Here is a 72,089-nt window from a genome sequence, read left to right as displayed (position 1 = left end):
AAAAAGGCAGTTGATGTAAAAGAGTTCAAGCATTGGATATAAAGCTTGGGGTTCCTCTTCCCCTCTGTCCAAAAATAAAATAGCCACAAGAAGTTAAAGGAATCTCTGTATCCCCACACTTAAATATATTATAAGGATTAAAATGCCAGTGATTTACAGATGAGCAAATAGAAATTTAGAGAGGGTATGAAGCTTGACCAGGGTCAAAGAGTTATGACCATGGAGTCACAGGCATTGATGCAAACCCCTTATCCAAAGTTGATGAGCATCTCAGTAACTGGATGACAGAGAGATTGGAGCACTGAGGGAATTGTTCCTTGGGGCAGGCAGAGAAAAGACTCTGATAGAGATGAATTTAGCCTCATAGTCTCACCCTCTGTGGAGGTTGTTTAATCAAAAGTCTAAGTTATATCAGGCTCACAAGAAATCCATTCAAGTCCCTGAAGTTAAATTTCACTTATAAATCAGCTTATGGCTCACACCATATTTGCTGAACCCCTTTGGATTGTCGGGGGTGAAACCTGAAACTTGATTTTTGGGGTGACCTCTGAAACTCTCCTCTGACAGAGACCTATCCTTCAGGACCTTTAAGTGGTTTCATTAAGATTAGCCCAGAACAACTCCCTACTTAACTCCAACTTAAGTGGTCTCATTCAACTGGAAATCTAGGCCTGGGGGTAGTGACAACATTGAAGGAATCTCATTCAATAGAAGCCCCAGTCTCAGATTTCTTATAAAAAGACAATTTTAAACTCCAAATCTTTGCAGAAGTCTGAAGTAGGAATTATGCTTTGTCAAGGGACCTTACCTCTTGGCACAGCTGCCTACCAGGACTTTTGCCTGCTGTGAAGATATTCTCTTCTCAGTGATAACCTGTTGTTATTCCTCTGCCAGGACCTCTTGCTACTCAGAAGTCTATCTTCCTCACAAAACTAGATTCTCAGCCAGCAGCAAACTTCCCTTTTGCCAGTCAGACTTTTCAGGTTCATAAATTCTTTCAAGTTGGACCTGTGTCTCTGAACAAAGAGGAGATTCCCACAACTCTGCTTTGCCACTAACTACATCATGATCAGTCCACCATGGCACTCTGCCTCTGGCTGTCTTTGCCCTCTCTCTCCCCCATGCCCATGGTGCTCTCCCAACCCCTACCATGCCTTTCAAACTCCACTATGCCTTCTGGTGTCTTTCTCCTTTTTTATAGACTCACTAATTCTTTTAGGATGCTAAATGCCTACCAGTTAAGGGCATGCCCCAACCTCATGGGGTATTTCCTTTCTCCTGGCTACTTGTGAGTTCCACTAGGTTTCCATCATTCATTATTAAAACCTTTTCCTTGTTTTTTTTTGCTCTCTCAACTCTATTACATATTAACAATACTGGTATTTATGGGATCTTCATTTTGTGTGTAACTTCTTTGCCTAAATAAACCTACTTTTTGCCAAAGAGAATGTCTACTTCTTCAAATAACCTAACTCCAATATTTGGTGCTTTCTAAAATCACATCATCTGGTTCCTACAACCACATCATTTAGCTATATCAACCACATCAAAGTGACTCCAAGTCCCCTCAACAAGTCAACTCTCAATTTTTGCAGATCTGCAAGAAAAGGAATATTTCCCCAAATCAAACTTACCTTTTATATCTTGGTGGATTTCTCTGTAAGGAATATGGCTCCAGATGAACTCCAGCTTCTGAGCAGAGCTTTCTCAAACTGAGCTAGTACTTGCCTTTTATATTCCTTTTCTTTCCAAGATTCTTCACTTAAGAGGGAGTGAATTCATAAGGAGGTGTGAATTCCAAGTAAAATCCTTTTATTTCTCCTAACCAATCCCTACTCTTCAGTACTTAGTCCCTCATTTAATTAAATCAAATTAAGTCCTGCTTTTAAAGTGCTGATACAGTGGTTAACACCTAGTAGATGATAAATAAATGTTTACTCCCTCCCCTTTCTTACCTTTCTCCCACAAAAGGTAGCTGTCTTTTCCACACTGTAGGGGAAGATTTAATTTTAATGATGTAAACTGAAACCAGCTTATTCTCAGGAATTGCTCAAATGAGCTCATCCTGTTCTTATTGATTTGTCATTAAGTCAGTTTCCCAAACTGTCTTGTTAAATATAGAATGATGTGCAGCTAGAGATCATCTGGCTTTCTGTTAGAAATTTGAATTCATTCATCCCACCTAAAGCATCTGAGACTATCTTGATTAGCATCTTTTTAGAAAACCAAACTCCTTCCTGGTGTCTCCCTAAATCCTGCTTCATCCTCATTCCTCCACACCCTGAGACTTTCAAAATTCAATCTCCCCAATAGAGAGTTGTTTAGTAAGGCAAGACTTTGCCTTACTTAAATCATGGTTAATTAGGTCCATAATCTATTTCATTTAATCAATGACAAACCTTTTAAACCTATGATGCATGTCCATATCATGGTTGTTTCACGTTGGGAATTAAACCATTACACTATTTTATGATGTTCTTTCATGATTATGCTCTCCCAAATCTACCTCATATTTCTGCCCATATATCACTTCATCCCACCTATTGACTGAGTCCCACCTATTGACAGTGACTCATGAAGTAAAAGAAGTACTGACAACCTTGCCTAGCCTGGACTATTACCTATTCCCCCTCAGTTGGGTCAGACACTGCAGCAGGAATGGAAAAGGTCATCCTTAATGAGCTTAGAATAGAGGAGACAGGTCAGGACAGTTGGGAGCTTTAAGCTTAAATGCAGCACTTGCAGATGGCCAAGTGGCCTTCAGGTGTGTCTGATCAGAGTTTATTGTAACACCCAAGGCAAACGCAATTTGAATGCAGTCATATCATCACTCAAAATGTTTGTTGCTTTTATAGACAATTGTTCATCAGAAGAGCAAGTCAATCCTGATAGGTGTACATTTCCAAAAGGAGATTGCCTAGTGTTGTTGGGGATCCAGGCTTATGATGTGTGAGAATAGGTCCAAGTTTAATAAAAAAGAATTTACTCAATTCTCCAAAAAAAAAAAAAAGATAAAAGTTTATTTTGAATCGCTGAGAAAACTTTGTCTCTAAGTGGACAAAAGCTCTTAAAAAATGAAATTTAGAGTTCTTCTAGTAGTTTAAGCCAAAGTACATAGTTTTATGATCAGAGTTTAGGTCTTGGGGACATTTGAAACAATAGAGAAGTTTTGGGCTTGAATAGGCTTCAGTAAGGTTATAGAAAGTTTGATTGGTGGTAGTTCAAATCTATAGCATGCTTAAGTGGGGGTACTTAACATGAATTCAATTCTTTTGAAAGTTAAATAGTAGTACTTAGCTTTAGTTCAGCTCAATAGAAAATTTGGTTAGTGTCAGCTGAACTCTATGGAAAGATTAATTAGTGGTACTTAACAGAGGGGGGGTGGGGTTGGTTTCTAGGCCTGGATAGGATTAAGGAATCTAGTTTCAAGGATTTCTTCTAGAGGAGATTTCTAGGATTTCAAGGATCTCTTCTAGAGGAGAGATTTCCCTTATCAGGGTCACCTCAGAGATGAATTTATAATGATATTTTTAAAGGGATCAAAGCACATGCTGCTTCCCTTTCCTAGACTCTATTTGCCATGTACAAGGACTATCCTATGTTTTGATTTGTAATTGGATTTGCAAGCATTTTGGCCACCCCTTATTAAAGATGTCACATACAACTAGAAAAAGGGCAGGGGAAATAATGGGTTTAATTATTGAGTTAAATCCAATTTATTTGCTCACTTTCTTGATGTCACTGGTTCTCTTCAAAAAGGAAGGACAAACAACCTCTAAGAGCTGTAATTGACCTACTGAGAATTAAGCAACAGAACTAGCTGTGTTTAAGTATAATTTTCTTTCTAAAAATAAAATTTTAACATTAACCCATGGACTACTGCATGTGTTGAGGTACAATCCAAGGCTGGAGATGATGAGAGTTGAGTAAAGGGTACCTAGATGAAATTAGGGATAATTGAGGTCTAGTGGCAGGCACTGGATACAAGGAGTCAAATAGAGCTCTCCTGCAACCTTTTTGGGTTCAGCTCAAGGATACAGAGTTAAAGTGTGTGAGAGTCCCCTGTAAAGGGTGTAAAAAATTTACACACCCAAAAACCTAGATTAATAAAAGAAGTTTATTTTGGGGTTTGGAAGTAAGGTTAAAGGTAGAAAGATGCCAGGGCTAGGGCTGGGGCCAGGCAGACAGGAACCCTTGGCATAGCCGGCTCCTGCAAAGCGTGGGCTCCAGTTTCCCTCTTTTTATAATGGGGGACTTTTGGTAATCTTGAAAGGGGCCCATGGGTGAAGTCCCATATTGGCTTCTGGCTAATTTTGGCCAGACTTAGAATTTAAATAGAATTCAATGGGTTTTTAGATAAGGAGGAAGCTGTTTGTGGGGGTTGGGGAAACTTCAGTAGATTGGGGCTGGGACAGCCCAAGTTAGCTCAGATCCCATGGGGGCTGGGAATTAGAAAGGAATCTTAACCCACATCAGAGATAGATTAGTATTTGGACTTTCAGATTATGCTCCTGTGATTGTACATACTATGATATTAAAACATATGGTACCATTTATCTTGGTTGCCAATCTTCACCCATATCCTGTGAACTTAAAGGGAGATCATGCAATTGCTAAAGCACTCCCATTACATTCTTTTGGCGAGGTGAATTTTACTCAAATGATTGGTCAAGAAAACCCCATGTGTACTATTTATATAGAAAACAGGTCATTCTTAGGAATGATTGATACAGGGCCTGATATATCTGTTATAACAAAAATTGATTGGCCTCCTGAGTAGCTGCTTCAAATTCAAATAGTAGCAGGTAATGGAGTAGGCTTTATGGAAAGAGGCAAAAAAGACTCTTGGTGTCCTGAGAACAGTAATTGCAATAGTATTCAGAAAGTCTTTAAAAAACACAGCTCAGTTTCTAAGCTGACAATGCAATTAGAGAGAGTGGAGTTTTATACCTATCGAACTATAAAGATAGGCTCTGGAAAGTCCTGACCTCGTGGATTTTTCACTTCCACAGGTTGGCTTGATTGCCCACCCCCCTACTAGTATTTATAAAACAATGTTTCTTTATAGAATAATTGGGGAAACTGCTATCTCAATCACTAGTAGAGATAGACAGTGTACAATCTGTGACCCAGGAGGAGAAGTAACATCAGATTTCTTGATTCACACTCCTGAAACACAATTTAGTGTTAGTAATTCAAACTTTGATTTTAGGCAAAATAATTTAAGGATATTATGGTCCAAAGCTTTCATGGCTGAGTGTCCTTTGATCATAATCTGTATGAATGGCAGACCATTGAAAAGGTTGATAGGCACAGATGTAGATAGTACAGCTATTAGATGTGCCAACAGGTATAGTAGTAAAAGTCCAGAGCAAATACCTATGTGTCTGGCATAAAAGGATCTATACTAGTTAAAATTAGTGCTACCTCTTGGAAATGGAAATTTAAATATAAGACAGAAATTTTTATTTATTTTACAATTGAAACATCCTCCATTGATCAGTAGGGAAGAGACTTCTTAAAAAATGATAAAATTCAGATTCCATTAGACATAGGACAGAAAAGACTTAACCAAGGACAGTTACAAGCTTCTCTAGGTCCTTGGAATTCCCCTAAATTTGTTATAAAAAGGAAATTTGGAGAATGGGGAATGTTTATTGATTCGGGAAAAGTCAATGGACACATGGAGACAATGGAAGCTCTTTAGCTTGGGCTTCCATCTCCTCAATTGCTTGAGGAATGGTCTTTTAGGATTAAGAATTCTATCCCTCTAGGTAAGGAGGATATGAAGGAATTTATCTTTTGAATGCCCAGCATTAATTCAGCTGATCTTTATAAAGGATTTGAATGGACAGCCTTGCTACATGGCATAAAGAACTGTTCTACTTTGAGTGAAAGGCTTGTGGCTGCTGACCTTGCTCCTGTGAGAAAAGTATCTCCAAGAGTTAAAGGGGTACTACCTTTAAGAGGAAACACTGCTTTGACTCACAATACCACCTTAAAAAAGAAGCTCTAGAGGCTCTAAGAGAGATTGAATTGGCTTTATCTAATATGGCTGAAAAAAATAACTAAAAAAAGTATTGGAAATATCAAATTGTGTTAAAAAAAAAAAGGCACCCATAGCACTCCTTCATCATCAAGGAGACAGTGTGAAGTGGGTGAATCTCCCAGCACAATCAGATAAAAAATTTAAATTTTACCCAGTGCTTGTGGTTAGAATTTCAATAAAAGTCCTTGAGAATTAGTACAATTATCTGGGACAAGACCTGGTAAAATATATCTCTCTGATATCAATGCACAAATTCATGTGTGTTGTGAAACCATCCCAGAGTGGAAAAATTTATTGGCTACAGCACCGAGCCTTGCACGTGGGTATGTAAAAATAACATTTGACTCGGCTAATTCAGTAGATGTGGTACAAAGAATTGACACAGCTCAAACTTTTTTTGTTGTTGTTTTTAATACATATTATCGGCTCTTTAAAGAACTTCAAGAGCAAGTGACAGAACACTCAGGTAAATATTATATTTTACATGTCCATTTTCATAATGGACTTTCAGATCATATTTTTTATCATCAGGCTGACAGAGCATTATATGTGCAAATTGTGATAACTAAAGAGGAGTCTAGGAGCATAGCAAAAGGCTGTACAGCTTGCCTTTCAATCTCCTATGCTCCCTACAGGACAAAACCCTTATGATTTGAAATTTAATGTTTTAAGACCAATGGACATGACTCATTTTAAGAGGCAGAGCATCCATATGACTGTGGATATACATTCTCAATTCTTTATGGCTTCACTCCAATCTGGAGAAGCTATTAGGCATGTGATCAAACATTTTTCCATTGTAGGAATCTCACATGCATTTAAGACAGGTTATGGATTGGCTTATACATCTTCTGTCTGTGGGTCTTTTTGCATTGAATTTGACTTTGTCCATTCTATTGGCATTTCTTATAATCTTACTGGCCAAGTCATTCCTGGACAGTCTATTTAGATCACCAAGATGTTCCCGTTCAAACAAGAGAAGGGAATTTGGGGATATGCACAAGATGTGGCAATATATACATGTGATTGCTTGCAATTTTAAAATTATTTTGATTTTACATTTTAAAATTATTTTAGGTTTGCTTCTTTTAATTATTTTGGTTTTACATTTTAAAATTATTTTGCTTTTACATTTTAAAATTCTTTGGTTTTTACCTTAGCAATGCACTTCTGTCACACACAAAAAGTGCAGCTAACTGACAGACTGACTGACAAAAACAAGAACTTTCTTTCCACACTGATGCGGAAAGGCCTAGATAACACCTGGAAAGGCCAAGTTGGGTCAGGGTTTGGGGCCCTTGGTACATTCTTTTCATTCTAGATGCAGATCCAACAACAGAGGAGTGGATCCCCACCAGAGACATTTATGACCTGGGGATCCAAGTGAAAGACCAGACAACAGCCCAGAGAGAGCAGCCAGGTGTCAGCAACCCTTCAGATGCTGCTGGCAGCAATGTCCCCGTGATTCCAGAGACAGCAGGCACAGCTTCAATGTAGCAGCTGAAATAGACTGGCTTGGTTGCTGTGCAATATAAACAGACTGTTAAATGGACAATGGGCTTGTGTGCTTCTCCCATGGCTACTCACCATATGGTGTCCTGGGGAGAGGTTTTGCCCTATGTTTTCTATTTAAGGACTATGCCTCTAAATTAGTGGGTGAAAAACCAACATTCCCAACTGCCAATGTTACTGAGGCAATGTTACAGAACATGACTTCCTTTTTGTGTACCCTTATCTGTGTTTTGCACCTTTATCTGTGATTTCTTTCCAAAGATGTATTTAAGTGCAATAGAATTGTGACAAGTATCATGTATACAAGTGTTCTAGAATATGTGACAAGCTAGAATTGTGACAAGCTAGAACTGTGAACTAGAATTGTGACAATTGTACTAGAATTATGAGAATTGTGCAGAATTGTGACATTCTACCATGGAGACATCCTATCTCACTGACATCCTGCCTCTTTGGTATCTTATCTCATTGGGTATGATGCTATTGAGTGGGTTAAACATTGTGTTACCCATGTTTGGTTATGACAACAGTTGAGCCTAGTTCTCACTGTCATACCTTTGTTTATTGTTCTGTTGCATCCCACCTCCTTGAGCATGATACTTGGTGATCTCATTAATCAAGGGAACTATAGTTGATGCTAAGTAGCATGACTAGATAAGTGGTACCTGCTTTGAAAGAGAGGGGAATTATAAGGGTCTATTAGAGAGACTAGACTAGGGCAGTTAGGATATAACATAGGTCTATGGCCTAGAGGTCCCTGGATGTGATGAGTTATGAGTACATAGGGACTTTCTTTGCGGTTGGGACCCGGAGCTCGGCCATGGGGAGAGAGAGACTAAGAGAGTACAGGAGGTTATAGAGTGAGGTGTAAACAATGTGAATAAATTCTAAGTTTGGCTGCTAAAACTCTTGGGTGCTCTGTTGTGCTTAAACTATGTCCATATGAGATAGCAGGCAGAGGAGTTCTGAAGGCCTCAGGAAGAGGTAAGATTGATATTAATGTTTACCAGAGATTTCTCTGATGCCCTGGGAATTAGGAGAGACTGGCAATAGCTAATGAAATGATAGCATGTTGCACTTGTTCAAGCTGAATACCATCTGCTACTTGATTCAGAGATTCAGCACACTCTGGATGCTGTTGCCACCATCTTCAACTCTGGATATCACTAGGCAGGGCCAGCTCTATCTAAGCCTTTTACCAGCTTGAAGCAGCAGCAGGAGATGAGACTTTTGTGCTTTTGTCCCAAATAAATTTGAGTCCCAACTGCTACAGAGGGGATTGATGGGATGCAACATTTAGGGGACATGTAGCAATAACCCTAAGGCCACCTGACCCTGGGAATAATGCAGTTAAAAATGATATGTGTCTTCCCCTAACTTTTAGGGAGGATGAGGTGATAACCTTGATGTCCCCTGGCCTTGAGAATGCTGTGGTTCCACAAATATTGATAGCTGTTAGATAATAACCTGTTGGTCAGTGATAGCAAAGTTTCTAAGACAATAAACAGGTGTATGTTGCACCAGTCCTCAAATATACCAGTAAACCGTGAAATCAGCATATCAGCAGCATAAAGCACCTGGTGTCTCTAACCTCTTTCTGTAAATATATCGTCCTCTAGGTTCTTTGCTAAATTATTTTGGAATTTAGCAAATTGTAATTGGAGCTACAAGTATAAAAATCTTTCCCCTTGATTTGGAGATGGATCCAAACCTGTAATTTCTTTTGAGACACCTCATGACACTAGTCAGTAGCTTAATTTTTTGGCGTCCCCTTTAAACCTCAATAGTGTCTATATCATTCATTTCACTGTTATTCCCCTTTTCTAGTGTTATCTACATTTCTGAAAGGTACAGGGATTACATGTTTTGTGTTTGTAATTCAAGACAATATTTTAAGGCCTAATTGTGGATAGAAAGTCTATCTATATATATAAAGAGTAATTTACTGGCAAGTGTTGGAGGGAATTTTATGTGGAAGATTGAGCCATGATCTTCTTATTACAGTAGCATGCTGGTTATTAAAGAGCATCAGGTTGGGGTGGGGATGCAGCTGCAGGGCCATCATTAGGCCTTCATACCTCTGAGCTTCTAGCTCTCTTACTTCTTAATCTGTAGAACACTGGGGGGTGTTATACAGGATATGTGTGCACCAGGTAAGGATTGTGTTAGAGTGTACAGTCCCCCAAAGTTGGAGAAGAAAACAGTCTGTACCCAGTTTCAGCCACAATCTGCTCAATAGCAGCTGCTTAGGGTTTTCTGTTGGACCTATACTCCCCCTTGCTGGTGGTATGTACAGAAATCAATAGTCCTTCCTCACAGTTATGACTTGTCAAAGTTAATATGGAAATGAAGTATGGCATTTATAACATAAGGAGAGTATAGAGATATCTGAAGTGAAAGGCCAGCATAAATTCTACCAACCTCTAAGGACTTTTGGACAACTTTTCCACATTCCAATATATCACCCTTTGACTAGATCCAGTTTTGTAGGTGAGGAAAATTGTGGCTTAGAAAGTAAGTTATGTGAAGCAATTATAAAGGAAACATAGTATCTGAAAGTATGTTAGGCACTAGAGACCAACAGCAAAATAGAATCAATCTTTGTCCTTCAGAGGTTCACATTGTGTCAGGGGAAATGACACTAGTATCCAGAAATGTAATCTTCTGCCTAATCTCCTATACATTTGGGTAAATTATGACCCCAGAGGACAGTTGACTCTGTCTCCTTTTCAGGTCTGAGAGTTAACCCTAAGGAACCATGGCTTCACTACTACTAACATTCATGGGCTTAGATCATAGGGGTTATTCACTGATTATCAATTAGCCAGTGATACTTATCTTTGCCAAAGCTATACTTCATGAAGTAGTCTTTTAAGAAGGGGTTATATAAAACTTTTTTCCTAATGAAGAGTACTGTGAATTCACTGGGGCCCCTGGGCATAATAGGTTGAAACTCTTAGAAACCAGAGGATAATTCATGGTTTTATGGGCCCTTTCTCCCTCTGTGTACTGCTCATGAATTTCCTCTTGGATAGGCCTCTCTGCTGGGCTTAGTGATCTGCTTTTTTGTCTTATCCTCAGCTGCCATTTTGAGTAAGAATCATTTCTTATCTTGGCTTTCAGCTTCTAGTATAGGCAATGCCAAGAGCTTCTGGTGCTCTAGAGACCAGCTACTAATGGGGAATGGAAGCCAAGGCACATTCTAATCAAGGTAGAATAGGGGTAGTGTAAAGGAGGAAGGAAGAAGGCTATTTCTTTGACCTTCACTAAATTGACCAGAAGCTCCTATATACAGTCATAATATAGATAGATACAGAAAATAGACTTAAATTACAAGTTGGATGGAGGGGTAGATGAAAAAGGAGGAAGGTATAAAGAGGAATATATGCCATATCAGGGTGAGGTCAAAGGTTAGTAATCAGGGAAAGGTGACTCTGGTTTGTGAAAGGGAAGAATGGGAGAAGGGAGTAAGTGAATCAGAGGAAAAGAAAGGAGGCCTGGTTTCAGGGGTGGGAGAGTATTCCACTGCTGTTTGCTATAAAGGATTAGAGAGGTGGTCTGAAAGATGAGGGCTTTTTTGCAGTTAAATCACTTTTCATTCACCTACTTACCTTCTTTCCACCTCAACCAAAAATGAAATGATCAGGAAGAATTTAATGTCCTCAGTCCTCTTCTCATTTATTGTCAGATTATCCACCAATCAGGGTTGCTTTTCTCTCCTAAGGAGTTTTTCTTGGTAGAACTTTTTTTTCCTCACTCCAACTCTTCATCATCCCATTTGGGCTTTTAATGGCAAAGATACTGTAGTGGTTTGCCATTTCCTTTCCAGTTCATTTTATAAGTGAAAAACTGAGGCAAAAAAGGTGAAGGACTTGCTTGAGTTCTAATTCTGCTTCAGATATTTATTCCCTCTTCTGTTCATCACTCTAGAAGTTGTGCTTGATGTGATGGTTAATCTATAAAACTTTGAAACTTTCCTGTCTCAGGGGCTGGTGCTGATCAGGACACTTTGACTCCTTCTCAGTAAATGTTAGTTTAGCAGTCCAGAAATCATAAAAAGCAAACTGTGGGTTTGGATTAGCTTTCTCATATATTACAATAATTAAAATGTGTCTGATTGGGGAATCATTAGGTCAAAATCTTCCTTTGCTTTGCCTAAGTACTTTTATTGTGGATGTTTAATAATTTTTCAGTCATGGCCAAGTTTCCCTCACCCAATGTGGGGTTTTCTTGGTAGCAATACTGGAGTGGCTTGCAATTTACATCTCCAGTTAATTTTTGATATGAGAAAACATGAGTCAAATAGGGTTAAATGACTTACTTAAGGTCAACAGCTTGTAAGTGTCTGGGACCAGATTTGAATTTAGGAAGACTGGCTAGATATTCTATCCACTCTGCCAATTTGTTGTTCAGTACTTTCCACTTAGTAAAATACTGATACTTACTAAGCACTTTGCATTCAGTAAATAATTAGAAGACTGCTATGATCAACTGATAGAGGGAGCAACCTGCCAACTCACTGTTTCTTGGGGGGTGAACACTGATTCACTCTGAAATAGTTGAGGTAAATGTAAGTAAGTGAGAAGCTGGGCTAGATACTTAACTAACCCCTGAAGTGTGGTTCTGAGTGATTCACACCTTCTTCAGTGAATGCAAAATGGGTGGAGATGTCTTGGAAAGAATTATAAAAGCCCAGTGGTGGCTCAGGTTGAAACATTCCTGCTCAGGGACAAGAGCATAGCTGGGACTGTGGTGCTAGCTGCAACACCTTGTTGGATATCAAAGGTAGGTTTCCTCTTGGGGAAATATCTCCTTTTCTTGCAGATCCGGGAAAGAGCTGGTCTATTGAGAGGACTTAGAATCACTAGAGGTATGGGGTTTGCACCAGAGCCTCTGACCTGGTCATAACTCATGAACCTGGTCAACTTTCTTGCTCTGCCTAAATTTCAATATTTTCTTTTATAAAATATAGGTTTTTGAAGATTTTAGATAACTTAATTCCGGTAGAATGTCTGGATCAAATGGCATAGTACTTGAAGGTTTCCAATAGTTCTTGAGGTTGGCCTGATGTTCAAGTTAGATCAAAATAACTCAGAAGAGTAGGAATGTCTTGATTCTCATTCAGTGATATATTGTTGTGAACTGTCTTGGCTTGAATTGAGTGTAGTTGAATTCTGTTTTTTTTTTTTTTTTCCTGAGCCAGTTTGTAAAAGCAGTGGAATGATGAAGCACCAATGAGCTTTCCTTTTCAGGATTTACCTATAGATTCTGTAGGCAATTACTTAGTAATAAACAGTTCTTAAGCATTTACTGTATACTAGACGGTGAATAAAGTGCTAGGCATATAAAGTTTCCAAGTAACTTCAGATGCTGTGTCATTATTAGAGAGAGGGAAAGAAGGAGCCTAGGTTTTGTAGCAAGATTTGAGTTCTTTGCCAATCACAATCCTAAAGACTGACAGAACAACACTTAAGAAAGAAAAGCCATTTATCCAGAATACTACTGAAATAGAAATCACAGAAAGAAGACTTAGGAGGACACAGACACTAGCTAATACAGAGTAGAGCATCTCTTCCCATTGGGAGTGACATAACATACATCAATGAGAGAGAGAGAGAAGCTTAGATATCTTTGAAGAGGTAATTCCCCAAATTCTGTGGTACAAGCTGTCTGGGAATGATAGTTATTCCCAACTATTCTGTGACCCCATTTGTCATTTTCACAAGAAAGATACTGGAGAATTTTTTTTTCATTTCCTTCTCCAGATCATTTTACAAATGAGAAAACTGAGGTAAAAAAATATTTTAAATGAATTTCCCAGGGTCCCACAGAAACTAAATATCAGAAGCTGGATTTGCACTTGGGTCTCTCAGACTCTAGGTGTCCTCTCTATCCACTGAGCCACCTGGATATCCAATCTGTTCTTCTCCTTATCTTCCTAGAATCTTTTCCTTTTCCTTTGTCACTTGAGTATCATTGGCCTAATCCATCTTTTATATTGAAGATGGAAGTCAGAAGTTCCTGAAAGTTCTGAAAGCTTCAGAAAGGACTCTTAAGAAACTCTAAATCTATCTTCTTGTAAATCTCAATCAACCTCCTCACACAGGGAAGCTCCTTAATCTTCATCAATAAAGAAAGTTGTTCCAAGATCAAAACACAAGGAAAAGGTTATGAAACTCTATCTTAATGCTTTAAAAATTAATATTCTTTTCTTTCATTTTCTTTTACAAAGGTATTTTCCTTCTAATTTCCTTTTAATTTTGACACTACTTCACTGTACCCTGTCCTCAGATGACTCATCCATGATTTCTTATGATTCATGGTCCAGCCCTTTACAAAAAAAATATGTACTGCTTGCCTTTTCTTTGTTACCTGTAAAGTATGTTTGAACTAATCCACAAAACAAACCAGATGAAAAAAAGTGATCTCCCTCTCAGTAACTGATCATCAAAGAATTCAGATAGGGTAAAGAGTCAGACTTCCTGATGAAGGGGAAGTAATGCTAGATACTTCATAAGATAGGAAAATTAAGTTCAATAGCCAAAAACAGCTGTGGAGTGAGCAGGAGATTGCCTGAGCCCATACTGCTTTTGTAGCCAATCAAAATGACTTTGATATGAATCCTTCTTTCTGCAGGTGCAAGTAGTGACACAGAAATCACTTCCCCAGGACCAGCCTCGTACAAGAAAAGTCCAACCTAGCTCATTTCAATGGATACTCTTCAGTCACAAACAGAAAACTCAATGGAGCTGATACTGATATATGAAGAAAATGAAATAGTGAAACCTTCTGTGATAGTGAATGTACCCCCATCACTCCCAAAATCCCAGTGCAAGTATCCCTACTGCACACTTGTCATTGAAATTATCTTGTTTCTATTGTTGTCAATCATTATCATTGTGCTATGGCAATGTGTCCTGGTACCTTCCAGAAGGTCAACACCAAAACCTTGAAATCATGCATGTATGGCCAGACTTTGTATAAATTAGTTACTGATGGGGATTGGTTTCTGCATGCTGCTCCTGCTCTTAATCACTAATGGCAACAACACTTGGAGCAACTCTAATCACTCAATATACTGCCATGTTTCCTGACTGCTGCAAAATACATGAAATTCCATCTTTCAGTACCAATCCTTCTCCATGACCAACTCACATTTGAGCCAAGGTCCTGAAAAGCTTTGCCAGCAACTTGTAAAGTATTCCTGATTCTATATCTGACTTCCTACAAAATCAGGAGAAATCTGAAAGAGCTTCTCTTGTCTGCTGCTATCATCACTTTGTCCTCTTTCTAGAACAGCAAATTTTCAAGACACACTGTTGACTTCACAAGAACATACTTGGACTCAATGAAAAGATATGAGAAGCTATCCCCCTACCTCCTCCTTGACAGAGGTCGAATGGCAATTGATGAGTATAGTGAATATCTGTAGTAATGTGAATAGTACGTTGACTATTTCTACAGAGTTTTTCAATGTGTTAATCAGTTTGGCTTATTTTGTTCCCTTCCCATATTTTCCCAGGAATGAATATTATTTATTATATGGATTGGCTCTCTTGTAGATGATGGGGAGGTATACTGGAAGTAATTTCATCATGGGAAAAATAAAAGACATCTATAAAAAATTGCTTTAATTATTTTCTTTTAAAATCTTATTTTTAAAATATATGCTTAGAAAATTTCAACATTCATCCTTGCCAAAACTTGCATTCCACTTTTTTCCTTTTATTTTCCCCCATTATCTTCCCTTAGACAGCAAGTAATCCAATATGTTAAATATGTGCATTTCTTCTGTACATCTAAAATTATTGTGCTACACACGAGAAACTCAGATTATGAAAGAAAAAAATGAGAAAGAAAACAAAGCAGCAACAAAAATGAAAAAATGAATAGACTATGTTATGATCTACACTTAGTCCCCATAGTCCTCTCTCTGGATAGAGATGTCTCTCTCCATCACAAGACCAGTGGAAGTGGCCTGAATCATCTTGCTGCTGAAAAGAACTAGATCTATCAGAATTGTTCATCGCATAATTCTCTTGTTGATGTGTCTAATGCTCTCTTGCTTCTACTCACTTTACTTAACATTAGTTCATCTAAGTCTCTCTAGGCCTTTCTGATATCTCTACTTGATTGTTTCTTACAAACAATGATAGTCCATAACATTCATGTATTATAACTTATTCAACCTTTCTCCAATTGATGGTCATCCACTCAGTTTCCAGTTCCTTGCTATTAAAAAAAAATGGCTGCTATAAATATTTTTGCACATATGGGTCTTTTCCTTTTTTTTTTTTAATGATGTCTTTGGGATACAGATCCAACAGAAATACTATTGGATTAAAGGGTATGCACATTTTGGTACTCTGTTGGACATAGTTCCAAACCGCTCTCCAGAATGGTTGGATCAGTTCCCAACAATACTAACAATATGTTCGATCCCACTTTTTTCTCTTGTCCCCTGCAACTTTCATCATTATCTTTTCCTTTCATATCAGCCAATCTGAAAGGTGTAGTAGTAGGTTAGAAGTGTCTTAATTTGTTTTTATCTGATTAATAGTTATTTAGAACATTTTTATATGACTAGAAATGGTTTTAATTTTTTCATTTGAAAATTGTCTGTTCATATCCTTTGACCATTTATCAATTGGAGAATGGCTCTAATTCTTATAAATTTGAGTCAATTCTCTACTTGTTTTAGAAATGAGGCCTTCATCAGAACAAATTCTGGGACCACTTAGGTTGAGAAGCAGCCTCAGATTTACAAAGTTTCATCTTACAGCCAGTGTGGAAGTATGATGGCTCAATGGATGATATGACAGAGAAGATTGAAAAACCTTCCACTCTTGTGAAATATCAAGCATAGCTTGTTGAGCTTGTGGCTGCTGGGAGAAGGGTCTTGCCCACACCTGGTGAGTGAAGTGATAATGGGGCAATTCCTGTTGGCAGGAGGCACTTGTAGAATAGCACAGTCCCTGGTTTCAGTTCTAGGGCAGAGAGGACAGCTCCCATTAGAGGCATTACAGGGTACAAAATCATGGGCAGTATAATGTGTCTGGAGGCCTATTTAAAGTTCAGAAGTAGTGAAGAGGTCCTAAGGTAAGGTCCTAGGATAGACCTCAGAAGATAATGACAGTAAAAAGGACTTGAGGGTTTGGGGCATCCTTCTCCATATCTTGGGACTGGAGCTTGATTATACCAACTAAAATCAAAATAAAACAAAAAACAAATAAACACAAATGCATAAACAAAGGAGAAAGGACCCAATCTTGTGACTTGGCTTTTCTATCTTAAATAAGGATATCTTGTAGAACTATGAGAAAAATGATTCTGAAGATTGAGACTTCAATAAATTCAGAAAGCTCAAATTATTCTTCTGGCTTTGGGGTCTTGAGGTCTTTCAGTCTTTGTAAACGTGCCTTCTGGGAAATTCAAATCTTGCTTCTATTAGATATTACTTTTTACCCCCACCCCAAATCATCCTCCCTAACACTATGTTAGTACCCACTCATGGAACATTACTCTCAGGGCAGGCCAGGCACTCTGGCCTCTTAGAGTTCCTCATTTGTGTATTTGTACAAATTGACTGAAGTACCTTTAGATGCAACTTTTGTGTCTCTTCAGAATACTTCCAGCTTTCTTGCCCCCAGCTCTTCAACACAAGGTTGAAATGCACCTAGACCAGCATAAGATGTGAATTCAATTCCTTATTAGATTCTCCAGGACAGTCTTTCTGTCAAAAGTTTTGTTCTGATACTTGCTGAAATTTACACTTTTGTGATTGCATTAGCAGTGAGTAACATGGAGTTTACATCTCTGGAAAAATATCCCCGACATCCCTTGTTTTTCTTTTGGACTTTTCAGCAAATTAAAAACATAAAATGGCAGGGTTGGAAGGTCTTCCCTGTGCATATCAACTAGTCCAACCTATACCTAAATGTGAATTACCTCTATTACAGACTCAATGAGTTTTGATCATTTTATTGTTCTTTGTTTTTTGAGAGAATTATTGGAATTGAAAGAGCCACCATAAGTTTCTACTGTGATTCAGATATGGCTCAGTTCCCTTTCTAGGTAATTAAGGATCTAGTTGAATTTCTGTCTTCTTGGGACACTTTGTTCAATTTTGCAAATTGTGAGATAACTTCATTGCATGCATTGTATGAACCTAGTCTCCTGTGGTTAGGAATTTGGAGCACCAAATCAAGGAATAATCTCTTTGCCCTTTCCAATCCCAACTTAGAAAGCCCCCACCTCAATATCCTTGTATATATTCTGCTAATTGTTTTCTTATAATTCAGAAAACAATGTCTCCCCTAGTGTGGAAACAAGTGCAAAGCTGAGCAGCCCTGGTCCTGATTTGCTGTGTAATAGTCTGTATTACATAATAAATCTATACACTCAAAAGTGCCACTTTGTGTCCTGGGTTATTTCAGATTTCACTCATCACATTCTTTTAAAAGAATCATCAAAAGAATATAACTTAGGAAAGTATGCAGAATAAGTCTGCTTCTGATTGGTGTTATTTAATTTCAATTGTGTCCTCAACTAGGGATGGTAATAATTATGCCATTCCCAGGCGATTCTCTATCACTCAGAGCAGCAATTTCAAATTGATCTTCCCTCTCTTCCTACCTCTATTGGCTAAGAACAAAATCCAGAGCTAAAATAACTTGGAAAGTTTATTAAGTCAGCTACCTGAAGAGAGAGTCAAAAAGTTGGTGGTCCATTCCCACTATTTTCAGTAAATTATATATAATACAGGATTCAAACAAAGGAAGAAGAAAGCAGGAGTTGATTGGCCAGGTAGGAGACATTTCCAGAGAAGACACAGATTTTTTGACTCCTAATATTTCTTGCAGTAGTCTTCACATCTGCATGGGCATTTAGTTCCACACCATCTGGGTCCTTATTTTAACAATACATAAATCTGGTCTCTAACAATAGATATGTTTTCTAGGCTTCATAAGGGTAACTTCAATGCTCTTACAAAGTATTCTCACACTTTGCACAGAATCCATTACTCAATTTACTCACAAAGAACTTCATCTGAACTTTCTTCAAAAGTTTTAGATCATTTGCTCAGAGGTGATGTTTCTCTCCTTTTCCTCATTCTCACATCCTCTGAAATTCCCTTCCCCTTCCCCAATACACATGCCATTCTCTATAAATACCTCTATAAAATACCTATACTTAATAAGCACTTTGCACTCAGTAAATAATTAGAAGACTGCTATGATCAACTGATAGAGGGAGCAACCTGCCAACTCACTGTTTCTTGAGGAGTGAACACTGATTCTCTCTGAGATAGTTAAGAGGTAAATGTAAATAAGTGAGAAGCTGGGCTAGATACTTAACTAACCCCTGAAGTGTGGTCCTGAGTGGTTCACACCTTCTTCAGTGAATGCAAAATGGATGGAGATGTCTTGGAAGAAATTATAAAAGCCCAGTGATGGCTCAGGTTGAAACATTCCTGCTCAGGGACAAGAGCATAGCTGGGACTGTGGTGCTGGCTGCAACACTTGCTGGATATCAAAGGTAGGTTTCCTCTTGGGGAAATATCTCCTTTTCTTGCACATCTGGGAAAGAGCTGGTCTATTGAGAGGACTTAGAATCACTAGAGGTATGAGGTTTGCACCAGAGCCTCTGACCTGGTCATAACTCATGAACGTGGTCAACTTATTTGCTCTGCCTAAATTTTAATATTTTCTTTTATAAAATATAAGTTTTTGAAGATTTTAGATAACTAAATTATTTTTAAGTTAAGATCTTTAAGAGGTCTCAATTTGCCCCAGGCAGTGCCCTATTGCTTCTTTTACAGGTTTAAAGTAAAATGAAATAAAAATCAGTTTGAGAGGGAAAAGAGTGAGAGAGAGACATAAAGAGAGAAAAAGGAGAGTGGAAAGAGGGAGAGAATTTAAGCACGAAAAATTATGAGTTAAAAGTTTCTTGGGGGCAGAGACAACATCATAGAGAATACACAAGTCTTTGTATAAGCCCTTCCTGGCACCCTCAGATCACCATTAGATAAAGCCCCTGAATGGATTTTCAGAGTGACAAATCCGAAAAATATTTGGAGACAAATTTCCAGTAGAAAATATTTGGAACACCTTCAGAAAAGGTCTGTTTCAACTGGGCAGGGAAGGCACTGTTAGGCAACCATTCCAGTTATAAAGCAGGGACATAATGTATGGTGTTGATACACAGGGGAAATCTACTGGGAATCTCTGAGCTGAAACACAGCAACATTGGTTTCATCTCACAAGAAGTTCTTGAAAGAATTCAAAAAAGACCTTAAATAAAAATTAGAAAGAAAATGTGAAAATAAAATGACAACTTGTGCAGGAGAGTTTGGAAAAGGAAACAAAAGTTATCTGAAAAAAAAAAAACTTCTTTAAAAATAGATTTAGAGGAAGGTAAAAAAAAATATAACTCATTATAAAATACATTTAACAAAGTGGAAAAAGCATATAACCCCTCATAAAATGGATTTGATGAAATGGAAAAAGAAAAGAACTCGAAAAACAGAATTTGTGAAATTAAAAAAAAAATCCAATAAACAAAACAACTCATTAAAATTTCAATTGGCCAAATGCAAAAGGAGATAAAAAGCCAACTGAAGAAAATAATGCACTCAAAATTAGAATTGAGCAAATAGAAGAAAATGACTCAATGAGATGGTTAGAATCACTCAAACAAAATCATAAAAATGAAAAAATAGAAGAAAATGTAAAATATCTCATTAAAACAATTAACATGGAAAATAGTTCAGGAGAGACAATATAAGAATTATTGGACTACCTGAAAACCATGATGAAAAAGTGAAATGGACAACATTTTTCAAGAAATCATCAAGCTGCCCTGATGTCTTCTTTTCATCCTTCCTTAGCCCTCTTGCCTAATCCTCTCTGTATCCTAATTGCCCTCCTATGAACATCCTTCAGTTCTCAATGCATTTTCTAAAATGATCCTCTTCTCTTTCTACTGGGAATATACATTGATCAGCCCTGCCTTGACCTGGCTAGAGAGTAAACGGACTAACCGATCCCTCCTTTTGTACCTGTGTTTCCTTCAAAAACCCTAAAATTCATTTTGGTCTTTTTTTGTCTGATTTGTCACATTATTGACATTATTGACAGTTCTCTAGAGAAATAGTGGATTATTTTGTTGATCAGAATCCGTAAATTTTCTGGAGTTGTTTGAGAATCCACTGACTTTATTGAAGCTCAACAGAACCTCCTGTAGAAGCCATTTCTATTCATACAAGATCCATTGTGCTCTAGACAGCAGCATATTTTAGGGTTAACAAAGATGGAAGCAAAGAAGAACAATTGATAATGTGTAGACAGACCTAGACAAGAGCTAGATGGGGTTGGGAGTAGGAGGAATGGTAAATCCATAAGTTCATAATAAATAGACTTAGGAGCAAGACCAAGTGAAGAGGGTAAACAAAGTTCATAATCTTGACTCAGACACTTAATACTGCCTAGTTGTGTGATCCTGGGCAAGTCACTTAACCCCAATTGCCTCAGCAAAACAAACAAAAAAAAAAACCAAGATGCTAATGTCCTCCTCTGTATAGTATCTTATATATAATCTTCATGTGGTTTTATGAACCTATGTATATACATATTATGTACTGCATAAAAATTTAAACCCCAAGAGCATGAGGATTTGTTTTTTCCTATTCTTTGGAACTCTGAAATTTAGCATGGCATCTGACATATAGTAAGCACTTAATAAATATTAATTGATGGGAATGATTGAGACCATTTTCTAGAAGAATTTTAGAATGGCTTCTTTGAATCAAAAGGAGGAATTTTGAGAATTTAAAGAGAAAAATGGAGGGCACCAAGAATTGCAATGGCTTTATTAAAAATAAATAATGTCAAACTAATCTCATTTCCTGTTTTGTTGAGGTTACCAAATATAGATGTGTGTGTGTATACATACATATGTATACACACATATATGTATACACACATATATGTACACACACACACACATATATTAGGAGATCCCTATAGTATAGCTAAGTTTAAGCAAAGCATTTGACAACAGTTTCTCTTATCAGTCTTGTGGATACAATGGAGAAATAAGAGTCTGGGACAATAGTTTCAAGAATGTGAGCCACAGATCCCAATGAAGTTTTGTTTTTCTTTTTTTTTCATGAATTCTGTTAATCCATAAACTATATTATTGAAATGAGGATTTACATTATCATAGATTTTCCCTATGAAAACAAATTAATACTACAGTGCTCTAAAGTCCCAGATTCTAAATGCAAAAAATAATACTAATAAAAATGCTACAAATAGTCTGTTGAAATATATACACAAAGAACTACTATTATCAAGATTTGTACTAGGTTTTAGAAAAGCACTGATATAGCAGAAATCATTTGGTTTTAGAGTTTGAATTTGAACCCAAGCTTTTGCAATGCTACCACTTACTGTGTGAACATGAGCAACTCAATTTCAAAACTGAACTTCAATGTCACTTGAAATTGTACAGGGAGAGAATAAATGGAAAGATAAAATGGACAGAATAATACTTAAATTCCCTGACTCTCAGGAGAACTGTAAGAAACATGCCTATTAAAAAAAACCTTTGAACTAAAGAAAAGTAAGTTGTCTATAGCAAACTATTAATAATTCAATATTTACTAAGATCTCATTGTATGGTGACCATAGTAATAACCTGGGTGGATCAATTGGATTACACAATATTTCCCAAGTTCTGTTCCTAAGGGATTTGTTCAAGCCTGCTCAGGAAGTCAGGAACAGGAGTTGGACTAGAAAATAGATTCTCGAATTCCCATCTTTTTTTACATTCAGTTGTGTATATGTTACAAGGTGAAAAGATCTTCTGATCTTGAACTGGAAAGGAGTGGAGGGAATAAAAAGATCACTTGGAATTATTTTAAGAGGTTCCTAGAGTCATCAGATAGTCCAATAACTTACCCAGCAGAGGTACATTGGTAATCAAGGCAGAAACTGATGCAAATGTTGTGAACATAAATTATGGGCTACCCTGAATCATGTCATCAAAGCTAATCTAAGAGGAAAAGACAAAGATTTCCCCCTTTTCCTTTCTTGCTCTCTGGGGAGAATCTAAACAGTTATGTGTACTATTCATGCTCTCTTATTATGCACTTCTATTTTACTCTTTTAGATTCGTACAGAAGCTTTTTTCTTTTCCCAAATGTTGACTTTCTCTTTTGATTGTTAAGCTAGGATAAAGTTGTTGGCCATAAAATAACTCAGGCAGTTTAACATGTTATTCATAGATAGTAATAAAGGGAATAGGAGGAATTTCTTCTTTTAGAGACAAATGACATGGTAGTTCAGGAAGATAGAGCTAGGGATTAGAATCCTAAAAGGAAAGTGAAGGAAAGAATATTGATTACAAGCATCAAAAAAGTACAAGTATATATGCTTATTTTTATTTTTATTTCCATTTGTAAAATAGAGAGAGGATGAGAAAAAAATTAGCAAAAGCAATATACCCAGAGAGAAAAAGACAAAGACAAGGGGGAGATAGAGAGAGATAAAGTCAGATACAGAGACAAACAGAAACAGGTTGAGAGGCACACACAAAGGGAAACAGAGAGACACAGAGAAACAGAAAAAGAGAACAGGAAAAAAAAGAAAATTGTACCTAAAACTCTGACTCCATTGCATATACCTTGCTTTTATTTTAAAGTATGTGAGATTAAATATACTTTAAAAACTCTCTTGTTTGTGTTTTTTACTGAATTTCAATCTCTTCTCTTCTATATAATTGTAAATACTACAGTTATTCTTATATTGTTCTTTGTCTTTTTAAAAATTTTATTAGCATCATGTTCACTACCTTCTTTATATCTCTCCTCCCTTAAATATCAAAAGAAAGAAAAATAAAATACTTATATGAGGTAATATATTCCAAAAACCAAAACCCACATTTTGATCCTTTTCCAAAAATGTATGTTTTATTCTACAGCTTGAGCTCAACATTTCTCTGCCTGCTTGGAGTTTCAAAAAAGGAAAGATAGAGTGGAAATAAGATGAAACACAGGAGCCTAGTTGGAAGGTATCAATTGCACATGGTACCATAATAGTACTATCATAGCAGACCAGTAATCCTTCTCATTCTTATTTTCCCCCTAATACATAGAGTATTATCTCAAAATATGAAGTACAAACAAAACAGAATAGAATGGGTAGCTCTTAGGTTGATGGCTAATGAGAATGGGGCACAATGAATCATTGACAGTGACACAAGTAAGACTAAGTTAAAAAAATAAAACAAAAAAACTCATAACTTTAGACAGGTGACTATTGAATCTAATAACCTCAGCTTCATTAGGTATAGTAAATACTGATTTTTTTTAACCTAAAGTTCAAATTATTTTTATTTATATTATTTCTATAGTACTTCCAGTAGTGATAATGCCTATCGATAGAAAACTTCAAATACAGGATAACTTATGCCTTGTCAGGACTGTGGTAGAAGGAACTCTTTTTGTAGTTACAATTTGGACTGCATGGGCACTGAGGTTTATTTCAACTCTTGTAATCAAAAATCCAGTTGCAATTCGATGATATTGGAGGTGATCCTACTCATTCTTTTATCCACAGTAGGAAATTACTACACAATGTCCATGATAAATAGAAATACAGCCTCTAATCACCTCCAGTGAGAGGGTTCAAATGCAGGCAGCATAGTTCTCCCCTACACAGTCCAATTCTGTAAAATTAGTCGTATTGGTCAGTGTACAAATGGGTATTTTCCAAGAAGACTGATAACTCTAGAAAATGAAGTTTTATAATTTGGTCTAAGTCTAGGGGGCTATTCCCTTCATTTTGTCACAACCGTAATATAAAGAAGCAATATTGTATAATGGATATGGAACTGGTCTTGAAGCTAGGCAGAGGTGAGTTTAAAGTCTTCTCTGATTTATACCAGCTGTGTAATCCTGGGACCTGTTACCTATGCTCTCAACACTTTGGAAAATGCTCTAAAGCTGTAAGTTTTAGAGATGACATCAACATGTATTAGTAAATGGAAGTTTCTAATTCTCATTTTTTAATATAAACAAAACAAGAGCCTCATCCTCATCCCCACCCTGGTTTTATACTATTAAACCCTCATTCAGGGTTTCTCCAGTTTGAGCCTTGGCACTATACACCAACAGTTCCCTATTATATCTAATACTCGATTTAAGATTTGCTTGGTCCTCAGGCCATAGATGATAGGGTTCAAAGTGGGGGGAATGACCAAATAAAAATCAGCAAGTAGCACCTGAGTGTACAAAGGCACTACATCTTGTCCAAACCATTCCACATAATGGGATATCATTCCAGGGAGATAGTAGAGCACCATGACCCCTACATGGGAGCCACATGTGCTGAGAGCCTTGAATTGGGCATCCCTGGAAGAAAGTCTAAATACTGCTTGCAAAATCAGGGAATAGGAGGCAGCAATAAAGGATACATCAGAACCTACAATGATCGAAGAACCAATGAGACTATAAAGGCTGCTGGGCATATAATCAGCACACGCCAACTTGGCCACAGCCATGTGCTCACAGTACGAATGGGGGACCATGTGGAAGGCACAGAATGGCAGTTGGATCACCATCCAGCTCAGTGGAGTCATGATCACAATAGCTCTCACCATGATAGCCAGACTAATCCCCAACATCATATTGGGTGTGAGAATGGTTTGGTAGTGCAGGGGTTTGCAGATGGCCACATAGCGATCAAAAGCCATGGCTAGCAACAACCTTGTCTCAGCAGCAGTGGCTGCATGGACCACATACATCTGAGCAAAGCACGCAGTGAATGCGATGATACCATCACCTGACCAGAAGATGCTCAACATCTTGGGGACCACAGAGGTTGCCATGAGGATGTCGACAACTGCCAGAATGCACAGGAAGTAGAACATGGGCTGGTGCAGAGTACGTTCGACCCAGATCACAGTCAGAATCAGAGTGTTGCCTACAAGAGCCACAGCATACATCAGGCTCAATGGAGCTGCCAGCCAGAGGTGTGCCCTCTCCAGTCCTGGGATGCCCATAAGGGTGAAAGAACTATCCGATATCTGGTTGCAAGGTGATTCCAGCATGACAAGAGAGGCTTCTTTACTGTGGATATAATCACAAAGTTTAAGGAAACAGGAGCCCAGCTTAGACTCTTATGTCAGATCTTCTGTCAGAGGGTACATAGCCACTTTCAAACATGCTGTAAAGGTGACTACTAAATGGGGCAGCATGCTGCATTAGAATGATCTCATAGGTCCCTTTTAGCTCTGAGATTCTTTCCTACAAAAAATATCAGAAACTCAGAGGACTGGATGATCTATTGACATCATGGTAGTAGAGAGAGCCTTGAAGACAAGATTAGGGGAAAGAAGGCATGATCCTTCATCCAAATCCTCTTTCTTTTTAAACCTCAGAAGATGGATGAAAAAAGGAAATGTGTAAGAGAGCAATCTCAGTTGAAGTTGTGCCTGAGAGGGCCACTGATGGGCCTGTCTGGGTATCAGAGACCTTGAGTGAGCAAGGAGCAACCCTCCACTCAGTCAAGGACAGTCTGGCTCTGGGAGCAGAAAAAAAAATCTCTAAATCAATGTGCTGAGGAGTAAAAACTAGGCCAGTGAGGGGTAGAATAAGCAATCCTTCTGTCTGCTCCTGGGAAGGGTGACAATGGTTGGTGATAGGATGAGGGAGGGGTATCCTTGAGCCTTATGTCTGAGAGCCAGGGCTCTAGGCTAGAAGAGGGGAGATGATCATGATTAGACATTGAAACCTTGAGACTCTAGTTCAGGTTCTGAGTCATCCTGCCTGAGAACCTGAGCTTCTGAACTCTAGAGCAGAGAATACCCATACTTTCTTTTTTTTTCCCCTTAGTTTCTTTTTTTTAATTTTTTAAATTACTTTTATAATTATAACATTTTTTTGACAGTATATATGCATAGGTAATTTTTTTAAAATAACATTAACCCTTGTACTCTCTTCTGTTCTGAATTTTTCCCCTCCTTCCCTCCATCCTTTCCCCTAGATGGCAGGCATTCCCATACATATTAAATATGTTATAGTATATCCTAGGTACAATATATATGTGCAGAATTGAATTTTGTTGTTGTTGTTGTTGCAAAGGAAGAATTGGATTCAGAAGGTAATAATAATCTGGGGAGAAAAACAAAAAATGTTAACAATTTACACTCATTTTCCAGCATTCCTTTTCTGAGTGTAGCTGATGCTGTCCATCATTAATCAATTGGAATTTGATTAGCTCTTCTCTATGTTGAAGATACTTCCATTAGAATACAAGCTCATACAGTATCATTGTTGAAGTGTATAATGATCTCCTAGTTCTGCTCATTTCACTTAGCATCAGTTGATGGAAGTCTCTCCAGGCCTCTCTGTATTCATCCTGTTGGTCATTTCTTACAGAACAATAATATTCCATAACATTCATATAAAATAATTTATCCAACCATTCTCCAATTGATGGGCATCCATTCATTTTCCAGTTTCTAGCCACTACAAAAAGGGCTGCCACAAGCATTTTGGCATATACAGATCCCTTTCCCTTCTTTAGTATTTCCTTGGGATATAAGCCCAATAGTAGCACTGCTGGATCAAAGGGTATGCAGATTTTGATAACTTTTTGGGCATAATTCCAGATTGCTCTCCAGAATGGTTGGATTCTTTTACAGCTCCACCAACAATGTATTAGTGTCCCGGTTTTTCCACATCCCCTCCAACATTAATCATTATTTGGTTTTGTCATCTTAGCCAATCTCACAGGTGTGTAGTGGTATCTCAGAGTTGTCTTAATTTGCATTTCTCTGATCAGTAGTGATTTGGAACACTCTTTCATATGAGTGGAAATAGTTTCAATTTCATCATCTGAAAATTGTCTGTTCATATCCTTTGACCATTAATCAATTGGAGAATGGCTTGATTTCTTATAAATTAAAGTCAATTCTCTGTATATTTTGGAGATGAGGCCTTTATCAGAACCGTTAACTGTAAAAATGTTTTCCCAATTTGTTACTTCCCTTCTAATCTTGTTTGCATTAGTTTTCTTTGTGCAAAAACTTTTTAAATTTGATGTAATCAAAATTTTCTATTTTGTGATCAATAATGATCTCTAGTTCTCCTTTGGACACAAATTTCTTCCTCCTCCACAAGTCTGAGAGGTAAACTATCCTATGTTCCTGTAATTTATTTATGATCTCGATCTTTATGCCTAAATCTTGGACCCATTTTGATCTTGTCTTAGTATGTGGTGTTAAATGTGGGTCCATGCCTAGTTTCTGCCATATTAATTTCCAGTTTTCCCAGCAGTTTTTGTCAAATAATGAAGTCTTATCCCCAAAGTTGGGATCTTTGGGTTTGTCAAATGCTAGATTGCTATTTTTATTCACTATCATGCCCTGTGACCCTGACCTATTCCACTGATCAACTAGTCTATTTCTTAGCCAATACCAAATGGTTTTGGTGGCTGCTGCTTTATAATACAGTTCTAGATCAGGTACAGCTAGACCACCTTCATTTAATTTTTTTTTTTTTTCATTATTTCCCTTGAAATTCTCGACCTTTTGTTCTTCCATATGAATTCTGTTGTTATTTTTTCTAGGTCATTAAAATAGTTTCTTGGGAGTCTCATTGGTATAGCACTAAATAAATAGATTAGTTTAGGGAGTGTTGTCATCTTAATTATATTCCCTCGGCCTATCCAAGAGCACTTAATGTCTTTCCAATTATTTAACTCTGACTTTATTTTTGTGGCAAGTGTTTTGTAATTCTGCTCATATACTTCCTGACTTTCCTTTGCATATTCATTATTTTAAGTTTAGCCCCTACATTCAAAGTGCAGGTAACCTATGGGCATCAACTCTGGCACTGACATGAATCACGCTCCTCCCCTCCCATATGATGGGTATACTTTGGTATTTTGACTATAGATGAAACCTATGATAAAATCATATTCAGGTAAAAGCAATGTTGAAGTCTTATTTCCATAATTCCAAATGAAGAAATAGGAATCATTGAATTCTCTAATAAATGTTTGAGATGAAGGGGGAAAAGGATCAAGTTGAGAAAGAGAAATGATAGACTAGACGAATGACATGGAAACTCATGATCCAGAATAGAGTCCTTTTGTTTATGCCCAGGACTTAGCACAATTCTTGGCATATATTAAGTACTTAAATGTTTATGCTCATCTGTTACATCAGCAAGCAATTTTTGTCAACTTGATGTGATTCTAGAGCTCTTAATAAACACTACAAAGGAAGTAGTATTGTGTGATGGATTAAGCACTAAGCTTGGGATGAGAATAACTGTTAATGAAAGAGAGTCACCATTATTGGAGGGTTTCAAGTGATAGGGAAATGATCACTTGACAAATATAATGTAGAGAGATTTCCAATTCAGGTACCTAGATCATAGGTATCAAATACACATGGCCATTATTAAACCCAGTCAATGATGAATCAGATCAAAATGAAATTGGAATTTCTTATAGAGTCTCCATATCTCCATAGGGATATTTACAAGTTATTGCTTAAATTTTTTTCAGGTGTCTGTTCAGGCTCTCTGCTGACCATGTAATAATTGGTAATTGAATCTACCATGAAGCAGGCACCCTTGGAGATGCTCTGATTACTGGTGTTAAGGGTAGTAAGAATAGGTTCAGGGACAAGAGATCAGTCTTTATTAATCCACAGTTTAGACAGGTTCCAGGAATATATCTGCATGAGGAAGTCAAAGTATAACAAAATCCAGATGATAAGTAGCAATAAAAGAGACAGGAGAAGTTGGCAGAGGAAACTCCAATGCCTAGGAAAGGGTTTTGAAAGTTTTAGGGGTAGCTTGATGAACCTCAGGGTAGTACAGTGCTTGGTCAATGCCATAGCCCAAAGTTTGTGCTTGTGAATGATGTATTTCAGGCCTTGAGGGCATCTACTGAGACAAGTTCAGTATGGATAGTTCTTGAATCAGTCCCCAAGGTGATTTACCTAGTCCTAGCCCAATGATTTCTATTTTATGAATGTACCTTGAGAAGGAAAAATTAGTGTCAGTCACTTTGAGTGGCTGAAATAGCAACATGAGCATGGGCAATGGCTTTTGACCTTTCTTTGCCTGAAATATAAGAGAGTCCCATCTAATGACTTCTCTATTAACTAGTAGCCAAACTATTCCCCCTTCCTTGCTGTTCCTTATATAGTTCTTCTGCAGAGTAGCTTAAACCTAGTTTCTAGGTTAAGAAAGTGAAGGCAACCACTGTACAATTCTTTTTCTAGGATTTGGACTATGGAAGGGAAGAAATTGATGATGGATCATTTGAGAATAGCCTTTTTTGAAACTATTTGACTCTAGCCTTGAGTCAAATAGTTTCAAAATTTGAACAAAATATGGTGAAAAAGAAAACCATAATTATTATTGCATTGCTATGATTTTAAAGTTCAAGTACTAAGAAAACATATCCCATTGCTCTATGGGAATGCTTGCCTACTTGTCAATTCACTTAGGCCAAAAATGGAAGCAGTGTACCATGGTGGAAAAAATCTTGGATCCAGTTCAAAAACAGAAAGACTGGGTTTGAATATAACTGCCATTTTTTACCTGTGATTTTCAACACATAATCCAAATGTTCTGACTTTTAGTATCCTCATCAGTAAAATGAAGTGTTTGGACTGGAGTGACCTATAATTTTTCTTTTTTTTGGGTACTCTATAACTCCAAGTCTTCTTAATTGCATTCACCTCAGATATCCAGATTATTACCAAGTCTTGTTACTTCTATCTTCAAAACACCTGTTTCTCATGCATGCTCCCTTCTTAGCACAAATACAATTACTACACTGTTGTAAGCATTTACTACTTCACATTCAGACAATTGCAGTAATATTCTGTTTTGTCTCCCTGCCTTCAGACTTTTTTGTTGTCATTCATTTGTCAAATCCATCTTCTTAATGTACTTCGACTTCCCCAATCAAAAAAACTATAAGAGTTCCTTAATGCTTCTAAGATTAAATATCATATCTCTTCATCCTTCACCTTCTTCCCTCTGAGATTCCCTGTCATTCATGCTCTCTATATAAACATGGCTTGTTTGTGTAGTCCATAATTAATTGTATTAATTAATTGTATCCATTAGAATGTGAGCTTTTTGATGATCTTTTTTTGTTTTTATATCCCCAGCACTTAGATGTCTACCTGGTATATACTAAGTGATTAATAAATGCTTATTTACTGACTGCATTGAGTACTCTTGATAGATCTTGTCAAGAAAAACAATTGATGCTGAATTATTCCAAGAGCTTTTGGATGCTACCACTTTATTGATATATTTTATTTTTTTCATGAGTAGAATTTCTCCCCCCTTCATCTACAAAGTTTCTATTCCATATAAAAAAAAATAAAGAGAGAAAATCAGCCAAACTTATTAAAAAATCAGCCAAACTTATCAACACATTGAAAATACCTGCAAAAATATTCACTATTTCACACCAATTGTCCTCCCACTTCTGTAAAGAAGTAGGATGGGAGTATCTTCTCATATTTCTTCTTTGTGTCCATGTTTGTTCATATGAAATTGGCAGCTGCATCTTAAAAATTCCTCCTTTAAGAATAAGACTGAGTGAAGAACAGATACAAGAAACTTCTTTTGGGCTTCTCCTGCCTGATGGAAAAGCAGGCATTCTTCACAAGTCACTGGGGACTTGTTAGGGAGTTGGTTAGTATCTGAGTTGCTCAGGAAGAAAATTGGTATTGGAAAAAGAAACCTCATATACCTTGCAGCAGACAGCAAACATGATAGCATATTGACTGGTTGGAACTACTTTAACTGCTAGTGCCATTAGTCGTTAAAGAGCAGAAGGGTCCAAAAGCCAATCCTCACCAGTCTATAATTTATTCAAATCTGAGGAAATATTCTTGGGTTTTAGGTGGTATTGTTGGTGCTCAGATTCCTGAGTGTTATGCAAAGTTTTTGATATGATGGCAAGAAGAAGGATCAACAAGACAGCCAGGATAACAAGGCAAAGAATTTCTATGTAGGAGTAACAACAGCTACAGCGAGTTTCTGACAGTGATGGAGTTGGATTTACTTCCAGAAAGTTCAGTTCTTCATTTTCTTCATAGACTAATGTCAGAGTCCAACAGTCTTTTGTTTCTGGCTGAAGGGTATCCATTGAAATGAGCTAGGTTTGGGTTCTTGTGGTACGAGTCCCAAAAGTTATGGGTTTAGTAGTCCTGGGACAATGATTTCTGTTGAACCAGTTATACCTGTAGAGAGAAGAGTAATGTCAAAGTAACTGATTGAACAACATGGTAATATGGACCTAGGCAGTTGCCTTAACTTTCCTGTCTTACCAAAGAATTCTAGCTTAATGACTTCCCTTTAATCTGCCATCTAAACTCTTTACTCCACCTCTATCCTTTAATATACAACCACAGTAGGGGATAATTTTTTTCCTTCAGTTTTTCTATGACTTAGCTCAAATAGATTTATAAGTGAGAAACACTGTGTGTTCCCCTTTCTAGGAATTGACAGTGAAAGGGAAGAAATCAAGCATGTGGTATCTTAGGAGAGGGTAGAGTCAATTGATCTTGATATTTGAACAAAATCATGTGGAAAACATCATTGGTAAAAGGAAAAAATATAGTTATTAATTTTTATAACATTAAGAAAATCTGTCATATGGACCCACACTTAACACTATATAGCAAGAAAAGATCAAGATGGGTCCATGATTTAGGCATAAAGAATGAGATCATAAATAGATTAGACTTGTGGAGGAAGAAGGAATTTATGAACAAAGGAGAACTAGAGATCATTATTGATCACAAAATAGAGGATTTTGATTACATCAAATTAAAAAGCTTTTGTAGAAACAAAACTAATGCAAACAAGATTGGAAGGGAAGTAACAAATTGGGAAAATAGTTTTACAGTTAAAGGTTCTGATAATGACCTCATTTCCAAAATATATACAGAACTGACTCTGAAACTGATTTTATAAGAAATCAAACCATTCTCCAATTGATATCAAACCATTGAAATCAAACCAAATCACTACTGATCAGAGAAATGCTAATTAAGACAACTCTGAGATATCACTACACTCCTGTAAGATTGGCTAAAATGACAGGAAAAAATAATGATGAATGTCGGAGGGAGTGTGGGAAAACTGGGACACTGATGCATTATTGGTGGAGTTGTGAAAGAATCCAAACATTCTAGAGAGCAATCTGGAATTATGCCACCAAAGTTATCAAACTCTGCATACCCTTTGATCCAGCAGTGCTACTACTGGGCTCATATCCCAAAGAAATACTAAAGAAGGGAAAGGGACCTGTATGTGCCAAAATGTTTGTGGCAGCTCTTTTTGTAGTGGCTAGAAACTGGAAAATGAATGGATGCCCATCAATTGGAGAATGGCTGGATAAGTTATGGTATATGAATGTTATGGAATATTACTGCTCTGTAAGAAATGATCAACAAGATAAATATAGAGAGCCTTGGAGAAACTTTCACATGAATTGATGCTGAGTGAAATGAGCAGAACCAGGAGACCACTATACACTTCAACAACGAAGATATATTCTGATTGAAGTGGATATCTTCAACATAAAGAAGATCTAATTCACTTCCAGTTGATCAATGATGGACAGAAATAACTACACCCAGAGAAGTAACACTGGGAAGTGAATGTAAATTGTTAGCACTAATATCTGTCTGCCCAGGTTGCATGTACCTTCGGATTCTAATGTTTATTGTGCAACAAGAAAATGATATTCACACACATGTATTGTACCTAGACTATATTGTAACACATGTAAAATGTATGGGATTGCCTGTCATGGGGGGGAGGGAATAGAGGGAGGGGGGGATAATTTGGAAAAATGAATACAAGGGATAATATTATAAAAAATATATATATAATAAAAAATTAAAAAAAAAAAAAAAAGAAAAAGAAATATAGTGAGGAAACTCCGCATACCTATATAGATGGACACCTGTTTTAAATTTATAAGTCCTAGAGAATTGTAAAGAAAATTGTGAGGTTGTCATAGTTTTACTATTCTGAGATTTCTATATTAATTATAATTATTAAACAATTGCATTATTATATTTTATAATTTATATATTATATTTTATTATAATAACAACCATAATTATAAAACCAATTCAAAAATAAGTATTTTGGATTTAGTATCAAAGGACCTGAGTTGGAATATTCGCATTGTAGGTCTTCTACTATATGACTATGGGAAAATCACTTAAACCATTTAAGCCTATTTTCTTCATCCACAAAATAAAGTGAATGGATTCATTGAAAAAAAAAAAAAAAGAAATGATCAACAGGATAAATATAGAGAGCCTTGGAGAAACTTTCACATGAACTGATGCTGAGTGAAATGAGCAGAACCAGGAGACCACTATACACTTCAACAACGAAGATATATTCTGATTGAAGTGGATATCTTCAACATAAAGATCTAATTCACTTCCAGTTGATCAATGATGGACAGAAACAGCTACACCCAGAGAAGGAACACTGGGAATTGAATTTAAATTTTTTGCACTATTGTCTTTCTACCCAGGTTACTTATACCTTTGGAATCCAATTCTTACCATGCAACAAGATATTTGGTTTTACACACATATAATGTATCTAGGTTATACTGTAACACATTTAATATGTATGGAATTGCCTGTTACCTAGGGGAGGGAGAAGAAGGAGGGAGAGAAAATTTTGGAAAAATGAATAAAAAGGATAATGTTGTAAAAAAAAAAATTACTCATGCATATGTACTGTCAAAAAATTATAATTATAAAATTAAATAAATAAATATACTTTTCCACTGGGGAAAGAAAAAAAGAAAATCTATCACAATATATTCCTTGTGATTTGCTTTTGTAACCTTTCCCTCTCTCCCAGCCCACTGGTATGGGACTGACTTTATTGGTGAAGGTGAATTATGTGTGTCAAAACTGTTTGAAGGTGGCAAGAAGAAAGAGCTTCAGATTGTTTTGTTTTGTTTTTTTTGGGGGGGAGTCTTTTTAAAAATCTTTAGAGTCACTTTAGGAACATCTGACTTCCAGCTTCAAGAGGGAACCCACTTCAAGCTGCTGAATAAAAAGACTCTTGGAAGATAAGGAAACAAATTCATAAAGCAACTGGGTGGTGCAGTGTGTCCATTCCATCTTAAGTTGGGAAGACCTGAGTTCAAATCCACCATGAGATACTTATTAGCTATGTGATGATGGGAAAACCACTTGACTCTCTTTGCCCTCAGTTTCTCATGTATAAAATGATCTAGAAAAGGAAATGACAAACCACTCCTGAACAACTATAGGCTTATTCATATCCCTATCCCCAGCTTGCTATACTAGAGACATTAGGGAAATTCTCATTGTGTGAGATCTAAGACTTTCTCTTGGTTGAGCTGAGTCACCTCACTGCCAATTGGAAAAGATTCTCTATGCTGTATTGATTTTTAAATTCTCCTGTGTATATCTTCGCTGATTTCTGTTTGAATACTAATTTGAATAAATGGATTTTCTTGATTAAGTGCTATGTGTGTCCATTGTGAAAAAGGCAGTTGATGTAAAAGAGTTCAAGCATTGGATATAAAGCTTGGGGTTCCTCTTTCCCTCTGTCCAAAAATAAAATAGCCACCAGAAGTTAAAGGAATCTCTGTATCCCCACACTTAAATATATTATAAGGATTAAAATGCCAGTGATTTACAGATGAGCAAATAGAAGTTTAGAGAGGGTATGAAGCTTGACCATGGTCATAGAGTTATGACCATGGAGTCACAGCATTGATGCAAACCCCTTATCCAAAGTTGATGAGCATCACAGTAACTGGATGACAGAGAGAATGGAGCACTGAGGGAATTGTTCCTTGGGGCAGGCAGAGAAAAGACTCTGATAGAGATGAATTTAGCCTCATAGTCTCACCCTCTGTGGAGGTTGTTTAATCAAAAGTCTAAGTTATATCAGGCTCACAAGAAATCCATTCAAGTCCCTGAAGTTAAATTTCACTTATAAATCAGCTTATGGCTCACACCATATTTGCTGAACCCCTTTGGATTGACGGGGGTGAAACCTGAAACTTGACTTTTGGGGTGACCTCTGAAACTCTCCTCTGACAGAGACCTATCCTTCAGGACCTTTAAGTGATTTCATTAAGATTAGCCCAGAACAGCTCCCTACTTAGCTCCAACTTAAGTGGTCTCATTCAACTGGAAATCTAGGCCTGGGGGTAGTGACAACATTGAAGGAATCTCATTCAATAGAAGCCCCAGTCTCAGATTTCTTATAAAAAGATAATTTTAAACTCCAAATCTTTGCAGAAGTCTGAAGTAGGAATTATGCTTTGCCAAGGGACCTTGCTGCCTACCAGGACTTTTGCCTGCTATGAAGACATTCTCTTCTCAGTGATAACCTTTTGTTATTCTTCTGCCAGGACCTCTTGCTACTTAGAAGTCTATCTTCTAGCAAAACTGGCTTCTCAGCTATCAGCAAACTTCCCTTTGTCAGTCAGACTTTTTGGATTCATGAATTCTTTCAAGTTGGACCTGTGTCTCTGAAAAAAGTGGGGATTCCCACAGTACTCTGCAGTACCACTAACTACATCAGGATCAGTTCACCATGGCACTCTGCCTCTGGCTGTCTTTGCCCTCTCTTTCCCCCATGCCCATGGTGCTCTCCCAACCCCTACCATGCCTTTCAAACTCCACTATGCCTTCTGGTGTCTTTCTCATTTTTTATGACTTACTAATTCTTTTGGGATGCTAAATCCCTATCAGTTAAGGGCATGCCCGAACCTCATGGGGTGTTTCCTTTCTCCTGGCTACTTGTGAGTTCCACTAGGTTTCCATCATTCATTATTAAAACCTTTTCCTTGTCTGGAGAGCAATCTGGAATTATGCCCAAAAAGTTATCAGAATGTGCATACCCTTTGACCCAGTAGTGCTACTACTAGGCTCATATCCCAAAGAAATACTAAAGAAGGGAAAGGGACCTGTATGTGCCAAAATGTTTGTGGCAGCTCTTTTTGTAGTGGCTAAAAGCTGGAAGATGAAAGGATGTCCATCAATTGGAGAATGGTTGGGTAAATTATGGTATATGAATTTATGGAATATTATTGTTCTGTAAGAAATGACCAGCAGGATGAATAGAGAGAGGCTTGGAGAGACTTACATCAACTGATGCTAAGTGAAATAGCAGAACCAGAAGATCATTATATACTTCAACAATGATACTGTATGAGGATGTATTTTGATTGAAGTGGATATCTTCAACATAGAGAAGAGCTAATCCAATTCCAATTGATCAATGATGGGCAGAATCAGCTACATCCAGAAAAGGAACACTGGGAAATGAGTGTAAACTGTTATCTATACCTTCTGAATCCAATTCTTCCTGTGCAACAAAAATTCGGTTCTACACACATATATTGTATCTAGAATATATTGTAATATATTTAACATGTATAAGACTGCCTACCATCTGGGGGGGGAGGTTGGGGGAGGAAAGGAAAAAAATCTGAACAGAATTAAGTGCAAGGGATAATGTTGTAAAAAATTACCCATGCATATGTACTGTCAAAAAAAAAAAAAGTTATAATTATAAAGTAAAATAAAAATTAAAAAAAAAATAAAAAACCTTTTCCTTGTTATTTGCTCTCTCAACTCTATTTCATATTAACAATACTGGTATTTATGGGATCTTCATTTTGTGTGTAACTTCTTTGCCTAAATAAACCTACTTTTTGTCAAAGAGAATGTCTACTTCTTCAAATAACCTAACTCCAATATTTGATGCTTTCCTAAAATCACATCATCTGCTTCCTACAACCACATCATTTAGCTATATCAACCACATCAAAGTGACTCCAAGTCCCCTCAACAAGTCAACTCTCAATTTTTGCAGATCTGCAAGAAAAGGAATATTTCCCCAAATCAAACTTACCTTTTATATCTTGGTGGATTTCTCTATAAGGAATATGGCTCCAGATGAACTCCAGATTCTGAGCAGAGCTTTCTCAAACTGAGCTAGTACTTGCCTTTTATATTCCTTTTCTTTCCAAGATTCTTCTCCTAAGAGGGAGTGAATTCATAAGGAGGTGTGAATACCAAATAAAATCCTTTTGTTTCCCCTAACCAATCCCTACTCTTCAGTACTTAGTCCCTCATTTAATTAAATCAAATTAAGTTATGCTTTTAAAGTGCTGATACAGTGGTTAACACCTAGTAGATGATTAATAAATATTTACTCCCTCCCCTTTCTTACCTTTCTCCCACAAAAGGTAGCTGTCTTTTCCACACTGTAGGGGAAGATATAAATATTAGTGATGTAAACTGAAACCAGCTTATTCTCAGGAATTGCTCAAATGAGCTCATCCTGTTCTTATTGATTTGTCATTAAGTCAGTTTCCCAAACTGTCTTGTTAAATATAGAATGATGTGCAGCTAGAGATCATCTGGCTTTCTGTTAGAAATTTGAATTCATTCATCCCACCTAAAGCATCTGAGACTATCTTGATTAGCATCTTTTTAGAGAACCAAACTCCTTCCTGGTGTCTCCCTAAATCCTGCTTCATCCTCATTCCTCCACACCCTGAGACTTTCAAAATTCAATCTCCCCAATAGAGAGTTGTTTAGTAAGGCAAGACTTTGCCTTACTTAAATCATAGTTAATTAGGCCCATAATCTATTTCATTTAATCAATGACAAACCTTTTTAACCTATGATGCATGTCCATATCATGGTTGTTTCACGTTGGGAATTGAACCATTACACTATTTTATGATGTTCTTTCATGATTATGCTCTCCCAAATCTACTTCATATTTCTGCCCATATATCACTTCATCCCACCTATTGACTGAGTCCCACCTATTGACAGTGACTCATGAAGTAAAAGAAGTACTGACAACCTTGCCTAGCCTGGACTATTACCTATTCCCCCTCAGTTGGGTCAGACACTGCAGCAGGAATGGAAAAGGTCATCCTTAATGAGCTTAGAAAAGGGGAGACAGGTCCGGACAGTTGGGAGCTTTAAGCTTAAATGCAGCACTTGCAGATGGCCAAGTGGCCTTCAGGTGTGTCTGATCAGAGTTTATTGTAACACCCAAGGCAAAAGCAATTTGAATGCAGACATATCATCACTCAAAATGTTTGTTGCTTTTATAGACAATTGTTCATCAGAAGAGCAAGTCAATCCTGATAGGTGTACATTTCCAAAAGGAGATTGCCTACTGTTGTTGGGGATCCAGGCTTATGATGTGTGAGAATAGGTCCAAGTTTAATAAAAAAGAATTTACTCAATTAAAAAAAAAAAAAAAAAAAAAAAAAGGTAAAAGTTTATTTTGAATCGCTGAGAAAACTTTGTCTCTAAGTGGACAAAAGCTCTTAAAAAATGAAATTTAGAGTTCTTCTAGTAGTTTAAGACAAATTACATAGTTTTATGATCAGAGTTTAGGTCTTGGGGACATTTGAAACAATAGAGAAGTTTTGGGCTTGAATAGGCTTCAGTAAGGTTATAGAAAGTTTGATTGGTGGTAGTTCAAATCTATAGCATGCTTAAGTGGTGGTACTTAACATGAATTCAATTCTTTTGAAAGTTAAATAGTAGTACTTAGCTTTAGTTCAGCTCAATAGAAAATTTGGTTAGTGTCAGCTGAACTCTATAGAAAGATTAATTAGTGGTACTTAACAGAGGGGGGGGTTGGTTTTTAGGCCTAGATAGGATTAAGGAATCTAGTTTCAAGGATTTCTTCTAGAGGAGATTTCTAGGATTTCAAGGATCTCTTCTAGAGGAGAGATTTCCCTTATCAGTGTCACCTCAGAGATGAATTTATAATGATATTTTTAAAGGGATCAAAGCACATGCTGCTTCCCTTTCCTAGACTCTATTTGCCATGTACAAGGACTATCCTATGTTTTGATTTGTAATTGGATTTGCAAGCATTTTGGCCACCCCTTATTAAAGATGTCACAAACAACTAGAAAAAGGGCAGGGGAAATAATGGGTTTAATTATTGAGTTAAATACAACTTATTTGCTCACTTTCTTGATGTCACTGGTTCTCTTCAAAAAGGAAGGACAAACAACCTCTAAGAGCTGTAACTGACCTACTGAGAATTAAGCAACAGAACTAGCTGTGTACAAGTATAATTTTCTTTCTTAAAATAAAATTTTATCATTAACCCATGGACTACTGAATGTGTTGAGGTACAACCCAAGGCTGGAGATGATGAGAGTTGAGTAAAGGGTACCTAGATGAAATTAGGGATAATTGAGGTCTAGTGGCAGGCACTGGATACAGGGAGTCAAATAGAGCTCTCCTGCAACCCTTTTGGGTTCAGCTCAAGGATACAGAGTTAAAGTGTGTGAGAGTCCCCTGTAAAGGGTGTAAAAAATTTACACACCCAAAAACCTAGATTAATAAAAGAAGTTTATTTTGGGGTTTGGAAGTAAGGTTAAATGTAGAAAGATGCCAGGGCTAGGGCTGGGGCCAGGCAGACAGGAACTCTTGGCATAGCCGGCTCCTGCAAAGCGTGGGCTCCAGTTTCCCTCTTTTTATAATGGGGGGCTTTTGATAATCTTGAAATGGACCCATGGGTGAAGTCCCAGATTGGCTTCTGGCTGATTTTGGCCAGACTTAGAATTTAAATAGAATTCAATGGGTTTTTAGATAAGGAGGAAGCTGTTTGTGGGGATTGGGGAGACCTGAGCAGATTAAGGCTGGGACTGCCCAAGTTAGCTCAGATCCCATGGGGGCTGGGAATTAGAAAGGAATCTTAACCCACATCAGAGATAGATTAGTATTTGGACTTTCAGATTATGCTCCTGTGATTGTACATACTATGATATTAAAACATATGGTACCATTTATCTTGGTTGCCAATCTTCAACCATATCCTGTGAATTTAAAGGGAGATCATGCAATTGCTAAAGCACTCCCATTACATTCTTTTGGCGAGGTGAATTTTACTCAAATGATTGGGCAAGAAAACCCCATGTGTACTATTTATATAGAAAACAGGTCATTCTTAGGAATGATTGATACAGGGCCTGATATATCTGTTATAACAAAAATTGATTGGCTTCCTGAGTAGTTGCTTCAAATTCAAATAGTAGCAGGTAATGGAGTAGGCTTTATGGAAAGAGGCAAAAAAGACTCTTGGTGTCCTGAGGACAGTAATTGCAGTAGTATTCAGAAAGTCTTTAAAAACATAGCTCAGTTTCTAAGCTGACAATGCAATTAGAGAGAGTGGAGTTTTATACCTATCGAACTATAAAGATAGGCTTTGGAAAGTTGGAACTCCCCTTTGCTGACTTCGTGGATTTCTCACCTCCACATGTTGGCTTGATTGCCCACCCCCCCAGTAGTATTTATAAAACAATGTTTCTTTATAGAATAATTGGGGAAACTGCTATCTCAATCACTAGTAGAGATAGACAGTGTACAATCTGTGACCCAGGAGGAGAAGTAACATCAGATTAATTGATTCACACTCCTGAAACACAATTTAGTGTTAGTAATTTAAACTTTGACTTTAGGCAAAATAATTTAAGGATATTATGGACCAAACCTTTCATGACTGAGTGTCCTTTGATCATAATCTGTATGAATGTCAGACCATTGAAAAGGTTGATAGACACAGAGAGATTGAATTGTCTTTATCTAATATGGCTGAAAAAATAACTAAAAAAAGAATTGGAAATATCAAATTGTGTTAAAAAAAAAAAAAAGGCATCCATAGCACTCCTTCATCAAGGAGACAGTATGAAGTGGGTGAATCTCCCAGCACAATCAGATAAAAAATTTAAATTTTATCCAGTGCTTGTGGTTACAATTTCAATAAAAGTCACTGAGAATTAGTAAAATTATCTGGGACAAGACCTGGTAAAATATATCTCTCTGATATCAATGCACAAATTCATGTGTGTTGTGAAACCATCCCAGAGTGGGAAAATGTATTGGCTACAGCACCGAGCCTTGCACGTGGGTATGTAAAAATAATATTTGACTCGGCTAATTCAGTAGATGTGGTACAAAGAATTGACACAGCTCAAACTTTTTTTTTTCTTTTTAATACATATTATCAGCTCTTTAAAGAACTTCAAGAGCAAGTGACAGAACACTCAGGTAAATATTATATCTTACATGTCCATTTTCATAATGGACTTTCAGATCATATTTTTTATCATCAGGCTGACAGAGCATTATATGTGAAAATTGTGATAACCAAAGAGGAGTCTAGGAGCATAGCAAAAGTCTGTACAGCTTGCCTTTCAATCTCCTATGCTCCCTATAGGACAAAACCCTTATGATTTGAAATTTAATGTTTTAAGACCAATGGACTCATTTTAAGAGCATCCATATGACTGTGGATATACATTCTCAATTCTTTTTTTTTTTTCATTCTCAATTCTTTATGGCTTCACTCCAATCTGGAGAAGCTATTAGGCATGTGATCAAACATTTTTCCATTGTAGGAATCTCACATGCATTTAAGACAGGTTATGGATTGGCTTATACATCTTCTGTCTGTGGGTCTTTTTGCATTGAATTTGACTTTGCCCATTCTATTGGCATTTCTTATAATCTTACTGGCCAAGTCATTCCTGGACCGTCTGTTTAGATCACCAAGATGTTCCCGTTCAAACAAGAGAAGGGAATTTGGGGATATGCACAAGATGTGGCAATACATACATGTGATTGCTTGCAATTTTAAAATTATTTTGATTTTACATTTTAAAATTATTTTGGTTTTGCTTCTTTTAATTATTTTGGTTTTACATTTTAAAATTATTTTGCTTTTACATTTTAAAATTCTTTGGATTTTACCTTAGCAATGCACTTCTGTCACACACAAAAAGTGCAGCTAACTGACAGACTGACTGACAAAAACAAGAACTTTCTTTCCACACTGATGCGGAAAGGCCTAGATAACACCTGGAAAGGCCAAGTTGGGTCAGGGTTTGGGGCCCTTAGCACATTCTTTTCATTCTAGATGCAGATCCAACAACAGAGGAGTGGATCCCCACCAGAGACATTTATGACCTGGGGATCCAAGTGAAAGACCAGACAACAGCCCAGAGAGACAGCCAGGTGTCAGCAACCCTTCAGATGCTGCTGGCAGCAATGTCCCCGTGATTCCAGAGACAGCAGGCACAGCTTCAATGTAGCAGCTGAAATAGACTGGCTTGGTTGCTGTGCAATATAAACAGACTGTTAAATGGACAATGGGCTTGTGTGCTTCTCCCATGGCTACTCACCATATGGTGTCCTGGGGAGAGGTTTTGCCCTATGTTTTCTATTTAAGGACTATGCCTCTAAATTAGTGGGTGAAAAACCAACATTCCCAACTGCCAATGTTACCGAAGCAATGTTACAGGACATGACTTCCTTTATGTGTACCTTTATCTCTGTTTTGCACCTTTATCTGTGATTTCTTTCAAAAGATGTATTTAAGTACAATAGAACTGTGACAAGTATCATGTATACAAGTGTTCTAGAATATGTGACAAGCTAGAATTGTGACAAGCTAGAACTGTGAACTAGAATTGTGACAATTGTACTAGAATTATGAGAATTGTGAAGAATTGTGACACTCTACCATGGAGACATCCTATCTCACTGACATCCTGCCTCTTTGGTATCTTATCTCCTTGGTTATGATGCTATTGAGTGGGTTAAACATTGTGTTACCCATGTTTGGTTATGAGAACAGTTGAGCCTAGTTCTCACTGTCATACCTTTGTTTATTGTTCTGTTGCATCCCACCTCCTTGAGCATGATACTTGGTGATCACATTGATCAAGGGAACTATAGTTGATGCTAAGTAGCTTGATTAGATAAGTGGTCCCTGCATTGAAAGAGAGGGGAATTGTAAGGGGCCATTAGAGAGGACACACTAGGGCAGTTAGGATATAACATAAGTCTATGGCCTAGAGGTCCCTGGATGTGATGAGTTATGAGTACATAGGGACTTTCTTTGTGGTTGGGACCCAGAGCTCAGCCATGGGGAGAGAGAGACTAAGAGAGTTCAGGAGGTTATAGAGTGAGGTGTAAACAATGTGAATAAATTCTAAGTTTGGCTGCTAAAACTCTTGGGTGCTCTGTTGTGCTTAAACTATGTCTATATGAGATAGCAGGCAGAGGAGTTCTGAAGGCCTCAGGAAGAGGTAAGATTGATATTAATGTTTACCAGAGATTTCTCTGATGCTCTGGGAATTAGGAGAGACTGGCAATAGCTAATGAAATGATAGCATGTTGCACTTGTTCAAGCTGAATACCATCTGCTACTTGATTCAGAGATTCAGCACCCTCTGGATGCTGCTGCCACCATCTTCAACTCTGGATATCACTAGGCAGGGCCAGCTCTATCTAAGCCTTTTACCAGCTTGAAGCAGCAGCAGGAGATGAGACTTTTGTGCTTTTGTCCCAAATAAATTTGAGTCCCAACTGCTACAGAGGGGATTGATGGGATGCAACATTTAGGGGACATGTAGCAATAACCCTAAGGCCACCTGACTCTGGGAATAATGCAGTTAAAAATGATATGTGTCTTCCCCTAACTTTTGGGGAGGATGAGGTGATAACCTTGAGGTCCCCTAGCCTTGAGAATGCTGTGGTTCCACAAATATTGATAGCTGTTAGATAATAACCTGTTGGTCAGTGATAGCAAAGTTTCTAAGACAATAAACAGGTGTATGTTGCACCAGTCCTCAAATATACCAGTAAGCCGTGAAATCAGCATATCAGCAGCATAAAGCACCTGGTTTCTCTAACTTCTTTCTGTAAATATATCGTCCTCTAGGTTCTTTGCTAAATTATTTTGGAATTTAGCAAATTGTAATTGGAGCTACAAGTATAAAAATCTTTCCCCTTGATTTGGAGATGGATCCAAACCTGTAACTTCTTTTGAGACACCTCATGAACTAGTCAGTAGCTTAATTTTTTGGCGTCCCCTTTAAACCTCAATAGTGTCTATATCATTCATTTCACTGTTATTCCCCTTTTCTAGTGTTATCTACATTTCTGAAAGGTACAGGGATTACATGTTTTGTGTTTGTAATTCAAGACAATATTTTAAGGCCTAGTTGTGGATAGAAAGTCTATCTACATATATAGAGTGTGATTTATTGGCAAGTGTTGGACGGAATTTTATGTGGAAGATTGGACCATGATCTTCTTATTACAGTAGCATGCTGGTTATTAAAGAGCATCAGGTTGGGGTGGGGATGCAGCTGCAGGGCCATCATTAGGCTTTCATACCTCTGAGCTTCTAACTCTCTTACTTCTTAATCTGTAGAACACTGGGGGGTGTTATACAGGATATGTGTGCACCAGGTAAGGATTGTGTTAGAGTGCACAGTCCCCCAAAGTTGGAGAAGAAAACAGTCTGCACCCAGTTTCAGCCACAATCTGCTCAATAGCAGCTGCTTAGGGTTTTCTGTTGGACCTACACTCCCCCTTGCTGGTGGTATGTACAGAAATCAACAGTCCTTCCTCACAGTTATGACTTGTCAAAGTTAGTATGGAAATGAAGTATGGCATTTATAACATAAGGAGAGTATAGAGATATCTGAAGTGAAAGGCCAGCATAAATTCTACCAACCTTTAAGGACTTTTTGACAACTTTTCCACATTCCAATATATCACCCTTTGACTAGATCCAGTTTTGTAGGTGAGGAAAATTGTGGCTTAGAAAGTAAGTTATGTGAAGCAATTATAAAGGAAACATAGTATCTGAAAGTATGTTAGGCACTAGAGACCAACAGCAAAATAGAATCAATCTTTGTCCTTCAGAGGTTTACATCAGGGGAAATGACACTAGTATCCAGAAATGTAATCTTCTGTCTATTCTCCTATACATTTGGTAAATTATAACCCCAGAGGACAGTTGACTCTGTCTCCTTTTGAGGTCTGAGAGTTAACCCTAAGGAACCATGGCTTCACTACTACTAACATTCATGGGCTTAGATCATAGGGGTTATTCACTGATTATCAATTTGCCAGTGATACTTATCTTTGCCAAAGCTATACTTCATGAAGTAGTCTTTTAAGAAGGGGTTATATAAAACTTTTTTTTCCTAATGAAGAGTACTGTGAAGTCACTGGGGTCCCTGGGCATAATAGGTTGAAACTCTTAGAAACCAGAGGATAATTCATGGTTTGGGCCCTTTCTCCCTCTGTGTACTGCTCATGAATTTCCTCTTGGATAGGCCTCTCTGCTGGGCTTAGTGATCTGCTTTTTTGTCTTATCCTCAGCTGCCATTTTGAGTAAGAATCCTTACTTATCTTGGCTTTCAGCTTCTAGTATAGGCAATGCCAAGAGCTTCTGGTGCTCTAGGGACCAGCTACTAATGGGGAATGGAAGCCCAGGCACTTTCTAATCATGGTAGAATAGGGGTAGTGTAAAAGAGGAAGGAAGAAGGCTATTTCTTTGACCCTCACTAAATTGACCAGAAGCCATTATACTGGCTTGGCACAGACATGCTCCTATATATGGTCATAATATACATAAATACAGAAAATGGAGTTAAATTACAAGTTGGATGGAGGGGTAGATGAAAAAAGAGGAAGTGTATAAAGAGGAGTATATGCCATATCAGGGTGAGGTCAAAGGTTAGTAATCAGGGAAAGGTGACTCTGGTTTGTGAAAGGGAAGAATGGGAGAAGGGAGTAAGTGAATCAGAGGAAAAGAAAGGAGGCCTGGTTTCAGGGGTGGGAGAGTATTCCACTGCTGTTTGCTATAAAGAGTTAGAGAGGTGGTCTGAAAAATGAGGGCTTTTTTGGAGTTAAATCGTTTTTCATTCACCTACTTCCCTTCTTTCTACTTCAACCAAAAATGAAATGATCAGGAAGAATTTAATGTCCTCAGTCCCCTTCTCATTTATTGCCAGATTATCCACCAATCAAGGTTGCTTTTCTCTCCTCAGGAGTTTTTCTTGGTAGAACTTTTTTTTCCTCACTCCAACTCTTCATGATCCCATTGGGCTTTTAATGGCAAAGATACTGTAGTAGTTTGCCATTTCCTTTCCAGTTCATTTTATAAGTGAAAAACTGAGGCAAACAAGGTGAAGGGACTTGCTTGAGTTCTAATTCTGCTTCAGATATTTATTCCCTCTTCTGTATTTCTTTATATAAGCCCAATAGTAGCACTGCTGGATCAAAGACAGTTTGATAATCACAGTTTGATAACTTTTGGGGCATAGTTCCAAATTGCTCTCCAGAATGGCTGGATTCTTTCACAACTCCACCAACAATGTATCAGTGTCCCAGTTTTCCCACATCCCCTCCAACATTCATCGTTATTTGTTCCTGTCATCTTAGCCAATCTGACAGGTGTGTAGTGGTATCTCAGAGTTGTCTTAATTTGCATTTCTCTGATCAGTAGTGATTTGGAACACTCTTTCATATGAGTGGATATAGTTTCAATTTCATCATCTGAGAATTGTCTGTTCATATCCCTTGACCATTTATCAATTGGAGAATGGTTTGATTTCTTATAAATTAGGGCCAGTTCTCTATATATTTTGGAAATGAGACCTTTGTCAGAACCTTTAACTTTAAAAATATTTTCCCAATTTGTTACTTCCCTTCTAATCTTGTTTGCATTAGTATTGTTTGTACAGAAACTTTTTAGTTTGATGTAATCAAAATCTTTTATTTTGTGATTAATAATGATCTCTAGTTCTCCTCTGGTCATAAATTCCTTCCTCCTCCACAGGTCTGAGAGGTAGACTATTTTCTGTTTCTCTAATCTATTATCTCACTCTTTATGCCTAAATCATAGACCCATTTTGATCTTATCTTGGTATATGGTGTTAAGTGTGGATCCATATCTAATTTCTGCCATACTAATTTCCAGTTTGCCCAACAGATTTTTTCAAATAATGGATTTTTATCCATTATTGAAGCTTTTTATATTCAAAATAAATGCTTAGATAATTTTTAACAGTTATCGTTGCAATAATTTGTTTTCCAATTTTTTTCTCCTTACTTTTCCACAATCATCTTCAGGGGTCCAAATATGGCTTAACACTCTCACTGTGATACCTTAGATAAGTCACTTCACCCTGTTTGCCTTATTTTTTCATTTGGAAAATTAGATACAAAGAAAATTGGCAAACCACTCCCAAATCTTTTCCAAGGAAACCCCCAATGAGTCCATGAATACTCAGATATGTCTGAAAATCACCAACAAATCCTGGCTTTCACTCACTACCCCAGTCACTCAGGACCTTCTTGAGTCTTACCAAACCACATTTTCCATCCCTCACTGAGAAGGAATTAGTCCCTTAGTAAACATCCTTCTCAACCTTACCACCCCAATGTCCCATTCTAAAGCCACTTACTCTTCCAATATGTCTGGAATGTCCATTCTATAAGCTAATTTTGAATTTTCTAACTTTTTCATATTCATTCCTTTCATCTTCTTATATTTATCCATTAAGGTCTGGCTTGTTCCTAACGACAGAAATTCCTGTTTTTCTCTAATATCACTATTGGGTAACTTGTTCTTTGAATTTCCTTTAATTTGTATCTGCCACCTAGACAAGATTCTAGTATTCCCTGGTGTCGATGTATTTGCTGACCTTTAGGACACTCTCCTTCTTTCCTCTACAAATTTGCTATTTGGGTCACAGTATTTTTCTGCTCAACAAATTACATTTTGATATTCCTTAAAGACCAACTTCTCAGTTCCCAAATTTAGTCCTTTCCCAAAACCTACTCATCCAGAGCAACTCAGTCACACAAAGCAATGGTCATTGAATTTTAGGAACACATCACAATCCCCTTACCCTTTCTGGATCACTATCTTGTGGTAGAGAGGCTTGCATAACTGAATGAAACTATGAACTATGCTGGGCTGTGTTACCCAAGATGCAGAAGTCATAGTGGAGAGTTCAGAGAAAAGGTGGCCCACTAGAGAAGGAAATAATAAGCTATGCCAGTATGTTTACTATGAAAACCCCATGGACAGACCATAAGGCCACAAAGATTTAGGCATGATGGAATGACTGAACAACAACAAAAAAATATTCTACTTCTCTTTTCAGGTACTTGAAATTTCTGTACTTAAACATGGTATTTTCCCATTCTCCCTCGTGTTATTATTTGTCCTTCATTCTGGAAGAGAATCATGACATAAGGAAAGTAATGCCATAGGATCAAAGTGAATTAATTTTAAGGGAGAGAGAGCTGTGAAAAAAATCACCTCCTCCTCCAGAGGCTCCTAGATCCTGTGGCAGAATGTAAATCAGGATGACCACACTGACCTGTATGCAGAGGAAGATCTTGGCTTTTTAAGTTAAGATCTTTAACAGGTATCAATTTGCCCGAGGCAATGCCCAATTGCTTCTTTTACAAGTTCAAAGTAAAATGAAATAAAAATCTGTTTGAGAGGGAAAAGAGTGAAACAGCCAGAGAGAGAGAACAAGGGAGACATGGAGAGAGAGAGACATAAAGAGAGAAAGAGAGAGGACTTTGAACTCTTCCTGTCATCCCTCGGAGGATCACCACCAGATCAAGCCTCTGAAAAAATTTCAGAGTGAAAAAAAATTGTTTGGAGTGTAACAAATTTCCAGAATAAAATATTTGGATGAACTTCAGAAAAGGTCTTTTATAATTGGGCAGGGGAGGGAGTGTGAGGCAAACATTCCAATCACAGAGCAGTGATGCCGGTGGTATGATGTCAATACACAGGAGGAATCTACTGGGAATCTTTTAGCCAAAATACACCAGCATTGGTTTCACCTCACAAGGCATTCTTGAAAGAATTCAAAAAGGATCTTAAATGAAAGTTAGAAAAGAAATGGGGAAAGGAAATGAGAATTTTGCAGGAGAGTTTGGAAAAGAAAACAAAAGTTATCTGAAGAAAAATTTAAAAATACATTTGGCAAAATGGAAAAAGCATATCATTGAAAAAAAATTGACATGGAAAATAAATCCATGAAAAACAATCAAAGAATTATTGGACTACCTGAGACATATGATGATCCTTCAGTTCTTGATGCCTTTTCTAAAATGATCCTCTTCCCCCTCTACTTAGAGTATAGAGTGACCAGTGTTGCTTTGACCAGGCCAGAGAGTAGAACTAACCCATCCCTCCTTTCATATCCCGTGTTTCCCTCAATAAACCTAAAATTCATATTGGCCTTGTTTTGTCTGATTTGTCACATTATTGACTCATAAAGATTTGTACAACCAAGTATCTTTCATTTGAAGTATTGTGTAGTTCTGTTTCTCCCCTCCCTCTTTTTAGTGCACTTGGCTTTTGAAAACTCCAACCATAGGTCCAACCATCTGTCTTGGTTCTGATTATGAAGGGAAATGTTGTCCAGCCTAGGTTAGACCTGCCCCTTCTGAAATCAATGCAGACAAGGTCTTCTCTGACAGACACTGAGCCAGTCATGAGGAGGGCATTGGAAGGGCACATCTTAAAGCTTTCAGATATAATAGATATGTTTTTAAAGCTATCGTAAAGTTCATTTTACACACACACACATACACACACATATATCGTCATAGACACCAAAAAGAGGAAAAAGTGTGGGAGTCCAAAGTGGCTATAAGAAGGCACTTGAGAGAAGACATAGACATCATGGTTATGAAAAAAACTCTGCTAAAGATTGAATCAATTTCTCTGTTTTCACAGGTATTGTTTAACAAAATCCCTTAAATGAAGAGTCAGAAGTCACTGACTATTCTAAAAGCAAGAAAATGTTTTCATATAACTTGGAAAGAAGTTCTTGAGCATGAAAAAGAATTCTCTCATTAGGACGCTGAAGTCAATTTAGCCCTGGTCGTTGTCAGTGATTGGGTGATTTTGAACAAGTCACTTTAACTTTACAAGCATTGATTTTCTTCTCCATAATATAAGATGACTGAAACTAGGTGGTCTTGATAGAAATCCTACTGCCCAAGCCATGGGCTGCCTGGAATTAGAAACCTCTTGCATCACAGAGTCCTCCCTACTGTGATTAATATCTAAAAAGTCCTTTCTACTCACCTTTCCCTGGTTGGATAAAAAAGAACAATAAAAAATCACTATTGTCCTTGAAGATTGAAGGAAATCCACTAAACAATGTCACAGGCTGTGATTAAAGGCCTTTCTTGCAAGTATCTCTGGAGTACTATTCCTAAGAAGGTTAATGCATTTGCTTTGATTTATATAACATTCTGATCAATAGGTGCTTCTCTTGTCCTTTGCCAGCAGACTACTGCCTTACACTCCCTTTATCCTTATCTTTCAAATTCATTTTGCTCAGTTGGAAACCTTCTTCCTAAGACTGACTTCATTCTCAATCCTTCCCATATTGTCCTGCCCCTACTCAGTTTCTGTCCACCTCTGCCCTCCACCTTGTATCACCCTCTGGAATCTCTTGTTCCCCAAATCCTTTCTGTGTTTATATATGTATATCTATAAATATATAGATACTAAATATATAATTATGCATATTTATATTTATATGTTATATACATTATTCTACATATATTAACGTATATATTAATGTTCTACATTAATGCATAAAATACAATGCATAGGATTTCAAAGGAAAGAAATACTTTTTATTTATTTATTTTTTTTGCTGAGGCAATTGGGGTTAAGTGACTTGCTCAGGATTACACAGGTAGGAAGTTTTAAGAGTCAGAGAACAGCTGTGAATTCAGATCCTCCTGATTTCAGGGCTGGTGCTCTATCCACTGCTCCAGCTAGCTGCCCTTGGAAAACATTTCTTTTGAAATCAATAACAAAGTATTTTTTAAAACTTATAAATCCTAGGGTAAGAACTGTTCTAGAGCATTATATAGAATTCTATGGTTGGAATAGGTAAGGGAACTGATGCCAAGGAAGGCCAAGTGTCTTGCTGAAGAATGCTCAGTAACTCAGGGGTAGGGGTTGTACTAGAAAATCAGTTCTTTAAATCCCATATCTTTCCCTTTCATTCAGTTGTGCTCTAATCAGTGTTTCAGGGTAAAAAAGATGGAAGAAAAGAAGAACAATTAATTATGTCTAGACAGACCTAGAAAAGAACTAGACTGTGTAGGGAGTGAGTGGAGTGGTAAAATCATAAGTTCATAGTAAATAGAGATAGGAGCAAGACCAAGTGAAGAGGATAAACAAAGTCCATAATGATAAATTCAGTTATTTTTTCTGAGCACCTTCCCTTGCCCCCATGCCTCAAAAAATCTTTCAAATTCATAGAATGAAGAAAAAAATTGCATGTAACAGGAATTTATCTTTTCATGAAAAAAATTAGGGTTTTAAAAATTAATAAAATTCTTTTTTTTTCTTTCTTCAATCTCCACCCCCCTCAAATAAAAAACAAAACCTAAATCCCTGTAACAAACATGCAGCCAAACAAAACAAATTTTCAGTTTGGCTATGCCTAAGAAATATGTTCTTCAATCTGCTCTATAATTGTTTTACCTCTTTGACAGAAAGTGGGTAGCATGTCCCATGATCACTTCTCTGGAGAAATGGTTGATTATTTTGTTGATCAGAATCCTTAAGTTTTCTGAAGTTGTTTGAGAATCCACTGACTGTATTCAAGCTCAACACTACCTCCTATAGAAAGCCATTTCTATTCATACAAAATGCTAATGTCCTCCTCTGTACAGTATCTTCCATCTAATCTTCATGTATTTTTATGAACCTATGTATATACATATTATGGAGTGCATTAAAATTTAAACCCCAAGAGGATAGGGATGTATCTTTTTCTTTTTCTTTGGAATTCTGAAATTTAGCATGGTGTCTGACACATAGTAAGCAGTTAATAAATAATTATTAAATTGATAGAATGATTGAGACCATTTTCTAGAAGAATTCTAAAATGACTTCTTAAAATCAAAAGGAGGAATTCTGAAAATTTAAAGAGGAAAATGGAGGGCACCGAGAATTAAAATGGCTGCATTAAAAATAAATAATGCCAAACTTGTCTCATTTCCTTTTTTCTTAAGGTTACCAAATACACACACACACACACACACACACACACACACACACACACACATATGTATACACACATATATCTATATCTATATAGATAGATATCAAGAGATCTCTATAATGTAGCTAAGTTTGAGCAAAACATTTGACAGTTTCTCTCACTAGTCTTCTCCATACTATTGTGAGATAGAGTCTGGAATAATAGTTTCAAGAATATGAGCCACACTAGAATGACAGGGAAAGATAATGCAGACTGTTGGAGGGGAAGTGGGAAAACAGGGACACTGATAGATTGTTAATGGAATTGTGAATACATGCAGCCATCCTGGAGAGCAGTTTGTAACTATGCTCAAAAAGCTGTCAAATACCCTTTGATCTAGTAATGTTACTACTGGGCTTATGTCCCAAAGAGATCTTAAAGAAGGGAAAGGAACCTGTGTGTGCAAGAATGTTTGTGGCAGCCCTCTTTGTAGTGGTCAGAAACTGGAAACTGAGTGGAGGTCCATCAATTGGAGATTAGTTGAATAAATTGTGGTATATGAATATTATGGAATATTGTTGTTCTGTATGAAATGACCATCAGGATGATTTCAGAAAGACCTGGAGAGACTTACATGAACTGATGCTGAGTGAAATGAGCAGGACCAGGAGATCATTATATACTTCAACAACAATACTATATGATGATCAATTCTGATGGATGTGGCCATTTTCAACAATGAGATGAACCAAATCAGTTCCAATAGAGCAGTAATGAACTGAACCAGCTACACCCAGCGAAAGGACTCTGGGAGATGACTATAAACCACTAGAAAGAATTCTCAATCCCTCTATTTTTGTCTGCCTGCATTTTGGATTTCCTTCTCAGGCTAATTGTACACTATTTCAATGTCTGATTCTTTTTGTACAGCAAAACAACTGTCTGGACATGTATACATATATTGTATTTAATTTATACTTTAACATATTTAACATGTATTGATCAACCTGCCATCTGGGAGAGTGAGAAGGAGGGGAAAAATTAGAACAAAAGGTTTGGCAATTGTCAATGTTGAAAAATTGCTCATACATATATCTGGTAAATAAAAACTATTAAATTAAAAAAAAAAAAAAGAATATGAGCCATAGATCCCATTGAGGATTTGTTTTTCTTTTTTAATGAATTCTGTTAATTAAAAAAAGTATATTATTGAAATGAGGATTTATTTAGTTATAGATTTTCCCAATGAAAATAAATTAATAGTAGAGTGCTCTAAAGTAATAAATCAGACAGGAATTGTGGAGTTCCTTACCTGAAATCCCAGATTCCAAATGTGAAAGAAGATACTAATAAAAATGTTAGGAATAGTCTGTTTATATATATAAGGAAATATATATATATATATACGTATGTATGTATGTATTTGTTCTAGGTTTCAGAAAAGCACTGTGATATGGCAGAAATCATTTAGTCTTAGACTCTAACCCAAGCTTTTGAATGCTACCACTTACTGTGTGAACATGAGCAACTCAGTTCCAATATTGAACTTCAATGTCATTTAAAATTGTAAAGGGAGAGAATAAGTGGAAAGATAAAATGGACAGAATAATACTTAAGCTCTCTGTCTCTCAGGAGAGCTGTAAGGACCATGCTTATAAAAAACCTTTGAACTAAAGAAAAGTGAGGTATCTATAGCAAACCATTAATAATTCAATATTTATTAAGAGCTCAGTGTATGATGACTATAGTGATAACTTGAGTGGATCAATTGGATTACACAATATTTCCCAAGTTCTCTTCTTAAGGGACTTGTTCAAGCATGCTCAGGAAGTCAGGGGCAGGGGTTGGACTAGAAAATAGATTCTCTAATTCCCATATCTTTTTTTACATTCAATTGTGTACATATTACAAGGTGAAAAGATCTTCTAATCTTGAACTGAAAAGGGGTGAGGAGAATAAAAGGAAGTCACTTGGAATTATTTTGAGAGGCTCCTAGAGTCATCAGACTGTGCAAAGACCTACCCAGTATACATACATTGATAATTAAGGCAGGAGCTGATGGAAATGTTCTAAACATGAATTATGGGCTAGCGTGAATCATGTCATCAAAGCTAATCTAAGAGGAAAAGACAAAGATTTCCCCCTTTTCCTTTCTTGCTCTCTGGGGAGAATCTAAACAGTTATGTGTACTATTCATGCTCTCGTATTATGTACTTCTATTTTACTCTTCTAGGTTCATACCGAAGCTTTTCTCTTTTCCCAAATGTTGACTTTCTCTTTTGATTGTTAAGCTAGGATAAAGTTGTTGGCCACCAAATAACTCAGGCAGTTTCATATGTTATTCATAGATAATGATAAAGGGAATAGGAGGAATTCCTTCTTTTAGAGACAAATGGCATAATAGCACAGGAAGATAGAGCTCGGGATCCTAAAAGGAAGGAGAAGGAAAGAATATTATTGATTACAAGCATCACAAACATACCAATATCTATGCTCATTTTTATTTCCATTTGTAAAATAGAGATAGAATGAGAGAAAGTTAGAGAGAGAGCAACATACCTAGAGAGAAAAAAGACAGAGACAAAAGGAGAGAGACAGAAAGAGATCCAGAGAGAGAGAAAGAGAATTAGAAACGGAAACAGGTTGAGAGGCACACACAGAGAGAAAAAGAGAGAAACAGACAGTGTCAAAAACATCATGCTATGGAAAAAAGTCACTACAGATTTAACTTGAAAGCCTTGATTCAACAGGCTTTCATTGTTTTTATTTTTCTTTATATTTTCTTATTTTATTTTTATTATGTTATTTCTTTGAGTATTTATGAAATAAGATACATTTCCATATGCAAAGAACAGGTGAAACTTTGACTCCATTACATACAACTTGCTTTTATTTTAAAGTATGTGAGATTAAAAATACTTTAAAAGCTTTCTTGTTTCTGTTTCTTACTTTCATTCTCTTCTCTTCTATACAATTGTAAATACTACAGTTATTCTTATATTGTTCTTTATTTCTTTTTAAAATTTTTATTAGCACCATTTTTACTATCTTCTTTACATCTATTTCCCCCTTAAGAATCAAAAGAAAAATAAAATACTTATAAATGATAATAGATTCAAAAAAACCAAAACCCACACTGTGATCCTTTCCAAAAATAGTTGTTTCATTCTACAGCTTGAACTCAACATTTCTCTGCCTGCTTGAATTTTCAAAAAGCCACAGAAAAGTTATAGGGGAGATAACATGAAACACAGTAGCCTGGTTGGAAGGTATCAACTGTACATGTACTATCACAGCCAGACCAGTAATTCTTGGTTCTTAATTTTCCCATAGTGGTTAGAGTATTATCTCCAAATATGAAGTAGAAACCAAATAAAATAGAAGGGGTTGCTCTTAAATTGATGGTTAATGAGAATGGGGCACAATGAATCATTCACAGTGACACAAGTAATACTAAGAATAAAAAAATCCTCTCATGACACTAGATAGGTTAATTTTGAATCTAATAACTTCAGCTTCATTAGGTATAGTAAATACTGTTTTTTTAGCCTAAAGTTCAAATTCTTTTTATCATTAAACTTAATGTACCTTCATAGTATATGATCTCTTGTTCACTGATTTCTCCAAAAAGAAACATTTAGGAGAATGGAGAAAAGTTTCAGAGAGACAAGTCAAGATTTGACCTATGTAAAAAGTTTTTATTGAGTAATACTGTCTGTAATATTTCAAGCAGCGATCATGTCTATCAATAGAAACCTTCACATATAGGATAATTCATGCCTTGTCAGTACTGTGTTAGAAGGAATCCTTTTCGTAGTTACAATTTGGACTGCATGAACACTGAGGTTGGAAAACCCTCTGAAGCTGTAAGTTTTAGAGATGACATCAATATGTATTAGTAAAGGGAAGTTTCCAATTTTTAGGTTTTTTTATGAAAACAAAACAAGATCTCATCCCCATCCCCACTCTGTTTTTATAATATTAAACCCTCATTCAGGGTTTCTCCAATTTGAGCCTTGACACTATACACCAACAGTTCCCTATTATGCCTAATATTTGCTCTAGGATTTGCTTGATCCATAGGCCATCTATGATACGATTCAAAGTAAGGGGAATGACCAAATAAAAATCAGCAAGTAGCACCTGAGTGTGGAAACCATTCTGTCCAAACCATTCCACATAGTGGGATATCATTCCAGGAAGATAATAGAGCATCATGACCCCTATATGAGAGCCACATGAGAGCCTGTGGATCAATGCCCAGTTTCTGCCATACTAGTTTCACATTTTCCTAGCAGTAAGATAAATATTCTTTTAAAAGTTAGTGTTGCATATACTCAATGGGGATACAGAAATCTATCTTGCTCTGCAGGAACATAGGAGGCGAATAGGATTATAAAAGAGAGATTATTTGAGGGAGGGATTGAATACTCTTGAGGAGGGATGGAATAAAAGGAGAGAGAATAAATGGGGGAAAATACATTTGGCAATGATAATTATAAAAAAGAATTTCAAAGAAAATTTTCCCAACAGAATATTATTGCTCTCTGGAAATGATGAGCAGGATGATCTCAGGAAAAAAAAAAAAATCCAAACTGGAAAGTCTTCCAAGAACAAACGGGAATATACTTCATACAAAGTAATAGCAAAGTTCTAAGACGTCTAAGTGTAAATGACTTTGTTATTCTCAGTAATACAATCACACATAACTGTTCTGCAGGACTTATGCTGAAAAATCCTTTCCATATCCAGAGAAGGAAGTGATTGTATCTGAATACAGACTGAAGGATTGTCTAAATCTCGCTGTCTATATCTTTATTTTTAACTTAATTTTTCTTAAGGATTTTTATTTTCATAAGAGTGGAAAATCTATGTTTTTTTTTTTTTCACAACTTGACCTTCATGGAAATGTTCGGCATAACTTCACATGTGTTTTCTGAATTGTAGGTGGAGATAAGGGAAAGTACAACTTAAAAATCTCAAAAAAATAATGTAAAAAAAATTGTTTTGAATTTAACTGGGGGAAAATATTAAATACATTAATTACAAAAATTAAACAGTTAATAATTACAACAGAATTAAAGTGGTGGATCAGTAGAATGGATTATATTCATAATTCATTTTAGTATATAACCATAGAAATCTTGTAGATTATAAATCCGAGGTCACTTTTTGTTAGCATTGTTAGTCTTGGGTTCAGGAAATGCTAAGGATCTCTAGCTAAGTCTTCTCCCATCAAGCCTTCTGCTGTTCATTGGATCAGACTGTGAAGTAGAAGTTCTGGAGATGAAATTCCTGAGAGAATGAATGAGATGAAAGCTGAGGTGAATGGCCAAGCCTTCTTCCTTCAAAAAGAATTCCAGGAGCCTGGTGGTGAGTTGAAAATTCCTCCCTGGAGGAAATGCTCATTGAGATAAATAGCAACAGGCACAAAAATGAGAGTCCACTAGACAGTCATGAGACTAAGTTTTTTTTTTTCCTGGAAATGGGGGTATTAGGGGAAAAGATGGGTATGACAGGGGCCATGAATAGAATAGAATAGAATAGAGTGGACTTTATAAATAACAGAACTCTGAAGAACCTTGTAAAAGGCTAAAGTGCCAGGAGAATATTCCAGGTTAACCCAAACCTGAAGTAGAGAGCCTTTCATGTGATGGTTCAATGGCCCAGGATAGCAAATAGTAATCTCCTTCCTTCTTGATACATCAGAGCAAGAAAGCAAAGTCACAGGAGTCCACATTCCTGGTCCTTTTCCTTCTCAAAAAGGGGGTGTACATTTCCAGGACCCACTGAAGTAGTTGAGTCACATCACCTCCCAGTACTGGCTGCCTGAACTGAAGTCCTGCTCAACAAGCACAGCATGACAAGGAGAGTCCTCAGGAGACTTGGTCTCCACCTGCCAGTCCTCTTCATCCCTGGCACTCTTGACATCCTCAGAAACACCCAGGAATCTGCTGATGTGGGATCCATTGCTCTCACTCAGAATATGTTGAGCATCTCTATCAGGCCAGAGATGAGATATTCTCTCAGTTCTGGACTGACAGCCTTGGCCCTTTGGGACAACACAGCTTCAGTCATTGCCAGCAGCTGCTTGGCATCCTGTAGCAGATCCAGATTGGGTTGGTGGCTAGAGCCTGCAGCTCTAGCCTGAGATTCTAAAGGATTTGCTTAAGCTGATAGGCACCTGTTCACTAATGGGATCTCTTTGTGCTGGGAAACTTGCCTGAATTCAGGACAGGAGAAAGTTGTAACTCCAACTCTCCAGGAGAGACATACTCTATAAAAGCTGTGCCCACACCTTATGCTGACAGGCTCAGAGAAGTAGCACCTGCAGGTGCTGCAGGTGAACTCACTCTGCAGTTCCTTCAAAAGTTTGGCAATAGCAGCCATTCTTCTCTCTCCAACTGTTTTTTGTCTTCAGCAACCACATGAAAGGACTTCTCTTTCACTGGGGACAGTGCTACTAAGCAAAAGGATGTTCTCCTTTCATTAGAGGTAGCTGCTCTATCTCCCCTCCCTTTCTGGGCCTCCCACAGAAGATGGGAATTCCCCTGACCTACAATCCTGCAGAACAACCTATTGATTCTTCCTAGTGGGGGCAACCTTGAGGGCCCTGAGTTCACACCTGTGGCTGTCTCCTTTAGATGGACAGGTTTCTCCAAAGTGACTGGTCTGCTGTGTCTTTAAGAAGGAATGTTATATACCAACAAGAAGATTATGTGATGATCAACTATGATGAACTTGGCTTTTTTCAACAATGAGGTTACTTAGGACAATTCCAATAATCAGACATATTTACTCTATTATTAAAGCTTGTCTTATCATATGTAGAAGGAGGAGGAGAATGGAAAAGGAAATAGGGAGTTGATAGAAGGGAGAACAGAAGTAGAAGGGAAAAAAGAAAAGGAAGGGAGGATGTAAACGGGGAGGGAAGATTAAGAGATATGGTGGTCAGAAACAAAACAGCGCTGTGGAATAAAAGAGCGACAAGAAAGAGAAAAGTATAACTTGGGGAAAATAAGATGGTGGGAAATACAGAATTAAGAATTTTAACTATGGAACACTGATACATTGTTGGTGGAATTATGAATGCATCCAGCCATTCCGGAGAGCAATTTGGAACTATGCTCAAAAAGTTATCAAACTGTGCATACTTTTTGACCCAATAGTGTTATTATTGGGCTTATATCCCAAAGAGATTTAAAAGAAGGGAAAGGGACCTGAATGTGCAAGAATGTTTGTGGCAGGCCTCTTTGCAGTGGCCAGAAACTGGAAACAGTGTAAATTATTTTGAGATACCTCATGACACTAGTCAGTAGCTTAATTTTTTGGCGTCCCCTTTAAACCTCAATAGTGTCTATATCATTCATTTCACTGTTATTCCCCTTTTCTAGTGTTATCTACATTTCTGAAAGGTACAGGGACTACATGTTTTGTATTTGTAATTCAAGACAATATTTTAAGGCCTAGTTGTGGATAGAAAGTCTATCTACATATATAGAGTGTGATTTACTGGCAAGTGTTGGAGGGAATTTTATGTGGAAGATTGAGCCATGATCTTCTTATTACAGTAGCATGCTGGTTATTAAAGAGCATCAGGTTGGGGTGGGGATGCAGCTGCAGGGCCATCATTAGGCCTTCATACCTCTGAGCTTCTAGCTCTCTTACTTCTTAATCTGTAGAACACTGGGGGGTGTTATACAGGATATGTGTGCACCAGGTAAGGATTGTGTTAGAGTGTACAGTCCCCCAAAGTTGGAGAAGAAAACAGTCTGTACCGGGTTTGAGCCACAATCTGCTCAATAGCATCTGCTTAGGGTTTTCTGTTGGACCTACACTCCCCCTTGCTGGTGGTATGTACAGAAATCAACAGTCCTTCCTCACAGTTATGACATTGTCAAAGTTAGTATGGAAATGAAGTATGGCATTTATAACATAAGGAGAGTATAGAGATATCTGAAGTGAAAGGCCAGCATAAATTCTACCAACCTTTAAGGACTTTTTGACAACTTTTCCACATTCCAATATATCACCCTTTGATTAGATCCAGTTTTGTAGGTGAGGAAAATTGTGGCTTAGAAAGTAAGTTATGTGAAGCAATTATAAAGTATCTAAAAGTATGTTAGACACTAGAGACCTGACAGCAAAATAGAATCAATCTTTGTCCTTCAGAGGATTACATTGTGTCAGAGGAAATGACACTAGTATTCAGAAATGTAATCTTCTGCCTAATCTCCTATACATTTGGGTAAATTATATCACCAGAGGACAGTTGACTCTGTCTCCTTATGAGGTCTGAGAGTTAACCCTAAGGAACCATGGCTTCACTACTACTAACATTCATAGGCCTGCATCATAGGGGTTATTCACTGATTATCAATTTGCCAAAGCTATACTTCATGAAGTAATTTTTTCAGAAGAGGTTATATAAAACTTTTTTCCTAATGAAAAGTACTGTGAAGTCACTGAGGTCCCTGGGGATACTAGGTTGAAACTCTTAGAAACCAGAAGATAAACAATTTGGTTCTGCACATATATATTGTATCTAGGATATACTATAACATACTTAATATGTATGGGAATACCTGCCATCTAGGGGAGGGGGTGGAGTGAAGGAGGGGAAAATTTAGAACAGGAGGGAGTACAAGGGATAATGTAAAAAAAAAAAAATACCTATGTATATGTACTGTCAAAAAATACTAAATTATAAAATTAATTTTTAAAATTTTAATTAATTAATTGATTTTTTTAAAAAAAGAAAGAAACCAGAGGATAACTCATGGTTTGAGCCCTTTCTCCCTCTGTGTACTGCTCATGAATTTCCTCTTGGATGGGACTGTCTGCTGACCATGGGTGATCTATGTTTTTGTCTTATCCTCAGCTGCCATTTTGAGTAAGAATCAGTTCTTATCTTTTCTTTCAGCTTCTAGTATAGGCAATGCCAAGAGCTTCTGGTGCTCTGGAGACCAGGTACTAATTAGGAATGGAAGCCCAGGCACGTTCTAATCAAGGTAGAATAGGAGTCCTGTAAAGGAGGAAGGAAGAAGGCTATTTCTTTGACCCTCACTAAATTGACCAGAAGCCATTATACTGGCTTGGCACAGACATGCTCCTATATATTGTCATAATATAGATAAATACAGAAAATGAAGTTAAATTACAAGTTAGATGGAGGGGTAGATAAAAAAGGAAGAAGGGTATAAAAAGGAGTATATGCCATATCAGGGTGAGGTCAAAGACTAGTAATCAGGGAAAGGTGACTCTGGGTTTTGAAAGAGAAAAATGGGAGTAGGGAAAAAGTGAATCAGAGGAAAAGAAAGGAGGCCTGGTTTCAGGGGTAGGAGAGTATTCCACTGCTGTTTGCTATAAAGGATTAGAGAGTTGGTGTGAAAGATGAGGACTTTTTTGGAGTTAAATCATTTTTCAATCATTTTTCACTCACCTCCTTCCCTTCCTTCCACCTCAACCAACAATGAAATAATCAGGAAGAATTTAATGTCCTCAGTCCCCTTCTCATTTATTGTCAGATTATCCACCAATCAGAGTTGCTTTTCTCTCTTCAGGAGTTTTTCTCAGTAGGACTTTTTTTTTTCCTCACTCCAAATCTTCATGATCCCATTTGGGCTTTCAATGGCAAAGATACTGTAGTGGTTTGCCATTTCCTTTCCAGTTCATTTTATAAGTGAAAAACTGAGGCAAACAAAGTGAAGGGACTTGCTTGAGTTCTAATTCTGCTTCAGATATTTATTCCCTCTTCTGTTCATCACTCTAGAAGTTGTGCTTGATGTGATGGTTAATGTATAAAACTTTGAGACTTTTCCTGTCTCAGAGGCTGGGGCTGATCAGGACACTTTGACTCCCTTTAAGTAAATGTTAGTTTTGCAGACGAGAAATCATAAAAAGTAAATAATGGGTCTGGATTGGCTTTCTCATATATTAAAATACTTAAAATGTGTCTAACTGGGGAATCATTAGATCAAAATCTTTCTTTACTAAAGAGAAGGTTTTAATTCTTGCTTTGTCTAAATACTGTTATTGTTGTTGTTTACTTATTATTCAGTTATAACCAAGTTTCCCTAATCCAATTTGGAGTTTTCTTGGTAGCAATACTGTAGTGGCTTGCAATTTATATCTCCAGTTAATTTTAGATTTGAGAAAACTTGAGTCAAATAGGGTTAAATGACTTACTTAAGGTCAACAGCTTGTAAGTGTCTGGGACCAGATTTGAATTTATGAAGATAAGTCTTCACAACTGCAGGCTCATTTCTCTATCCATTCAGCCAATTTGTTGCCCAGTACTTTCCACTTAGTAAAATACCGATACTTACTAAGCACTTTGCACTCAGTAAATAATTAGAAGACTGCTATGATCAACTGATAGAGGGAGCAACCTGCCAACTCACTGTTTCTTGAGGAGTGAACACTGATTCACTCTGAAATAGTTAAGAGGTAAATGTAAGTAAGTGAGAAGCTGGGCTAGATACTTAACCCCTACAGGGTGGTCCTGAGTGGTTCACACCTTCTTCTGTGAATGCAAAATGGGTGGAGATGTCTTGGAAGGAATTATAAAAGCCCAGTGGTGGCTCAGGTTGAAACATTCCTGCTCAGGGACAAGAGCATAGCCGGGACTGTGGTGCTGGCTGCAATACCTTGCTGGATATCAAAGGTAAGTTTCCTCTTGGGGAAATATCCCCTTTTCTTGTAGATCCGGGAAGAGCTGGTCTATTGATAGGACTTGGAATCACTAGAGGTATGGGGTTTGCACCAAAGCCTCTGACCTGGTCATAACTCATGAACTTGGTCAACTTTCTTGCTCTGCCTAAACTCCAGTGTTTTCTTTTATAAAATATAGGTTTTTGAAGATTTTAGATAATTTAATTCCAGTAGGCTGTCTGGATCAAATGGCATAATACTTGAAGACTTCCTATAGTTCTTGAGATTGACCTGATGTTCAAGTTAGATCAGAATAACTCAGAAGAATAGGAATGTCCTGATTCTCATTCAGTGATATATTGTTGTGAACTGTCTTGGCTTGAATTGAGTATAATTGAATTCTAGGGTCTTTTCCTGGGCCAGTATCTAAAAACACTGGAATGATGAAGCACCAATGAGCTTTCCTTTTCAGGACTTACCTATAGATTCTGTAGGCAATTACTTAGTAATAAACAGTTCTTAAGCACTTACTATATACTAGACAGTGAATAAAGTGCTGAGGATATAAAGTTTCCAAGTAACTTCAGATGCTGTGTCATTATTAGAGAGAGGGAAAGAAGGACCCTAGGTTTTGTAGCAAGATTTGAGTTCTTTCCCAATCACAATCGTTCCCCTAAAGATTGACAGAACACTTAAGGAAGAAAAGTGATTTATCCAGAATGCTATTGAAATAGAAATCACAGAAGGAAGACAGGAGGACACAGACACTAGCTATACAGAATAGAATATCTCTTCCCACTAGCAGCAAAATAACAAAACTCAATGAGAGAGAGAAAGAGGCTTAGATATCTTTAAAAAGGTAGTTCCCCAAATTCTGTGGTACAAACTGGCTGAGAATGATAGTCATGCCCAACTATTCTGTGACCCCATTTGTCATTTTCACAAGAAAGATACTGGAGTGTTTTTTTCATTTCCTTCTCCAGATCATTTTACAAATGAGAAAACTGAGGTAAATAGTATTTTAGATTAATTTCCCAGGGTCCCACAGAAACTAAATATCAGAAGCTGGATTTGCACTTGGGTCTCTCAGACTCCAGGTGTCCTCTCTATCCACTGAGCCACCTGGATATCCAATCTGTTCTTCTCCTTATCTTCCTAGAATCTTTTCCTTTTCCTTTGTCACTTGAGTATCATTGGCCTTATCCATCTTTTATATTGAAGATGGAAGTCAGAAGTTCCTGAAAGTTCTGAAAGCTTCAGAAAGGACTCTAAGAAACTCTAAATCTATGTTCTTGTAAATCTCAATTAACCTCCTCACACAGGGAAGCTCCTTAATCTTCATCAATAAAGAAAGTTGTTCCAAGATCAAAACACAAGGAAAAGGTTATGAAACTCTTTCTTAATGCTTTAAAAATTAATAGATTCTTTTCTTTCATTTTCTTTTACAAAGGTATTTTCCTTCTAATTTCCTTTTAATTTTGACACTACTTCACTGTACCCTGTCCTCAGATGACCCATCCATGATTTCTTATGATTCATGGTCCAGCCCTTTACAAAAAAAAAAATATATATATATGTACTGCTTGCTTCTTCTTTGTTACCTGTAAAGTATGTTTGAACTAATCCACAAAACAAACCAGATGAAAAAAAGTGATCTCCCTCTCAGTAACTGATCATCAAAGAATTCAGATAGGGTAAAGAGTCAGACTTCCTGATGAAGGGGAAGTAATGCTAGATACTTCATAAGATAGGAAAATTAAGTTCAATAGCCAAAAACAGCTGTGGAGTGAGCAGGAGATTGCCTGAGCTCATATTGCCTTTGTAGCCAATCAAAATGACTTTGATATGAATCCTTCTTTCTGCAGGTGCAAGTAGTGACACAGAAATCACTTCCCCAGGACCAGCCTCGTACAAGAAAAGTCCAACCTAGCTCATTTCAATGGATACTCTTCAGTCACAAACAGAAAACTCAATGGAGCTGATACTGATATATGAAGAAAATGAAATAGTGAAACCTTCTGTGATAGTGAATGTACCCCCATCACTCCCAAAATCCCAGTGCAAGTATCCCTACTGCACACTTATCATTGAAATTATCTTGTTTCTATTGTTGTCAATCATTATCATTGTGCTATGGCAATGTGTCCTGGTACCTTCCAGAAGGTCAACACCAAAACCTTGAAATCATGCATGTATGGCCAGACTTTGTATAAATTAGTTACTGATGGGGATTGGTTTCTGCATGCTGCTCCTGCTCTTAATCACTAATGGCAACAACACTTGGAGCAACTCTAATCACTCAATATACTGCCATGTTTCCTGACTGCTGCAAGATACATGAAATTCCACCTTTCAGTACCAATCCTTCTCCATGACCAACTCACATTTGAGCCAAGGTCCTGAAAAGCTTTGCCAGCAACTTGTAAAGTATTCCTGATTCTATATCTGACTTCCTACAAAATCAGGGGAAATCTGAAAGAGCTTCTCTTGTCTGCTGCTATCATCACTTTGTCCTCTTTCTAGAACAGCAAATTTTCAAGACACACTGTTGACTTCACAAGAACATACTTGGACTCAATGAAAAGATATGAGAAGCTATCCCCCTACCTCCTCCTTGACAGAGGTCGAATGGCAATTGATGCGTATAGTGAATATCTGTAGTAATGTGAATAGTACGTTGACTATTTCTACAGAGTTTTTCAATGTGTTAATCAGTTTGGCTTATTTTGTTCCCTTCCCATATTTTCCCAGGAATGAATATTATTTATTATATGGATTGGCTCTCTTGTAGATGGTGGGGAGGAATACTGGAAGTAATTTCATCATGGGAAAAATAAAAGACATCTATAAAAATTTGCTTTAATTATTTTCTTTTAAAATCTTATTTTTAAAATATATGCTTAGAAAATTTCAACATTCATCCTTGCCAAAACTTGCATTCCAATTTTTTCCCTTTATTTTCCCCCATTATCTTCCCTTAGACAGCAAGTAATCCAATATATGTTAAATATGTGCAATTCTTCTGTACATCTACAAATATTGTGCTACACACGAGAAACTCAGATTATGAAAGAAAAAAATGAGAAAGAAAACAAAGCAGCAACAAAAATGAAAAAATGAATAGACTATGTTATGATCTACACTTAGTCCCCATAGTCCTCTCTCTGGATAGAGATGTCTCTCTCCATCACAAGACCATTGGAAGTGGCCTGAATCATCTTGCTGCTGAAAAGAACTAGATCTATCAGAATTGTTCATCGCATAATTCTCTTGTTGATGTGTCTAATGCTCTCTTGCTGCTACTCACTTTACTTAACATCAGTTCATCTAAGTCTCTCTAGGCCTTTCTGATATGTCCACTTGATTGTTTCTTACAAACAATAATAGTCCATAACATTCATGTATTATAACTTATTCAACCTTTCTCCAATTGATGGTCATCCACTCAGTTTCCAGTTCCTTGCTATTAAAAAAAAAAAATGGCTGCTATAAATATTTTTGCACATATGGGTCTTTTCCTTTTTTTTTTAAATGATGTCTTTGGGATACAGATCCAACGGAAATACTATTGGATTAAAGGGTATGCACATTTTGGTACTCTGTTGGACATAGTTCCAAACTGCTCTCCAGAATGGTTGGATCAGTTCCCAACAATACTAACAATATGTTCGATCCCACTTTTTTCTCTTGTCCCCTGCAACTTTCATCATTATCTTTTCCTTTCATATCAGCCAATCTGAAAGGTGTAGTAGTAGGTTAGAAGTGTCTTAATTTGTTTTTAGCTGATTAATAATTATTTAGAACATTTTTCTATGACTAGAAATAGTTTTAATTTTTTCATTTGAAAATTGTCTGTTCATATCCTTTGACCATTTATCAATTGGAGAATGGCTCTAATTCTTATAAATTTGAGTCAATTCTCTACATATTTTAGAAATGAGGCCTTCATCAGAACAAATTCTGGGACCACTTAGGTTGAGAAGCAGCCTCAGATTAACAAAGTTTCATCTTACAGCCAGTGTGGAAGTATGATGGCTCAATGGATGACATGAAAGAGAAGATTGAAAAACCTTCCACTCTTGTGAAATATCAAGCACAGCTTGTGGAGCAGAGGTGTTGAGGCTTGTGGCTGCTGGGAGAAGGGGCTTGCCCACACCTGGTGAGTGAAGTGATAATGGGGCAATTGCTGTTGGCAGGAGGCACTTGTAGAATAGCACAGTCCCTGATTTCAATTCTAGGGCAGAGAGGATAGCTCCTATTAGAGGCATTACAGGGAACAAGATCATGGGCAGTATAATGTGTCTGGAGGCCTATTTAGAGTTCAGAAGTAGAGAAGAGGTCCTAAGGTAAAGTCCTAGGACAGACCTCAGAAGATTATGACAGTAAAAAAGACTTGAGGGCTTGGAGCATCCTTCTCCATATTTTGGGACTAGAACTTGATATATCAACTAAAGATAAAATAAAACAAAAAACAAATAAACACAAATGCATAAACAAAGGAGAAAGAACCCAATCTTGTGACTTGGCTTTTCTATCTTAAATAAGGATACCTTGTAGAACAATGAGAAAAAATGATTCTGAAGATTGAGACTTCAATAAATTCAGAAAGCTCAAATTATTTTTCTGGCTTTGGGGTCTTGAGGTCTTTCAGTCTTTGTAAACGTCTTCTTGAGAAATTCAAATCTTGCTTCTATTAGATATTTCTTTTTACTCCCACCCCAAATCATCCTCCCTAACACTATGTTAGTACCCACTCATGGAACATTACTATCAGGGCAGGCCAGGCACTCTGGCCTCTTAAGAGTTCCTCACTTGTGTATTTGTACAAATTGACTGAAGTACCCTTAGATGCAACTCTTGTGTCTCTTCAGAATCCTTCCAGCTCTCTTGCCCCTGGCTCTTCAACAGGAGGTTGAAATATCACCTGGTCCAGCATAAGATGTGAATCCAATTCCTTATTAGATTCTCCAGGACAGTTTTTCTATCAAAAGTTTTGTTCTGATACTTGCTGAAATTTACACTTTTGTGTGGGTAGCATGTCCCATCATTATTTCTCTGGAGAAATGGTTAATTACTTTGTTTATCAGAATCTTTAAGTTTTCTGAAGTTGTTTGAGAATCCATTGACTTTATTGAAGTTCAACATTACCTCCTATAGAAAGCCATTTCTATTCATACAAGATGCTAATGTCCTCCTCTGTACAGTATCTTCCATCTAATCTTCATGTATTTTATGAACCTACGTATATACATATTATGGAGTACATTAAAATTTAAACCCCAAGAGGATAGGGATATATATCTTTTTCTTTTTCTTTGGAACTCTGAAATTTAGCATGGTGTCTAGCACATAGTAATCACTTAATAAATGATTATTAATTGATGGACTGATTGAGACCATTTTCTAGAAGAATTTTAGAATGACTTCTTAAAATCAAAAGGATGAATTTTGAGAATTTAAAGAGGAAAATGGAGGGCACCAAGAATTACAATGGTTTCATTAAAAATAAATAATGCCAAACTAATCTCATTTCTTTTTTTGTTAAGGTTACCATATATATACATACACACACACATATGTATGTATATATATATATATATATACATATGTATATATATACATATATATATACATATGTATATATATATATATATATATATATATATCTAGAAAGATAGATATCAAGAGATCTCTATAATGTAGCTAAGTTTGAGCAAAACATTTGACAGTTTCTCTCCCTAGTCTTCTTGATACAATTGAGAGATAGAGTCTGGAACAATAGTTTCAAGAATGTGAGCCACAGATCCCACTGAGGATTTGTTTTTCTTTTTTAAGGAATTCTGTTAATCCATAAAAGTATATTATTGAAATGAGGATTTCTTTACTTATAGATTTTCCCAATGAAAATAAATTGATAGTGGAGTGCTCTAAAGTAACAAATTGGACAGCAATTGTTGATTTCCTTACCTGAAATCCCAGATTCCAAATGTGAAAAAAGATACTAATAAAAATGGTATGAATAGTCTGTTTATATAAAGAGCTATATTATCAAGATTTGTACTAGGTTTCAGAAAAGCACTGTGATATGGCAGAAATCATTTGGTCTTAGAGTCTGTCCCAAGCTTTTGAATGCTACCAATGATTGTGTGAACATGAGCAACTCAGTTCCAATATTGAACTTCAATGTCATTTAAAATTGTAAAGGGAGAGAATAAATGGAAAGATAAAATGGACAGAATAATACTTAAGCTCTCTGTCTCTCAGGAGAGCTGAAGGACCATGCTTATAAAAAACCTTTGAACTAAAGAAAAGTGAGGTATCTATAGCAAACCATTATAATTCAATATTTATTAAGAGCTCACTGTATGATGACCATAGTGATAACTTGGGTGGATCAATTGGATTACACAATATTTCCCAAGTTCTGTTCTTAAGAGACTTCTTCAAGCATGCTCAGGAAGTCAGGGGCAGGGGTTGGACTAGAAAATAGATTCTCTAATTCCCATATCTTTTTTTACATTCAATTGTGTACATATTACAAGGTGAAAAGATCTTCTTATCTTGAACTGAAAAGGGGTGGGTGGAATAAAAGGAAGTCACTTGGAATTATTTTGAGAGGCTCCTAGAGTCATCAGACTGTGCAAACACCTACCCAGTATACATACATTGATAATCAAGGCAGGAGCTGATGGAAATGTTCTTTTTTTAAAATTAATTTTATAATTATAATTTTTTGACAGTACATATGCATGAGTAATTTTTTTTTTACAACATTATTCCTTGTATTCATTTTTCCAAATTTTCCCCTCCCACTCTGTACTCCCTCCCCTAGATGACAGGCAATCCCATACATATTAAATGTGTTACAGTATAACCTAGATACAATATATGTGTATAAAACCAAATTTCTTGTTGCACAGTAAGAATTGGATTCTGAAGGTATAAGTAACCTGGGTAGAAATATAATAGTGCAAACAGTTTACATTCAATTCCCAGTCTTCCTTCTCTTGCTGCAGCTGTTTCTGTCCATCATTGATCAACTGGAAGTGAATTAGATTTTCTTTATGTTGAAGATATCCACTTCAGTCAGAATATATCTTCATACAGTATTGTTGTTGAAGTGTATAGTGATCTCCTGGTTCTGCTTATTTTACTCAGTAATGGAAATGTTCTTAACATGAACAATGGGCTACCCTGAATCATGTCATCAAAGCTAATCTAAGAGGAAAAAACAAAGATTTCCCCCTTTTCCTTTCTTGCTCTCTGGGGAGAATCTAAACAGTTATGTATACTATTCATGCTCTCTTATTATGTACTTCTATTTTACTCTTCTAGGTTCATACCGAAGCTTTTCTCTTTTCCCAAATGTTGACTTTCTCTTTTGATTGTTAAGCTAGGATAAAGTTGTTGGCCACCAAATAACTCAGGCAGTTTCATATGTTATTCATAGATAGTGATAAAGGGAATAGGAGGAATTCCTTCTTTTAGAGACAAATGGCATAATAGCACAGGAAGATAGAGCTCGGGATTAGAATCCTAAAAGGAAGGAGAAGGAAAGAATATTATTGATTACAAGCATCACAAACATACCAATATCTATGCTCATTTTTATTTCCATTTGTAAAATAGAGATAGAATGAGAGAAAGTTAGAGAGAGAGCAACATACCTAGAGAGAAAAAAGACAGAGACAAAAGGAGAGAGACAGAAAGAGATCCAGAGAGAGAGAGAGAAAGAGAATTAGAAACAGAAACAGGTTGAGAGGCACACAGAGAGAAAAAGAGAGAAACAGACAGTGTCAAAAACATCATGCTATGGAGAAAAGTCACTACAGATATAACTTGAAAGGCTTGATTCAACAGGCTTTCATTATCTTTCTTTTTCTATTTTCTTATTTTATTTTTATTCTGTTATTTGTTTCAGTATTTATGAAGTAAGACACATTTCCATATGCAAAGAACAGGGAAAACAGAATTGTACGTGAAACTGTGACTCCATTATATACAACTTGCTTTTTATTTTAAAGTATGTAAGTTTAGAAATACTTTAAAAACTTTCTTATTTCTTATTGACTTTCAATCTCTTCTCTTCCATACAGTTGTAAATACTACAGTTATTCTTCATTTCTTTTAAAAAATTTTATTAGCACCATTTTTACTATCTTCTTTACATCTCTCTCCTCTTAAAAATCAAAAGAAAAATAAAATACTTATATGTGATAATATATTAAAAAAAAAAAACCCACACTGTGATCCATAATGATCAATAATTTAAGTAACTTCTCATTCATAAGTCAAACAGCAAATGAAGCTACATAACACATTCAGGGAAAGTGATATTGTCTTTCAGCTTTACAAGGCAAATGATATAACAATCATAATTGCAGTAACTGATGTTCCTCCAATATAAAACAGACAAGATACAATTTGTGCAAAAATGTCTAATAAACAGATGATCCGTGGTGCTGAAATAATGCATAAACTAGCTGGAGGTCCAGAAGTGAAGTTGATGAGTTTACCAAGTGTTACAAAGCTTCTCTGCATATCAACTGGAATTCATGCTTTCTACTTGTCTTTGCCAGTCTCACTGATGACACAGACATGGTTTAAGTCCTTGCAGTATTCATTGTAATCCAGGGCATAACAAATGAAAAATTTTGTCATAATCATCAAAGTTGTCAATATCTTTAATGCCATCATCATAATGGATGTCACTCTTTGTGTTATGGTCCTTGTCATTTTGGCCATAACCATCATCAGCCTCTTTGGGGTTGTCCATATCACTATCACCATCAACACAATTAGCATTATATTCATTACTATCTTTATCATCCTGATCCTTGAACTTATGATTGCCCCAGATATCAAAAGTATACTTATAATGCTCCTCATCATTGTCA

General features: G+C 36.9%; 1 protein-coding gene and 2 long non-coding RNA genes across 3 annotated transcripts in view; all 3 read right to left on the bottom strand.

Moving 5' to 3' along the window:
* LOC141559841 (uncharacterized) overlaps nt 1–2,692 on the bottom strand; it is a 5,980-nt gene extending 3,288 nt beyond the window's left edge. The window contains exons 1-3 of the long non-coding RNA XR_012487583.1: nt 2,622–2,692; nt 1,956–1,989; nt 1,635–1,761 (exon numbers count right to left, since the gene is read on the bottom strand). This is a non-coding gene — a long non-coding RNA (uncharacterized LOC141559841). The remainder of the gene's footprint in view (nt 1–1,634; nt 1,762–1,955; nt 1,990–2,621) is intronic.
* A 22,005-nt stretch (nt 2,693–24,697) lies between these two features.
* LOC141562432 (olfactory receptor 52I1-like) lies at nt 24,698–25,675 on the bottom strand. Its single transcript, XM_074302472.1, has one exon. It carries the CDS (start codon nt 25,673–25,675, stop codon nt 24,698–24,700), a length of 978 nt encoding a protein of 325 aa, XP_074158573.1.
* A 5,263-nt stretch (nt 25,676–30,938) lies between these two features.
* Nucleotides 30,939–38,613, bottom strand: LOC141559840 (uncharacterized). Its single transcript, XR_012487582.1, has 4 exons — nt 38,542–38,613; nt 37,875–37,908; nt 37,554–37,681; nt 30,939–31,852 (listed from the first exon to the last, which is right to left on the bottom strand). It is a non-coding gene; the product is annotated as an uncharacterized LOC141559840 (long non-coding RNA).
* Between the last annotated feature and the right edge of the window lie 33,476 nt (nt 38,614–72,089).

This window comes from Sminthopsis crassicaudata, chromosome 3 (genome assembly GCF_048593235.1).
Source record: "Sminthopsis crassicaudata isolate SCR6 chromosome 3, ASM4859323v1, whole genome shotgun sequence".
NCBI classification, from domain to species: Eukaryota; Metazoa; Chordata; class Mammalia; order Dasyuromorphia; family Dasyuridae; genus Sminthopsis; species Sminthopsis crassicaudata.
The sequence above is the reverse complement of the archived record's forward strand: the minus strand, read 5'-3'. Positions and strand labels throughout refer to the sequence as shown.

What these genes read in the sequence shown, in the direction of transcription:
- LOC141562432 (XM_074302472.1), bottom strand. Translation starts at nt 25,675, where the DNA reads ATGCTGGAATCACCTTGCAACCAGATATCGGATAGTTCTTTCACCCTT.